The 72,089-nt window shown below is 38.2% G+C and overlaps 1 pseudogene; it reads left to right on the forward strand.

The window, feature by feature from the left end:
• The first annotated feature begins 16,424 nt into the window (after positions 1-16,424).
• Positions 16,425-19,877, forward strand: LOC102271266 (cullin-1-like; annotated as a pseudogene).
• Positions 19,878-72,089: the final 52,212 nt, after the last annotated feature.

The following is a 72,089-nucleotide window of genomic DNA, read 5'->3' on the forward strand; positions in this document are numbered from 1 at the left end:
TCTATTGTTTCTCCATCTATTTGCCATGAAGTGATGGGACCAGATGCCATGATCTTAGTTTTATGAATGTTGAGTTTTGAGCCAACTTTTCCACTGTCCTCTTTCACCTTCATCAAGAGCCTCTTTACTTATTTTTCACTTTCTCCTGTAAGGATGGTGTCATCTGCATATCTGAGATTATTGATATTTCTCTCAGCAATCTTGATTCTAGATTGTGTTTCATCTAGCCTGGCATTTCACATGAAGTACTCTGCATAGAAGTTAAATAAGCAGGGTGACAATATACAGCCTTGACGTACTCCTTTCCTGATTTGGAACCAGTCTGTTCTGTGTTTGGTTCTAACTGTTGCTTCTTGACCTGCATACAAATATCTCAGGAGGCAGGTAAGGTAGTCTGATACTTCCATTTCTTGAAGAATTTCCCACAGTTTGTTGTGATCCACACAGTCAAACTTTGTCACTGTCCTCTTTCACTTTCATCAAGAGCCTCTTTCCTTCTTTTTTGCTTTCTGCCGTAAGAATGGTGCCATCTGCATATCTGAGGTTATTGATATTTCTTCTGGCAAACTTGATTCTAGATTGTGCTTCATCTAGCCTGGTATTTCACATGAAGTACTCTGCATAAAATTTAAATAAGCAGGGTGACAATATACAGCCTTAAAATACTCCTTTCCTGATTTGGAACCAGTCTGTTGTTCCACATTTGGTTCTAACTGTTGCTTCTGGACTTCCCTGGTGGCTCAGATGGTAAAGCATCTGCCTACAATGTGGGCGACCAGGGTTCAACCCCTGGGTAGGGAAGATCTCTGGAGAAGGGAATGGCAACCCATTTCAGTATTCTTGCCCCGCCCCCAACAAAAATGGGCTCAAAGAAGTGTTTTGTTTTGTTTTGTTTTGTTTTTTTCAGGGATTCCCTTGTGGCTCAGATGGTAAATTGTCTGCTTACAATGTGGGAGACCCATGTTTGAGCCTTGGGTCGGGAAGTTCCCCTGGAGAAGGAAATGGCAACCCAGCCCAGTATTCTTGCCTGGAAAATCCCATGGATGGAGGAGTCCAGTAGGCTACAGACCATGGGGTCGCGAAGAGTTGGACACAACTGAGCAACTTCACTTTACTTCACTTCACACAGTCAAAGGCTTTGGCGTAGTCAATAAAGCACAAATATATGTTTTTCTGGAACTCTCTTGCTTTTTCTATGATCCAATGTATGTTGGCAGTTTGACCTCTGATTCCTCTGCCTTTTCTAAATCCAGCTTGAATATCTGGAAGTTCTTGGTTCACATATTTTTGAAGCCTCACTTGGAGAATTTTGAGCATTACTTTGCTAGTGTCTCCTGCATTGCAGTGGATTCCTTACCCACTGAGCTATCAGGGAAGACCATGTGTATGTATGTATACACACACACACATATAATATATATCAGGAGATGATTAAATCAGTATCTTGATAAAATATCTGCACTCTCATATTCACAGAAGCATTATCCACAATAGCCAATATATGAAAACAACCTAAATGTCCAATGACAGATGAATGGGTAAAGGAAATGACATATATATGTGTGTGGGTGAAGGAGACGCACACATGAAGAAGACTTGTGAAGATCGAATAGAAGATAAAAGTTGAGACCAGATTATTGAAAGATTTTATACATTTTCTCAAGTAACAGACTTTATGATTTGATTATTGAAAAATTTATAACATTGTACATTATGAATTGAAGAAAATTATTTTTAAAAAAATTTTAAAATAAATAACTCTGGTAGTAATCAAGAATGTAACTGGTTTTAATACTGTAGAGGCAGGCATAAATAAATAACCTATAAAGCTAAGGAAGGTTAAAGCAGAGCAACTCATTTTCATGGGCTTGTGCAAAATACTTCAGTGAGTGAAGTTGCTCAGTTGTGTCCAACTCTTTGCAACCCCATGGACTGTAGCCCATCAGGCTCTTGCATCCATGGAATTTTCTAGGCAAGAGTACTGCAGTGGCTTGCCATTTCCTTCTCCAGGGAATCTTCCCGACCCAAAGATCAAACCCAGGTCTCCCGCATTGCAGGCAGATGCTTTACCGTCTGAGCCACCAGGGAATCAGACGGGGTAACAAAATGTTCACATATTTATAATTTTTATAAAATTTGAAAAATTAACCAAAGTTTAACTTAAAACTACTGTAACCACATTGACTTTTATTTTTTTCCCATTTCTCTTCCACATATCAGACAGTGATTCAGTTTTCTTGGGCATTTTGTTCGTTAGTCAAATTTTTGGAAGATGGAGACATTTAACTTGAGCTATATCAGAACAGGGCTTCTCAGGTGGCGCTAGTGATAGAGAACCCTCCTGCCAATGCAGGAGACGTAAAAGATGCAGGTTTGATCCCTGGGATGTGAAGATTCCAGGAGGGCATGGCAACCTACTCCAGTGTTCTTGTCTGGAGAATCCTAGGGACAGGGGGACTGGCAGGCTGCAAAGAGTCAGACATGACTGAGGCAACTGAGCATGCATGCATTATCAGAACCAGTACGTAAGGACAGCAATCCTGTGGACATGGTTTGCTTAACACTTTGAGTTTAACCAGAAAACTAGTGAGAAAGACCTGAGGGATCACAGTGGAACCTCTTTAGTCCTCCAGGTTATTTCACAGTCATTTGCAATACTGTGATCTTAAAAGAATATTATATTTTGTACACGCCATAAAGAAAACCAGTCAACACCAGACATCATGATGGAGCAAAAAGAGTAGACAAACCACTGCCCATACACAAATAAAGGAGTGAGTTTTTAAAAATGGAAACATGTCATTGACAGTAGTCCTTTCACATGATTCTGAGTGAGGTTTGAACATTCTTTGGCATTGCCTTTCTTTGGGATTGGAATGAAAACTGACCTTTTCCCATCCTATGGCCACTGCTGAGTTTTCCAAATTTCCTGGTATATGGAGTGCAGAACTTTCACAGCATCATCTTTCAGGATTTGAAATAGTTCCACTGGAATTCCATCATCTCCATTAGCTTTGTTTGTAGTGATGCTTTCTAAGGCCCATTTGACTTCACATTCCAGGATGTCTGGCTCTAGGTGAGTGATCACACCATCGTGATTATCTTGGTTGTGAAGATCTTTTTTTGTACAGTTCTTCTGTGTATTCTTGCCACCTCTTCTTAATATCTTCTGCTTCTGTTAGGTCCATACCATTTCTGTCCTTTATCGAACCCATCTTTGCATGAAATGTTCTGTTGGTATCTCTAATATTCTTGAAGAGATCTCTAGTCTTTCCCATTCTGTTGTTTTCCTCTATTTCTCTGCATTGATCGCTGAGGAAGGCTTTCTTATCTCTCCTTGTTATTCTTTGGAACTCTGCATTCAGATGCTTATATCTTTCCTTTTCTCCTTTGCTTTTTGCTTCTCTTTTTTTCACAGCTATTTGTAAGGTCTCCCCAGACAGCCATTTTGCTTTTTTGCATTTCTTTTCCATGGGGATGGTCTTGATCCCTATTTCCTGTACAATGTCACGAACTTCCGTCCATAGTTCATCAGGCACTCTATCTATCAGATCTAGTCCCTTAAATCTATTTCTCACTTCCACTGTATAATCACAAGGGATTTGATTTAGGTCATACCTGAATGGTCTAGTGGTTTTCCCTACTTTGTTCAATTTAAGTCTGAATTTGGCAATAAGGAGTTTTTTGCTTTATTGACTATGCCAAAGCCTTTGACTGTGTGAATCACAATAAACTGCGGAAAATTCTGAAAGAGATGGGAATACCAGACCACCTGACCTGCCTCTTGAGAAACCTATATGCAGATCAGGAAGCAACAGTTAGAACTGGACATGGAACAATAGACTGTTCCAAATAGGAAAAGGAGTATGTCAAGGCTGTATATTGTCACCCTCATTATTTACCTTATATGCAGTGTACATCATGAGAAACGCTGGGCTGGAAGAAACACAAAATGGAATCAAGATTGCGGGAGAAATATCAATAACCTCAGATATGCAGATGACACCACCCTTATGGCAGAAAGTGAAGAGGAACTAAAAAGCGTCTTGATGAAAGCAAAAGAGGAGAGTGAAAAAGTTGGCTTAAAGCTCAACATTCAGAAAACGAAGATCATGGCATCTGGTCCCATCACTTCATGGCAAATAGATGGGGAAACAGTGGAAACAATGTCAGACTTTATTTTGGGGGCTCCAAAATCACTGCAGATGGTGACTGCAGCCATGAAATTAAAAGGCGCTTACTCCTTGGAATGAAAATTATGACCAACCTTGACAGCATATGAAAAAGTAGAGACATTACTTTGCCAACAAAGGTCCGTCTAGTCAAGGATAGACGGTCATGTATGGATGTGAGAGTTGGACTGTGAAGAAAGCTGAGCACTGAAGAATTGATGCTTTTGAACTGTGGTGTTGGAGCAGACTCTTGAGAGTCCCTTGGACTGCAAGGAGATCCAACCAGTCCATTCTGAAGGAGATCAGTCCTGGGTGTTCTTTGGAAGGACTGATGCTAAAGCTGAAACTCCAGTACTTTGGCCACCTCATGCAAAGAGTTGACTCATTGGAAAAGACCCTGATGCTGGGAGGGATTGGGGGCAGGAGGAGAAGGGAATGACAGAGAATGAGATGGCTGCATGGTATCACCGACTCGATGGACATGAGTTTGGGTGAACTCCAGAAGTTGGTGATGGACAGGGAGGCCTGGGATGCTGCCATTCATGGGGTCGCAAAGAGTCGGACACGACTGAGCAACTGAACTGAACTGAACTAAACTGAGTGAGGTACACTGGATAGGAACCTCTGTGGACTAAAGAGAGGGATCAAAGAAATAAGAGGGATTTGGTTTGAAATGGGTGTTATTATGGCTTCTACTACTTGTTGTGTGATATTTTCCCAATCACCCTAGAAGTTACTGTTTCCGAAAACAGAAAACTACAGGTAGGGAAGCACAGAGGTGATATTAATTATTTATTTCTGCATGTTTCAACCACAAACTTACTAACTTAAAACACAAATTTATTATTTGAGTTTCAAAAGTCTGGGCACAGCTTAGCTGGGTTCTGTGCATGTCTCGCCAAGCTGCAACGTACTGTTGGGAGATAGAGTCCATCTGGATGTTGGAGGAGGACAGAAAATTCTTCCTTGGATCACAAGGTGTTGACATCAATCAGCTCCTTGGGGTTTAGGATTCATAGTGGACTGCTTCATCACAGGTAGTGAGGGAGAGAGACAGAGAGAGAGAGGAGACTATCAAGATGACACTACTCTTATGTAATCACACACTTAACTGCACCCATCACATCACCTTGGCTACACTGTATTGGCTAAAAATAAGGCACTGGTCCTTAACATTGCAAATACCAGTAAGATGAAATACGGTTTAAAGTCTACTGGCCAGAGGCTCCACTCCTCTCTTTGTGAATAATGCTGTGAGTGACTTAATGTAGGCTTCCCGTTGAGCAAATGACTCTCCAAAAAGAAGTTCAGACAAAAACAGTAGAATAGTAATAGCTCAGTAACTTGGAATAGTAGCTAATGATGATAGGGTCAACCAATTACAATTGCTAATAAATTTAAAACCAAGCACTTGGGACAATGAAAATGAAGAGAAACATTTGCAATTTTCTTGCAGTTTCAGTCTATGCCATGCTCAATTAAATACGTTAGAAAACTTTACTAAATATAATGATAAAGTTTGTGAATATCTTTTTCTTAAGATTTTTAAATTTAAGGAGGAAAGTCATTTACTGTTATAAAAATACTCTTCTCAATATATTAAATTGATTAAAAAAAAAACCCTACAAACTAAAGTGCATTTCTTTGCCAACAAATATTATTGAAATATGCATGGAAAACATTGCAGATAATATGAAAAGTGTTAGAATACTGATACAGTAATACAGTTACAGTATGAAACATTTGCTTCCTAGTTGAATAATTTTCAGATACTCCCAGAATATCTGAGTTTAGGGTATTTTCTGGATTTTGTTTCAATAATAAAATATTCTACAAAGTGCCTTTTTATTGACATATTAAAGGAAAGTGAAAGTTGCTCAGTCGTGTCTGACTCTTGCGACCCCATGGACTGTAGAGTCCATGGAATTCTCTAGGCCAGAATACTGGAGTGGGTACCCTTTCCCTTCATCTGGGGATCTTCCCAACCCAGGAATCAAACCAGGGTCTCCTGCACTGCAGGTGGATTCTTTACCAACTGAGCTATCAGGAAAGCCCTATTAAAGGAAAGAAGTACTGACAAAGAATATAGTTAAAGACATCTTTAACAAAAGTCAGTGCTTGGGTTAAAAACTATGCATGGATAACCACTGATGAAATGATCACTTTTACTTGGCCAAAGGTTGTGGAATATGGTCCAGTGTGAGCACTAGAGCATTATCTGAAAATTTTTCCAATGAATTATTCATAACCTAGTTAATGCAGAAACTAATTAATTTTGTCAGTTGCTAGCTTTGTGACCAGAAGAAGATTATTTAAAGTCACTAAGGGCTCCAGTTCTCTTGTATGTCAGGTGGGAACACTACCTAAGTACACTATAAGCAGTGACATTCTTAGCACAGTGCTTGGGTTGTGGCGGGCACTGTCCATCACCATGTCTAGCCTTCACTCTCCTTTCACTGCACTGCACATTTGCATCTTTGGTCCACCCACACAGCAGACCAGAAGTGTTGGTGAACTAGGCCCCTTGTGTGGAGCCAAACCAGGGATATACTGAAGTGGGTACAAAAACCTCAGTGTTCTCACTTCTCAATTAGGATAATTCAACTCATTAAATATTTTGACTCTGCTTAGGAACTATTATGTCAGTTCGGTCACTCAGTCATGTCTAACTCTTTCTGACCCCATGGACTGCAGCATGCCAGGCTTCCCTGTCCATCACCAACTGCCGGAGCTTGCTCAAACTCATGCCCATTGAGTTGGTGATGCCCTCCAACAATCTCAACCTCTGTCATCCCCTTTTTCTCCTGCCTTCAATCTTTCTCAGCATCAGAGTCTTTTCCAGTAAGTCAGCTCTTTGCATCAGGTGGCCAAAGTATTGGAGTTTCAGCTTCAGAATCAGTCCTTCCAAGGAACTATTGCTGCTGCTGCTAAGTCACTTCAGCCGTGTCCGACTCTATGTGACCTCATAGATGGCAGCCCAACAGGCTCCCCCATCCCCGGGATTCTCCAGGCAAGAACTCCTTAGAAGAATGGATACTAATGGAGCACTCTATGTATTTGTGTATTTGTTTTATTGCACTTGCCAAGAAATGCACATGGAAATGTTTATGTAGTCACATCAAAATGATAACTTTACTAGATATTTGTTCTTGCTTCCTTCTTTATATGTAATCTAACTTATTTTTCATTTATCAGACTTATTTTATGTACGTATTGTAATCAAGTTTACGGAAATCTCTTTTTGAAGCAGTCTATATAAAAATTGGATAGACAGTAGAAGGCAGGTAGAGAACAGAAAGCAAGAGAAGGAAATAATAAGATTAACTATTTGTAGATTTTCCCCAAGTCCTGGGAATCCCGAGAAATGAAACATGAGACTTTGGCCGGCTAATATCAGGTTTCCTGGGAGGGCAAGAAGAGGAGGTTGTGTTCAGTCACTGGCCCGTCAGTCAGCCAAGCCTATGTAATTAAAGTCTAATAAAATCTGAACCACACAGATAGAGTGTACTTGCTGGTGGGTGACACACGTTGATGTGCCAGGAAAGTGACACATCTTGAGGACAAGGAAGCTCCATGTTTGGAACCCTCCTATCCTCACCCTTTGAGTCTCTTCATTTGGTTGATTGTTATTTGTATCTTTTACAATAAAACTGCATTCATAACTATAGCATTTTCTTGAGTTCCATGAGTCATTCTAGAAAATTATCAAATCTGAAAGGACAGTGAGAATCATCAAATTTGTAGCCCATTAGTTGTGTAGGTGGCTGATGAACCTCAGAACTTTCAGCTTCACCTCCTTTGAAGAGGAGAGTCTTCTGGAGACTCAGAGGTCAACCTGAGAAATCTATACTAACTCCAGGTAGTTACTATCAGAATTACATGGCAGAATTTAATGAAAATGAAGAGCAGAAAAAAGGCAAAATTGTGTTTAGAAAATAGCAGGAAAGAAGGAGGTAGGTATAGACCAAACCAGTGGGAGCTAATGGTATGCAAAATATGGAGTCTGAATGTTTTTCCTAAGTGCAAGAGAAAGCTTTTTAAAAATTTAAAGCATCAGTGTCTCTTTTGCTGTCTCGTACACCGGGTTATTGTTACCATCTTTCTAAATTCCATATATATGCGTTAGTATACTGTATTTATGTTTTTCCTTCTATGCACGATACTGGATGCTTGGGGCTAGTGCACTGGGACGACCCAGAGGGATGGTATGGGGAGGGAGGAGGGAGGAGGGTTCAGGATGGAGAACACATGTATACCTGTGGCAGATTCATTTTGATATTTGGCAAAACTAATACAATTATGTAAAGTTTAAAAATAAAATAAAATTAAAAATAAATAAATAAAAATAAAATAAAATTTCAAAACTTAAAAAAAAAATTAAAGCAGATAAAAAATAGAAATAGAATTACGGTTAAAACATTACCCTGGATGCTGTGTGAAAAACTGCAGACTGTTTGGTGGCTGCAATGACTGTCCAGTGAAGATAATCCAGGCATGGATGTGTATAGTCACAGTGGAAATGGAGATATTGGGATTTATGTTGATTTTAGAGCCTCAAGTCTTGCAGCTGGTTGGTTGAGGAGTAAAGAAACTGAGAGGAGACAAGGGGCTATTTATTTTTAGGTATTGACCTGAATTGCCAATGCAGGAGACATGAGAGACAGATTCGATCCCTGGGTATGGAAGATCCCCTGGAGGAAGGTGTGGGAACCCGCACCAGTATTCTTGCCTGGAGAATTTCATGAAGAAAGGAACCTGATAGGCTACAATCCATATTTGCACAGAGTCAGACACAACTGAAGTGACTTAGGATGAATGCATGAATTGGCCTGAAAGTAGTAAGTACTCAGATGGAAAAAAAATGGGGAGAAGAACTGACCTATTAGGAGAGATGGAGAGAATTTTGTGTATCTTTAGGTGGTTTATTGTGGCAGCATTTTGATGAATTCCCCAAAGATTTTTACATCCAGATTTGGAAACTGTGATTACATTACTGTATATATTAGTGGGGAATTAAGTGAACTCTGGGAGTTGGTGATGGACAGGGAGGCCTGGTGTGCTGTGATTCATGGGGTCACAAAGAGTCGGACACGACTGAGCAACTGAACTGAACTGAAGGTTTCAAATAAGCAGACATTAAAAATAGAGAACTTAGTGTGTGTTATCTGGATAGGCCCTATGTAATTATAGTTTTTTGAGTGGAAGAGAGAAGTACAAGAAAGAGAATGAGAAAGATGGCAGAGTGAGGACTCAACTCAATGATGCTGACTCTGAATATGGTTAAGTGGGACATAATCCAAGGAATGCAGGTGGCTTCCAGAAAAGGCAAGGAAATGGATTTTCCCAGAAAACCTCAAGAAGGGAACTCAACACTACTGACAGCTTGATTTTAGCCCAGGAGAAGCCTGTGATAGAATTCTAATCTACAGAAATACAATACTATTATGTGGTTGAAATCAGTAAATTTGTGGTAATTTTTTACAGCAGCAATAAAATATTAATATACCTGTTAATCATACAGTTTGAGGTTTTCAGAAAGAAGTTATTTATAAATATTTAGTTCAGAGAAGGTTGGGTAAAGAGATGCAGACATGAGGGTTGAGAACATATTGATAAAAAGGCAGATAGACAAAGGAGAGGTTAATTTAGATAATACATAGGTTAAGATAGTACAGCTTAGCATTTTGGAAGTCTAATACTACACAGTTACTGTGTGGCATAATGAGGGAATTACTTAAGGTATGTTTTGTGTCAAGTCACAAGTGTGAAAACTTACTTATTGTAATTGCTGATGTATTTTTTACATTGTGAATTATTTTGTTTAAGACATTCAAATTTATATTTTTATCTAGTACAGTTTTTAACATGGAAGTGAGCATCAGAATGCAAATAACAGAAAAAAAGAAGCTCAAGGCAAAGGAGAAAAGGCAAGATATACCCATCTGAATGCAGAGTTCCAAAGAATAGCAAGGAGAGATAAGAAAGCTTTCTTCAGTGATCCATGCAAAGAAATAGAGGAAAACAATAGAATGGGAAAGACTAGAGATATGCAGATGACACCATCCTTATGGCAGAAAGCAAAGAGGAACTGAAGAGCATCTTGAAGAAAGTGAAAGAGGACAGTGAAAAAGTTGGCTTAAAGCTCAACATTCAAAAAACTAAAATCATGGCATCTGGTTCCATCACTTCATGGCAAATAGATGGGTAAATAGTGGAAACAGTGTCAGATTTTATTTTCTTGGGCTCCAAAATCACTGTAGATGGTGACTGCAGCCATGAAATTAAAAGACACTTGCTCTTTGGAAGAAAAGCTATGACCACTCTAAACAGTATATTAAAAAGCAGAGACATTACTTTGCCAACAAAGGTCCAACTAGTCAAAGCTATGGTTTTCCTAGTAGTCATGTATGGATGTGAGAGCTAGACTATAAAGAAAGCTGAATGCTGAAGAATTGATGCTTTTGAACTGTGGTGTTGGAAAAGACTCTTGAGAGTCCCTTGGACTGCAAGGAGATCCAATCAGTCCATCCTAAAGGAAATCAGTCCTGAATATTCATTGGAAGCACTGATGGTGAAGCTGAAACTCCAATACTTTGGCCACCTGATGTGAAGAATTTACTTATTGGAAGAAGACCCTGATGCCGATAAAGATTGAAGACAGGAGGAGAAGGGGACGACAGAGGATGAGATGGTTGGATGTCCACTCACTCAATGGACATGAGTTTGAGCAAGCTCTGGGGGTTTGTGATGGATAGGGAAGTCTGACATGCTGCAGTCCATGGGGTTGCAAAGAATCTGACACAACTGAGTGACTAAACTGAATTGAACTGAAGCATCAGAAAATAATTAACATAGAGGTTTAGATACTAAAGGAAACTTTTAAAATGTGTTCTATATTAGGAAGATTGGAAGATTTTTTGTTTTCATTTTCTTCTTAGACATAATTTCATATTTCTTGAAAACTACTGAAAAAATTCCAAGAGAGCACTGACCAAGTACCAGTATGAATGATTCTCTGTTTGCCAAACAATAATTATTACGTCTCAAAGGTTTACAAAATGTATATTAATGACTTTTTTCTTCATCATTTCTGGACTCTGCCTTGTCAATTATTTTGAGAAATGATAAAAATTATTCCCTACAAATTGTCAGCAATTAGAGTCCATTTCCCTGTGTTTGGTATACATATTTCATATTATCCTATAGTGACATTATAATTGACTAAAGTGTTTAACCAATTATACTTTGAGGGTTATTTTCCCTGGCTCTAGAAGTATCTTATTGAGACAATAATGAATTCTGTGCAGCCAATCTTATTCTCTCCGGTTGAAAAGACTTTATTATTTATCACAGATAGAGAAAGGCAGTTTTCTTCACTGAAAAAAAGCAAATTAAAGTGAAGTGAAAAAAAAATAGGATTGCTGGAGCAAAAATTTGAGAAAGCTGCTTCATGAGAATAAAGCGGGCTGTGAAGGGAAGCTGGCCTTTTACAGTCAGATGTTGCCTTTCACTGGTATTTGTTAAATTTAAAGACACCATGAAAATTGTGTGACATTGCATTCAAATGCTTTTAGACCTCTCTTTGGATACAAAATGTAGGTTTCATGCACCTTTTATCTCTCCAAGCTAGTGGAGACTAGGGCAATGCTGTTTGTGCTTCAGAGCACTGCGTTAGTTACAGAATCCAAATGCAGCCACACAAGAACTTGGGCAGCTTATTTTCAATGGTACTTTTTAACTGCAATGGTTTAGTATTTCTTCATACTAAAAATTAGCTGCTGTATGGATAGTTTACTCAAACCCAGTTGCATTATTTATGTGCTATCAAAATTAATTTTTTAAGCTCATCTATCAAAGCATTTTAATATTTGCAAAAAATCTTGAAACAATCAATCATACAAGGAGTTTCCTGGTTCCGGAATATCCTCAAGTGTTGTGAAAGTGAAAGCACACCCCCTCGCCTTCCTGAGAGGTGGAGGATTTTACTTCATCTCTCTCCTGGACAAGGGTCCTTTTCTGTTTGTTTTCATTTCTTTGTTTAATGAGACAATGCTACTTGGAGCACATATTTAAATACACAGTTTTCAAAGCTTGAATAAATATTTCAATTTCTTTAACCATTAAGATAACAAGCATATTTATTATCCCCCCAAATTTCCTTTTGTTTCTTTGCAATGCCTCCCTCCTACCTCTATAGCCAATCCCCAGGCAACGACTGATCTGCTTTGTCAAAGTGGATCAGTGTTCATGATTTCAAATTTTATATGAAAGTTATAGAGTATGTATCTTTAATTTCATTCTTACTTTTTTTTTACTCAGATACTTTTTTTGAAATTCATTATGTTGCAGCATGAATCAATACTTTTTAATTTATTTTTAATTCAGCACAGTATTCTACTGCATGTTATTGTTGTTGTTTAGTCACTAAGTTGTGTCTGACTCTAAAGCATGGAAACCTTACAATTTATGTGTTTATTCCATATGTTGATGGATATTACAAATAATATTGCTGGGTGGTTATAAGTTGCATTTGCCCAGGGACTGATGATGTCGAATATATTTTCATGAGTTTGTTGGTCATCTATCTTTGGGAAAGTGTCCGAATCTTTTGTCCATTAAAAAAAAAATTTGGACCATATTTTTTATGAAATTTGTATACTCATTAAGAGTCTGAACTTCTAAAATTCTTTCTAAAGACCATATTCTGGATACAAGCTCATTATGAGACACATGATGTACAAAGAACAAATATTTTCTCTGTCTGTGGCTTGTCTTTTCATTCAACTCTGAAGGAAGAAACCAGAAGTGTCAAATTTAAATTCTGTAAGTGTACACTACACACTTCCTTCTCAGGAATACTCAGGAGTAAAATATCATTACATCAAACAACAACCATAATGATAGAATTTGGATAATTAGAAGCTATAAGCTGTTTAATGACAGGGCATAGGTTGATCTCTGAAATCCAGGCATCTTAAAATATTGATTTGTTCAAATAATACTTCCAAGGAGAATTTTGCGCTAATAGAAAGTAAAACAGCATTGTATATTTTTTATACAGCCTCCATATTTGAGAAGAAATAAGACTAGCATTTTGAGAATATTCTCAATTTGATATCAGCTCTAAATTTATGAATTTGAATTGTGTTTGCATTTCTCTAGCTGCAAAAGGAGAAATAATATATTCTCTCTTTGAGACTATTTTTCACTATCATTATTTTCAAGACTAAGCAATGGAATTCCACAGTTAACACTAAAGGAAGACAACAGGTCTAAAACAAATATATTATTGGAGCCTGGTAGCTCCCTGAATTAAGGAGATAGAACTCCATGTCTTGTGAAGCCAGTGTGGGTAGAATTTGCATGACAGAGTACTGCAGAAAAGAGAGTTACCCAAGGAAAGAAGTTCAAATATATTCAGAAGGGCCTCCTAGAATATTCAGTTGATTACTAATCAGAGAATGAAGTAAAGACAATACCTGGTGCCAGGCAAAGGACTTCTTCAAAAACTTAAAGGTAAGAATATCTGGAATTAAAGAGAATATGGAACAACAGATATGCTTAACAACCAAAGTAGAAAGCTGTATAATCAGGGGCGGGTGGGGGGGTGCGGGGGTTGTGGTGAGGTTGGAGGGACGGTTGGCTGCAGTATTAAGCAGGATGTTGCCACAAAAGTGGGAGAAAAAATAATCCTGACTAAACATAGTTCAAATCCAGCCTAGAAAAGTTTAAAAGCAAGATTCAGATGGTAAAAATATTATCAAAAACTTAACGATATTCTGGAACTAAGCCCCAAAATTTGGTAAAATAAAAATATTTTAGTTAAGAATCAAGGTAAAATTCAGAATGTCTGGTAAGCCCCAAAGTGACCAGATATGAAAAGAAGGAGGAGAAGAGAAAATCTAATGAGGAAAAAAAAAAAAAACTGACCCAGAATTATGCAGATGGTAGAAATTTTAAAAAAGAGCAAACATTAAAACACTGATTATGAAAATATACTTTATGTCCATGTTAGTTAATTTGGTCTTTGGCAGTTTCCCAACTTTTAAATTTATTATTTTTTCTTTGTGACTAATATCATGTTGATGTATATTGCCAATGTACGAATATGATGTGTTTATAATTATGGAAAACTGTCATAATTTTTAACATTCAAAGTGAAAAAGAAACCATATGTTCCAAAGGACAATGAATTGGTCTTGCTATTTATTTACACCTACCAGCATTTATCTAGCTACTCATGTTTTGAAGCACAGCTAGTTTTGTAAAGGAGGGGAGAAAATCTTTGAATTTGGACTTTGAATTATGGACTCTGGGCTTAGAGAACAAAATTTCTCCCTGTAGATCATCTACACACTTTGAGGGCAGGGAAGCCTTGTGTGCTGCAGTCCATGGAATCTTACTGAAGAGTCAAACTGACTGAGCAACTGAACAACAACACAGTTTAAGCTACTTGATTCTGCAAGGTGACAACAAGGTGGGCTTAGGTCTTAGGCTTCTTCTGAATCTCAACTATTCTTTTTGCTTCGGGACAAATAACACAATTCCTCCAATGCACCTCATCCACAAAATGGAAATCATAATACTTGCTAAAAAAATAAATAATATAAAAATGACTAGAACATAATTGGAGAAGGCAGTGGCAACCCACTCCAGTACTCTTGCCTGGAAAATCCCATGGGCGGAGGAGCCTGGTAGGCTGCAGTACATGGGATCGCTGAGAGTCGGGTACAACTAAGTGACTTCACTTTCACTTTTCACTTTCATGCATTGGAGAAGGAAATAGCAACCCACTCCAGTATTCTTGCTTGGAGAATCCCAGGGACAGAGAAGCCTAGTGGGCTTCCATCTATGGGGTGACACAGAGTCGGACACGACTGAAGTGACTTAGCAGTAGCAGCAGCAGAACATAATAGAAACTTACTAAATGTCAACTTTTAGAGAAAATTATGTTGAAGAAGTGAGCATGCATATTTAAAGAAATGAAAATTGAATTTTTAAAATATGTTTAAACAGAAGCTATGTGTTCTTTTCCTATTCTTTGGCTATTATGTGTGTGTGTGTGTGTGTGTGTGTGCGTGCGCGCGTGTGTGTGTGTAGTGGATTTATAATTTATTTTCTCCTCCTTTCAATAATTCTAATTTTAAAATGTAGACTGTTAGAATCAATATTTTACTAGGGTGAGAACTTACTACTTGACTCCTGTGTTGGGAAGAGGTACAGTAAATTTTTAAACTCTTTAAAAATTTTGCTATTTTTTTCATTGTTAGGAAATTCAATGATATGTGAGTTGGTGCTCTATATAATGTGCAAAGCAGTATATAAAGTACAAACAATTTTAACAGTACTTATTAATTTTAACAGTACTTATTAACATTTTTCACTATGTTAATTTTAATGAAAACAATTAAATAAATGTTACTTTAAGTGGAGCTCTATGACTTAATAATCCCTGCAGGTGCCTGCCAACACACAACAGCTTTTCTTTCCCACTTACAGTTCCATTAGACAGAGTAATAAGTAGCAGTGTAGGTGTTACATTTCTAGGGGAAATGGAGGTTAAATAGTAAAAAAAAAAAATATTACAATGATATTAATCTCACGGTCATATTGATAGTTACTAAAAAAGTAGGATTAGTGAATAAATCATACTAATCTGACCTAAAGAATGGATTCAGTTACTATGCTTTGAAAAAGTCATTTCGTTAATCTTACAACTGTTTACCAATTCATAAAAGGTTAAATGAAACATTATTTTCATTAGGTCTCTTCACAGCCATCTTGAGTGATTATCTAGAGCTTGTCAGGTTATGTGATTATTTTCCTTCTATGTAAGGCAACGTGAAATTTATAAAATTTATTGGATATTTTGAAAGACTGGCAATTTAATAATGTTAGTAGCTAAGGCATGCTTGATTCAGAAGATAGACTGTGGAGACTTTGTTATTCCTTACAATGGTTATCTAAAGGGGTCTGGTGAATTAAAAAATGTTTTCCAGGGCCCTTCCTGTGCTATGGGCTGGTGAGGAGGTGGTGGCGAAGGTTTCCTGGCCATTCCTCTCCAACTACTCCCCAGCGGGAGCTGGAACCAGTTGGCCTGCAATGAGATTTCATTCTCACCATTCAAAGGACATCCTTTCTGAGCTGCTGTGAATAAATTTGGAGTGATACTGTATGTTTCTATCTGATGGAGAATTAGCTGAACCTTGACTAAATATTGTTGCACTGGACAACTTCAGAATATTATTGGGCATGTCACTCAACAGGAGTCAGAAGCCCCATGGACTGAAACACATTGGCCTCGATCAGATTTGGGACGACCTCAGAGCTGGCATCCAGCAAGTGTACACTAGACGGAGCACGGCCAAGTCCAGATCTACAGAACTCTACACTCATACGTGTAACTACCACACCAGTGTTCGGAACATGAGTGTTCACCAGTCCAACCAGGCTCGAGGGGCTGGTGTCTCTCCTAAATTGAAAAAGGAGCAGACTCCAGGGGAGCTCAGTTTGCAGGCTTGGAATTGTACAAATGGCTTAAAGAATTCCTGAAGAATTACTTGACAAATCTTCTTAAGGATGGAGATGATTTTATGGATGTGAGTGTACTGAAGTTCTACACTAAGCAATGGGAAGACTACAAATTTTCAAGCAAAGTGCTGAATGGGATTTGTGCCTACCTCAATCGACATTGGGTTCACCATAAATGTGACAAAGGGTGGAAAGGAATCTATGAAATCAATTCTCTTGCATTGGTGACTTGGGGAGACTGTCTTTTCAGGCCACTGAATAAAGAGGTGACAAATGCTGTTTTAAAACTCATTTAAAAAGAAAGAAATGGTGAAGCCTTCAATACAAGACTGGCAAGTGGAGTTGTACGGTCTTACATGGAACTGGGGCTGAATGAAGATGATGCCTTTGTGAAGGGCCCTATGCTAACAGTGTAAAAAGAATCCTTGCATATCAGTTTCTTGCTGACACAGAAAGATTTTTTACCAGAGAGAGTACTGAATTCTTGCAGCAGAACCCGATTACCCCCTTTGCTGGAGGAGCAGCAGAGGGTCCAGATGTACCTTCATGAGAGCACGGAGGATGAACTTGCCAGGAAGTGCCAGAAGGTGCTCATCAAGAAACACCTGGAGATCTTCCACACAGTTCATGAACCTTCTGGATGCCAACAAAAATGAAGATTTGGGTCTCATATATAATCTTGTATCTAGAATCCAGGATGACCTGGGAGAATTGAAAAAACTCCTGGAGATACACATTCATAATCAGAGTCTTGCAGCAATTGAGAAGTGTGGAAAAGCTGAGTTGAAAGACCCCAAAATGTATATACAGACAGTGTTGGATGTTCATAAAAAATACAATGCCCTGGTGATGTCGGCATTCAACAATGATGCTGGCTTTCTGGCCTCACTGGACAAGGCTTGAGGTTGCTTCATAAACAAAGTGGTTACCAAAATGGCTCAGTCATCTAGTAAACGCCCCTAGTTGCTGACTTGATACTGTGACTTGCTGGAGTCTAGCTCCAGCAGCCAGGGATTCAACCTGAAGGGGTGACTGGACTCTTTTGAGGCAGCCTCTCAGTTTTCTTGGACTGACTATTTATTTCAAGCGAAGATTCTCTTTTATACTTTTACAAAAGCATTAGATCAGAGGTTTGACATCAGTTCCCCCTGACCCAGATTTTTTGTCTCCAAAAGTCATTGTTGCCCCTCAAAAGGAGTTCCTGCCTCAGTGATTCTCTTATCTACTTCTCATATGTCCTTGTGAATACATAGTAACTCCTGTTAATGTCTGGGCTGCGTACCACATTCCTCAGTTTATTTCTTATCTTTCTAACTCCTGTTTGTCCCTAATATCTAAGCTCGCTATTTCTTAAAAAGGGCTTCTAGCTATTAATATCTCTAAAGTTCCTAATCTCTATAAGCTATAGTAGAATATGCTAACATTACAACATTCCTTAAATCTTTAGCTTCTAACTATTTTAATTATTCCTAAGCCCTAAATTCAGCAAACTCCTTTGCCATAAACACTTTCCTAACAAATAGGCTTCAGATAGCAATCCCTCCCATGGCCTCAAGCTGTAGCCTACGTGCTTACCCTGGAACACTCTTTTGTAAAAGTCCTTGAACAAATGTCAATGATTAACTTTACAAATTATTTTCTGAGCACAGCTGCAGAAGACTTTGTGCCTTCTCAAGCTCCTCTCAAGAACAATAAGCACGTTAATATTCTTTTCAGTCAACTCAGCCGAGGAAAGGGAAAAACAAGTCAGAATCACAAAGCCTAACTCCTTCATCCCAGGTCCATGCCTGTGGGACAAAAAGAGGGAGTTGGGGCCATGCCTCCATTTTGTCAGTAATGCCTAACGCGGCTCCTGACTCCCTTTTAAAAGAGTTCAAAGAACCATTCAACCAAGTGATGGTGGTCTTCAAATAAATTGAAGACAAAGATGTGTTTCAGAAGTTCTACACGAAGAGGTTGTCTCTGCTGGCTAAGACGTTGTCTGTCAGAGTGTGTGAGTGATGATGACGAGGCAAGCACAATCTCTGAGCTACAGCAAGCTTGTGGGTTTGAGTATATCTCTAAACTTCAGCGTGGGCACAGCTCCTCAGTATGTAAAACCTGTAGGACTTGTGCCAAAATGTCCATTTTGATCTGGGTGCTCCTGGTCAGCTGCTGATGGCATAAGCCATCAGCATAAGCATTCAATGTTTCAAGACATTGGTGTAAGCAAAGATTTGAATGAGCAGTTCAAAAAGGACCAGATGAACTCCAAGCCGCTGGACTTGGATTTCAGTATTCAAGTACTGAGTTCCAGACTGTGGCCCTTTCAGCAATCTTGTACGTTTGCCTTGCTGTCTTGGGCTGGAAAGGAGTTATCAGCAATTCACAGCCGTTTACTCCAGCCATCACAGTGGCAGAAAATTGACATGGTTATATCAAGTGTCAAAAGGAGAATTAGTAATAAACTACTTCAAAAACAGATACACTTTGCGGGCATTTACAGTCCAGATGGCCATCCTGCTCCAGTACAACACAGAGGATGCTTATGCCATCAGCAGCTGACCGGGAGCACCCAGATCAAAACGGATATTTTGGCACAAGTCCTACAGGTTTTATGCTCTGAGGGGCCATGTCCACCCTCAGACTTTTTGGGGTTAAGCCAGGAAACTGTAGGTGTCCTCCTCCCTGTCCACTCGCTCCAAATACTCTATCTCGATCAGAATGTCAATGCATTTCTTAATTTACTGGGTCCTGGGGCTTGCATCTTGAGGACAGCTGAGTCAGTACTTCTACAGGTTTTATGGAAGTCAAAGTTATTGGTCTTGTAAGATGAAAATGCAAATGCGGATGAGGTGGAATTGAAGCCAGACACCTTAATAAAATTAAATATTTGTTATTATAAGAAGAAATGAAGGGTTAACTTCAATATGCCACTGAAAATGCAGAAACAAGAAACCACACACCTAAACATCCAGGAAGATTGCAAACTACTGATTCTGGCTATTGTCAGAATTATGACAATGAGGAAGGTCCTAAAACACCAGCAGTTACTTGGAGAACTACTGACTCAGTTGTCCTCAAGATGCAAGCCCCAGGACCCAGTAAATTGAGAAATGCATTGACATTCTGATGGAGAAAGAGTATCTAGAGTGAGTGGACGGGGAGGAGGACACCTACAGTTTCCTGGTTTAACCCCAAAGAGTCTGAGCGTGGGCATAGCCCCTCGGTGCACGGGGAGGGGAGCTGAGTGTGCAGCTGCGGAGCCTCTGGACTCCTGCTCGGCCTGAGGCCCAGGCTCCCATCGTGGGCTGGGGCTACTGGAGCTGCTCAGGATCGCCACAATTCATGTCGTCCATACTGACACCAATGCCATTTAACCTAATTTAAGACTAAAGGGTGGAGAAGACAATGGCACCCCACTCCAATACTCTTGCCTGGAAAATACCATGGATGGAGGAGCCTGGTAGGCTTCAGTCCATGGGGTCGCTAAGAGTCGGACATGACTGGGCGACTTCACTTTGACTTTTCACTTTCATGCATTGGAGAAGGAAATGGCGACCCACTCCAGTATTCTTGCCTGGAGAATCCCAGGGATGGGGGAGCCTGGTGGGCTGCCTTCTATGGGGTCACACAGAGTCGGACACGACTGAGGAGACTTAGCAGTACCAAGACTAAAGGGTGGGACCTTCCGCGCTGAGGGCTGCACGCTTCTGCATCCGAATCAACCCATTGGTCACGTGAGCACCGCCTGCTGGCGGGGGCCCCTCTGAGGCCAGCGGGCCTGGAGAGCCGCTCTGAAGCAACCCACGTGTAATCTGCTATGAAAAGCCACTTGTATAGTGTCTTTCATCTTTTTAATGTGTGAAAATAAAGAAAATTAAAGGATTTCTGCACACAAAAAATATTTTCCACAAACAAGACGTATAATTTCATCAAATCATTTACTAAAGTTTGATTTCATATGACTATATTTAGTCATATAATATGAAGACACTTAACCAACTAGAATGGCAAGTTATACTAAGATCACAACTATCCACATTTTAGAATTATTTGCTGAAGACATCTATAACGAAGACATCAAAATGTCAAATTTTGTTTATATGTATATTTCAATAAAGTCTCACATCATTTCCTTATAATCAAATATTTATACTTAAATTTAAAAATATTTAGTTATAAAAGTATATTAAGTGACTAAATAAATAACGTATGAAATAAATTCAATTTGCCACCAAAGAGATGTTACCAATTCTATAGGAACTTTTTTTTTTTCACAAAGTTTAAAGGGTTTCTTTTCTCTTTTTTTAAAATTTATTTTAATTGGAAGCTAATTACTTTACAATATTGTAGTGGTTTTTCCCATACATTGACATGAATCAGCCATGGGTGTACATGTGTTCCCCATCCTGAACCCCCTCCCACCACCCTCCCTATCCCATCCCTCAAGGTCATCCCAGTGCACAGGCCCTGAGCACCCTGTCTTATGCATCAAACCTGAAGTGACGATCTGTTTCACATATGATAATATACATGTTTCAATGCCATTCTCTCAAATCATCCCATCCTCACCTTCTTCCACAGAGTCCAAAAGACTGTTCTTTATATCTGTGTCTTTTTTGTTGTCTCGCATATAGGGTCATCATTACCATCATTACCAATGATGCATAAATTCCACATATATGTGTTAGTATACTGTATTGGTGTTTTTCTTTCTGACTTACCTTACTCTGTATAATAGGCTCCAATTTCATGCACCTCATTAAAACTAATTTAAATGCATTTTTAATGGCTGAGTAATATTTCATTGTGTATATGTACCACAGCTTTCTTATCCATTTGTCTGCCGATGGACATCTAGGTTGCTTCCATGTCCTGGCTATTGTAAACAGTGCTGTGATGAACATTGGGGTACATGTGTTTCTTTCAATTCTGGTTTCCTTGGTGTGTATGCCCAACAGTGGGATTGCTGGGTCATATGGCAGTTCTATTTCCAGTTTTTTAAGGAATCTCCACACTGTTCTCCATAGTGGCTGTATTAGTTTGCATTCCATCCAACAGTGTAAGAGGGTTCTCTTTTCTCCACACTCTCTCCAGCACTTATTGTTTGTAGACTTTTTGATAGCAGCCATTCTGACTGGCATGAAAAGGTACCTCATTGTGGTTTTGATTTGCATTTTTCTGATAATGAGTGATATTGAGCATCTTTACATGTGCTTGTTAGCCTTCTTTGGAGAAATGTCTGTTCGGTTGTTTGCCCACTTTTTACTGGGTCATTTATTTTTCCGGAATTGAGCTGCAGGAGCTACTTTTATATTTTTGAGATTTGGGTTTCTTTTAATTATCTTTAACATAGGCAAGGTTATTTAAGTCAATAAATTCTTAAGGAACTGCACACGTTCTTATTTTTTCCACTGCCAATCTCCACGGCTTGTGATGCACTGCAAGACTGTAATTGCACAGCTCAGACTGGGGAGATTAGTTTGTAGTAAGGTTACAATGTCATCTTTGGTAAAAATAAGATATTACTGCTTTTGGTTCTTTCTTTTTGAAGGCTATAAATACACATTTTATTGGATAAGATTGTGTGTTATTCTAAGGTTGACTGTTCAGTTGAGTTAAGTTCAGTCACTTAGTCATGTTCAACTCTTTGCAACCTCATCAATTACAGCACGCCAGGCCTCCCTGCCCATCACCAAATTCCAGAGTTCTCTCAGACTCATGTTCATCAAGTTGGTGATGCCATCCAGCCATCGCATCCTCTGTCGTCCCCTTCTCCTCCCAGCATAAGAGTCTTTTCCAATGAGTCAACTCTTCACATGAGGTGGCCAAAATACTGCAGTTTCAGCTTTAGCATCATTCCTTCCAAAGAACACCCAGGACTGATCTCCTTTAGAATGGACTGGTTGGATCTCCTTGCAGTCCAAGGAACTCAAGAGTCTTCTCCAACACCACAGTTCAAAAGCATCAAGTCTTCGGTGCTCAGCTTTCTTCACAGTCCAACTCACACCCATACATGATTACTGGAACAACCATAGCCTTGACTAGGGGGACCTTTGTTGGCAAAGTAGTGTCTCTGCTTTTTAATATGCTATCTAGGTTGGTCATAACTTTCCTTCCAAAGAGTAAGAGTCTTTTAATTCATGGCTGCAATCACCATCTGCAGTGATTTTGAAGCCCCCCAAAATAAAGTCTGACACTGTTTCCACTATTTCCCCATCTATTTCCCATGAAGTGATGGGACCAGATGCCATGATCTTCATTTTCTGAATGTTGAGTTTTAAGCCAACTTTTTCACTCTCCTCTTTCACTTTCATCAAGAGGCTCTTTAGTTCTTCTTCACTTTCTGCCATAAGGATGGTGTCATCTGCATATCTGAGGTTATTGATATTTCTCCCAGCAATCTTGATTCTGGCTTGTGCTTCTTCCAGCCCAGCGTTTCTCATGATGTACTCTGCATATAAGTTAAATAAGCAGGGTAACAGTATACAGCCTTGACATACTCCTTTTCCTATTTGGAACCAGTCTGTTGTTCCATGTCTAGTTCTTGACTGCAAATGTAATAAATTCTTTCCTTAACAATAAAAAATGTAATTTATTCTGTCATAAACTAAAAATGCCTTTCTGTGGGAAAGCCAAATCAAGTTATTATAAAGGTACACTGAATTTCGGAACTCAGAAAATATTAGTAGAATTGTATAGGCATGTATTTGTATAAAATAATAGTATTTTGGAATGAGAAATTTTTTGAAGCTTCTGTTAGCTATGATGCTGGAGTAGGAAATGGCAACCCACTCTCGTATTCTTGCCGTGAGAATTCCATGGACAAAGGAGCCTGGTGGGCTATAATCAGTGGGTCTGCAGAGAGTTGGACATGACTGACAGACTGAGTACCTTGACCAGGATATATTTAAACATACAATTATGAAATAGTAATATAATGTACCATGACTTGTCGGTATTGGTTGGCCCTAATAGCATGGCTTAATTTTATTGAGTTAGACAAAATGTGGTTCATGTGATTAGATTGGCTAGTTTTCTGTGATTGAGGTTTCAGTCTGTCTGCCCTCTGATGCCCTCTCTCAGCACGTACTATCTTAGTGGGGTTTCTCTTACCTTGTACATGGGGGTATCTCCTCTTGGCCACTCCAGCACCTGCGCAGCCACTGCTCATCACAATGTCAGAATATTATCAAGTACTTTTACTGTCTTCCCATCTCTCAGCTGGAATTCCCTGTGTCTTCTGGTGCTGTGAAAAAAAAAAAAACAGCATCAAAAGATCTTCATGACCCAGACAATCACAATGGTGTGATCACTCATCTAGAGCCAGACATCCTGGAATGTGAAGTCAAGTGGGCCTGAGGAAGCATCACTACGAACAAAGCTAGTGGAGTTGATGGAATTCCACTTGAGTTTTTCAAATCCTGAAAGATAATGCTGTGAAAGTGCTGCACTCAATATGCCAGCAAATTTGGAAAACTCAGCAGTGGCCACAGGACTGGAAAAGATCAGTTTTCATTCATTCCAATCCCAAAGAAAGGCAATGCCAAAGAATGCTCAAACTACTGCACAATTGCATTCATCTCATACTCTAGTAAAGTAACGCTCAAAATTCTCCAAGCCGGGCTTCAGAAATAGGTGAACCATGAACTTCCAGTTGTTCAAGCTGATTTTAGAAAAGGGAGAGGAACAAGAAATCAAATAGCCAACATCTGCTGGATCATCAATAAAGCAAGAGAGTTCCAGAGAAACATCTATTTCTGCTTTATTGATTATGTCAAAGCCTTTGACTGTGTCGATCACAATGAACTGTGGAAAATTCTTAAAGAGATGGGAATACCAGACCACTGCCTCTTGAGAAACCTGTATGCAGGTCAGGAAGCAATAGTTAGAATTGGACATGGAACAAAAACTGTTTCCAAATAGGGAAAGGAGTTTCCAAATCGGGAAAGGCTGTATATTGTCACCCTGCTTATTTAACTTATATGCAGAGTACATCATGAGAAACGCTGGGCTGGAAGAAGCACAAGCCAGAATCAAGATTGCTGGAGGAAATATCAATAACCTCAGATATGCAGATGACACCATCCTTATGGCAGAGGGTGAAGAATAACTAAAGAGTCTCTTGATGAAAGTGAAAGAGAAGAGTGAAAAAGTTGGCTTAAAGCTCAACATTCAGAAAACGAAGATCATGGCATCTGGTCCCATTACTTCATGGGAAATAGATGGGGAAATAGTGGAAACAGTGTCAGACTTTATTTTGGGGGGCTCCAAAATCACTGCAGATGGTGATTGCAGCTATGAAATTAAAAGACACTTAATCCTTGGAAGGAAAGTTATGACCAACCTAGACAACATATTAAAATGCAGAGACATTACTTTGCTAACAATGGTCTGTCTAGTCAAGGCTATGGTTTTTCCAGTAGTCATGTATGGATGTGAGAGTTGGACTATAAAGAAAGCTCAGCGCTGAAGACTTGATGCTTTTGAACTGTGGTGTTGGAGAAGACTCTTGAGAGTCCCTTGGACTGCAAGGAGATCCAACCAGTCCATTCTAAAGGAGATCAGTCCTGGGTGTTCTTTGGAAGGACTGATGTTGAAGCTGGAACTCCAATACTTGGGCCACCTGATGCAAAGAACTGACTCATTTTAAAAGATCCCTGATACTAGGAGAGATTGAGGGCAGAAGGAGAAGTGGACAACAGAGGATGAGATGGTTACATGGCATCGCTGGCTCAATGGACATGAGTTTGGGTGGACTCTGGGAGTTGGTAATGGACAGGGAAGCCTGGTGTGCTGCAGTCCATGGGGTCGCAAGGAGTTGGACATGACTGAGTGACTGAACTGAGCTGAACTGAATATAATGTAATATTCTGATTTATTTATAATACTGAATATACTAGTTTCCTAGACCCATACTAATAAATTACCCAAACTGGGTGGCTTAAAAACAGAAATGTGTTCTCTCATATCTCTGGAGGCTAAATGCTCTAAATCAAGGTATTGACAGGGCTATTCTCTCTCTCTCTCTGAAGGCGCTGGGGGGCTTTACTGATTCTTCTAGCTTCTCATGGTTCCTTTCCTTGAAGGTGCATCTTTCCTTCATTGTCACATGTCATTATCCCCGTGTATCTGTGCCTCTCTGTCCAAATTTCCCTCTCCTTATATGTTTCCATGTAGGCATGACTCCAATTTTGAAGGGAAACTATTCAACTCAGTACATAACTCACCAAAATCCAAATTATAATGCTTACATGAAAGTTCAGTCTTCAGGTTTCTACTTAATTTACTGATTGCTGGTCTCATGTAAGGTTTTATCAGATCAATGTTAAAAGTTATTGTATGTTCAGCAGTGGTGGCTAATTGTGGCACATGGACTTAGTTGCTCATGGCTTGTGGAATCTTCCTGGATCAGGGATCGAACCAGTGTCTCCTGCACTAGCAGATGGATTCTTTAGGGCTTTCCAGGGGACACAGTGGTAATGAATCTGCCTGCTAATGCAGGGGATGCACCAGATATGAGTTCTGTCTCTGAGCTGGGAAAATCCCCTGGAGGGGGGAATGACAAATAACTCCAGTATTCTTGCATGGAAAATTCCATACACAGAGGAGATGGACAGGCTACTGGGGTTGCAAAGAACTGGACATGACTGAGCCACTGAGCATGCATGAATGCATACATGCATAAAGGAATGCAAACATGCAGCAAGGCTGAATATATCAATATGATGAAAAACATGTAAGAATATAGGAATAATAAGGAGACATTTAAAATGGTGAAACTTAAATAATCATGTCTGTAACAATCACCAACTATCATGGAATCTTGGAAAAAATAAAGCAAATTAATGGAACTATTAATATTTTCTTCTCTAACTTTGGAAGTTGACTATAATAACAAAGAGAAAAAAGTTTTGTTTAAAGTAAGAAATTGTGAGTTGTTTCTAAAATTATATAAACATAACTTAGATAACCTAACATTTAAGTAATCCTTTCCCTAAAGCTGACTTTAAAGAATAGCAAGAAGAGATAAGAAAGCAAAGAATAACAAGAAGAGATAAGAAAGCCTTCTTCAGCAATCAATGCAAAGAAATAGAGGAAAACAACAGAATGGGAAAGACTAGAGATCTCTTCAAGAAAATTAGAAATACCTACAGAACATTTCATGCAAAGATGGGCTCGATAAAGGACAGAAATGGTATGGACTTAACAGAAGCAGAAGATATGAAGAAGAGATGGCAAGAATACACAGAAGAACTATACAAAAAAGATCTTCACAACCCAGATAATCACGATGGTGTGATTACAGACCTACAGCCAGACATCCTGGGATGTGAAGTCAAGTGGGCCTTAGAAAGCATCACTAAGAACAAAGCTAGTGGAGGTGATGGAATTTCAGTGGAGCTATTTCAAATCCTGAAAGATGATGCTGTGAAAGTGCTGCACTCAATATGCCAGCAAATTTGGAAAACTCAGCAGTGGCCACAGGACTGAAGAAGGTCAGTTTTTATTCTAATCCCAAAGAAAGGTAATGCCAAAGAATGCTCAAACTACCGCTCAATTGCACTCATCTCACACGCTAGTAAAGTAATGCTCAAAATTCTCCAAGCCAGGCTTCAGCAATATGTGAACTGTGAACTTCCAGATGTTCAATTTGGTTTTAGAAAAGGAAGAGGAACCAGAGATCAAATTGCCAACATGTGCTGGATCATGGAAAAAGCAAGAGAGTTCCAGAAAAACATTTATTTCTGCTTTATTAACTATACCAAAGCCTTTGACTGTATGAATCACAATAAACTGTGGAAAATTCTGAAAGAGATGGGCATACCAGACCACCTGATCTGCCTTTTGAGAAATCTATATGCAGGTCAGGAAGCAACAGTTAGAACTGGACATGAAACAACAGACTGGTTCCAAATAGGAAAAGGAGTACGTCAAGGCTGTATATTGTCACCCTGTTTATTTAACTTATATGCAGAGTACATCATGAGAAATGCTGGACTGGAAGAAACACAAACTGGAATCAAGATTGCTGGGAGAAATATCAATAACCTCAGATATGCAGATGACACCACCCTTATGGCAGAAAGTGAAGAGGAACTGAAAAGCCTCTTGATGAAGGTGAAAGTGGAGAGTGAAAAAGTTGGTTTAAAGCTCAACATTCAGTAAACGAAGATCATGGCTTCTGGTCCCTTCACTTCATGGGAAATCAATGGGGAAACAGTGGAAATAGTGTCAGACTTTATTTTGGGGGGCTCCAAAATCACTGCAGATGGTGACTGCAGCCATGAGATTAAAAGACGATTACTCCTTGGAAGGAAAGTTATGACCAACCTAGATAGCATATTCAAAAGCAGAGACATTACTTTGCCAAAATGGTTCGTCTAGTCAAGGCTAGTGGTTTTTCCTGTGGTCATGTATGGATGTGAGAGTTGGACTGTGAAGAAGGCTGAGCACTGAAAAATTGATGCTTTTGAACTGTGGTGTTGGAGAAGACTCTTGAGAGTCCCTTGGACTGCAAAGAGATCCAACCAGTCCATTCTGAAGGAGATCAGCCCTGGGATTTCTTTGGAAGGAATGATGCTAAAGCTGAAACTCCAGTATTTTGGCCACCTCATGCGAAGGGTTAACTCTTTGGAAAAGACTCTGATGCTGGGAGGGATTGGGGGCATGAGGAGAAGGGGACAACAGAGGATGCGATGGCTGGATGGCATCTCTGACTCAATGGACGTGAGTCTGAGTGAACTCCGGGAGTTGGTGATGGACAGGGAGGCCTGGCTTGCTGCGATTCATGGGGTCGCAAAGAGTTGGACACGACTGAGCGACTGAACTGAACTGAACTGAAAGGTGACTTTCTGATAGTCAATTCATTAAATGGAACTGGTCAGACTTTAAGATATACTTTGTATATCATCACTAAATGACCTGAGATATTTTGTATTCATGAGCTTATTGAAAGATGCTTGTTGCAATTAGTGCTTCAAAGAGAGGAGAATTACCTCTGTCAATTATATATCAGCTATAATACATGTAGCTCTGAATTAGCTAGATGAAAGTTATTTATAAGACTTGTAAAACCCAGCAGTAAAGTCACTTCATATCTGAGTGATTGGAATATGCCACTAGCAGATATTTTTTTTCTTTCAGAGCATTTGTGTAATAAATTAAAATGTGGTACTTAATATATTCACAATAAATAACAGATCTCTGTGAAATTTGAAAGCTTTTAAACCTGTTTTTAAAATCATGGGGGAAAGTGTTTTAAGTTGGAGAAAAGCATAGTTTTGTTCCAAATAATAGGTAAAAATAAAAAAAAAAAGTATGTTTTAGATTCGTATAATTTATATTTTTATATAATTTTTGGTTTGGTTTGAAATAATTTGAAATCTAGTGTACATCTAATATCAGATTAATTCAAAAGCAAAAAGTTTTAAAGTATTTGTAAATTTTACAGCAAAATGAAATATAAATTTAGGAGATGGTATGTTTTAATATGTAGAAAAATATTATTGTCTAGTAGTGCTCTCTTACTGAGAATAATTTGAGAATCTAGAAAAAGACAAGAAAAATATCGTCAAGTCAAAGACTTGGGAAACTTAAGACATAAAAGAATGATGGTCAAGAACAAAAAGAATAAGAAAAACCAGAACTGCGAGTGTGGCATTTAGGGTTGCTTTCCCTGTATTCTTCTCCTGATTCAAAAAGAAGAAACTGAGAAGCTTCTAAGCTGAACTGAACTTTTCATACTCTCCTAGGACTAGGAAGAGTTTTTCAGTAGTATTTAAAATTTTTCACTAGCTAGCTCCTTGTTGTGGGGGCCCTCCTGAGCATTGCAGAATGTATAACAGTGTCTCTGGTCTCTACACACTAGATGCCAGAAGTAACAAACTTTCTTTTCAAAATGTAACAACCAAATTTTCCCCAGGTAATAGATGTGAATTGGGGCTTCCCTGGTGGCTCAGACGGTAACCTATCCACCTGCAATGAGGGAGATGCAGGTGTAATCCCTGGGTCGGTCGGGATGATCCCCTGGAGGAGGGCATTGCAACCCACTCCAGTACTCTTACCTGGAGAATTCCACAGACAGAGGAGCCTGGTGGGCTACAGTCCATTGGATCACAAACAGTCGGACACAACTGGAGTGATTTAGCACACACAAATGCAATAAATACCAAATATCTCCTGCAACAAAAAAGAACCTAATAAAGAACTACTGTGATAAAGGAACTGAAGTTTTAGTTCAATTTAGGGCTTCCCAAGAGGGGGTTCCTAGTAAATAGTTCAGGCTTTCAACTGAGACCCCAAAAGGTATTCTTCTACTTCTAGATATAAATATAAACTTGAAATAAGTTGGCCCTGGAGGAATGAGGTTCAACTTTAAAATATTTGGATCCCTGAATTTTATTAAGCGGTCTGAAACTGCTAGCACATCAAATGTCTGCAAGAAGCAAACCTAATTCATATGCCATTATAGGCCACAAATAATGTTTATGTTCACTGTATATCATTTAATCCATCTCAGCAGGCACTGAACAAGAATAGGCACCACGACTAGAATTCAAAGAAATATTATAACTTGTCTCTCCATGGAACAGAGTTCTTATATACAGACTTTTAAAATATATATTCATAGTGTATTTGAGCAACTAAAAGGTGAGATTGCAAACTTTCCCAGAGAATTGAAAAACACAAAAATAAAATATATGGAGAAGGAAATGGCAACCCACTCCAGTACCCTTGCTTGGGAAATCCCATGGGGAGTCTAGTGTGCAACGGTCCATGAAGTACAACAGGGCCGGACACGGCTTAGCGACTAACAACAGCAAATGGCAGTTCTAGCCAATGTGTGAGAACAAAGACTTGTAAGGAATGGGGGGTTGGGGCTGAAACCAACATCCTGTTGTTTACAGATGTGAATGTCTATTTAGAAAAAACAAAATAAACTGCAAGCAAATATTTAAACTAATATATATATATATATATAAAAGTTCTAGAAATGGCATAAAAATTAAAACTAGAGAGGTGGAAATTATGGTCAAAAACTTTCTTGAGGTTTCCTAAACAACAGATGTTATGGAAAATATGCATGAGTATTCTCAGTCACTCAGTTGTGTCTGACTCTTTGCAACCCACCGGACTGCAGCCCATAAGGCTCCTCTGTCCATGGGATTTTCCAGACAAGAATACTGGAGTGGCTTGCCATTTCCTCCTCCAGGGGACATTCCTGACCCAGGGATCAAACCTGTGTTTCTTGCATCTCCTGCATCGCAGGCAGATCCTTTACTACTGAGCCACCTGGGAAACTCTCCTGTGGGAAAGAAAAAAGTTCTTAAGAAGATATGGAATATGGAAGACTCTGCTTTTGGTAAAGAAGGAATTTCAAGGGATTAATTTATCTGCTCTCCCCTTTGCCTGAAAAAAAAATACATATTATTATGTTATAATAATCAATGATATATTATAGATAATATATATAAATATTATGTATATATAAATCAATATACAATAATAATATATATATACATGAGGAGTACCTTAAAATGGTTCTTATTTCTTGGATAGTGTTTCCAGGCTTTGGTGCAGGGAAGAGGAATTGATGTAGAGCTCTGAGAAAGCCTTGAGTTGAGCTAGAGCTGAAAGTTCAAGGAAACCAAGGCAGCTAGAGTCTGCAAAGCAAAGTGCCAGAGTGATGACAGCTGTATAACAGCACTCTCTTGAGTGTCCAGAAGAGTACTTATCACACATGGTAGGAAACTACTTAAGCCCCAGGCAGCACCACTTCAGAGAATTTAAGGTAATCCCACCAGCACACCAGGCTAGAAAAAAGTGTTAATCTATGGGACAATGGGCAGAGTCTTGAGGAAGTTCATATCTTAGTGATTAGAAATAGTTAGCTTTAGACTGAGCATTAATACGTACGTTAATAAAAATGACCATACCCGAAGGATCAAATTGTTCTCAAGTACTTAACCGCACTGAGGGACAAAGCATAAGGATATTTACACAAATCTGAAAATGTGAAACACTCAACAAGGTAAACTTCACAAAGTTTACCATCCAACCAAAATTTTTCTAACATGCAAAGAATCAGAATAACTTTGCCCATAAAAAGGAGAGTGATTATTCAATAAAAACAACACAGAACTGGGATGGATGTTAGAAGTATCAGATACAAATATTAAATCTATTTTCATTATCATTTCATATGCTTAAAGAGTTAAGTGGAGAATAAAAGACTGTGTTTAAAATTTTAGATATGAATACTACAACATCCAAGAGGATATGATAATCTAGACTATCTGGATGTGGATAATTTACTTAATAGGCAAATTACACACTTAAAGAGTAAAAAAAAAAAAAAGCAAATTTGAAGACATAATATAGAATATACAAAATGGAACATATAGGGGAAATTTTTTAAAAATGAAAAGAGCATCATTGATCTGCGGAACAATATTTCTAGACATCACATCTAGAAATGACAAAAAAAGAGTATCTGTTGGAAGGTAGATCCAAACTGCCCTCCCAGCCACAGTAATGGCATTTCCCTCTCTGGACAAATGGAACAATTCTTGCTAATGAGGCAGGAGGAAAAATCTGTTGAAAGATGTATAAGAAAGTTTTTCTTTGAAAACTTTCTCCCCCTTTTCTTTTATGAATGTGGTGTTAAGAAATGTTGGAAGATGCTGTGACCTTGAAGGCAGCTGGCCTGAGGATAAAGCTGACAACCAAAAACTGCAGAGAAAACAAAATGGAAAGAATCAGAGCACTTGACAATTTTACTGAGTCACTGAATTAACCAGTCATCATCCCTTGAGACATGGGCTTCCCAGGTGACACTAGTGGTAAAGAACCCACCTGCCAATGCATAAGATGTGGGCTCAATCCCTCAGTAGGGAAGATCCCTTAGAGGAGAGCAGGGCAACCCACTCCAGTATTCTTGCCTGGAGAATTCCCATGGACAGAGGAGCCTGGCAGGCTGAAATCCATAGGGTCACAAAGGGTTAAACATGACTAAAGTGACTTAGTATGCACACACATCCCTTGAGACAGTCTATGTGACAATTTTCCTCATTGTTTAAACCACTTTGAGTAGAGCTCTCTGCTACTTGTGGCAAAATAAGTTGACATGATTGGCCAAGTCCATTAACTAGAAACCAATATCCACAATAGAATTAAACAACTCACATTCCAAGTGTCTTTTAAAAATATTTCTTTCCTCTTGGCAGCATCTGTACTGTATTACAGATACGTATTATCTGTACATTCTGTTCATGGGGTTCTCAAGGCAAGAATACTGAAGTGGTTTGCCATTCCCTTCTCCAGTGGACCACATTCTGTCAGACCTCTCCACCATGACCCACCCATCTTGGGTGGCCCCACAGGCATGGCTTAGTTTCACTGAATTAGACAAGGCTGTGGTCCTAGTGTGATTAGATTGACTAGTTTTCTGTGATTATGGTTTCAGTGTGTCTGCCCTCTGATGCCCTCTTGCAACACCTACCATCTTACTTGGGTTTCTCTTACCTTGGACATGGGGTATCTCTTCACGGCTGCTCCAGCAAAGCTCAGCCGCTGCTCCTTACCTTGGACAAGGGGTATCTTCTCACTACCGCCCCTCCTAACCTTGTACGTGGAGTAGCTCCTCTAGGTCCTCCTGCGCTGGCACAGCCACTGCTCCTTGGACATGGGGTTGCTCCTCTAGGCCGCCGCCCCTGACCTCAGTCATAGGGTAGCTCCTCCCGGCCGCTGCCCCTGGCCTCTGGCAGAGGATAGCTTCTCCAAGCCACTGCCCCTGACCTCAGACATGGGGTAGTTCCTCTCGGCCATTCCTGTGCCGTCACAGCCTGGCACTCTTGGCCACTGCCCCTGACCTCAGACGTTGGGGTAGCTCCTCTTGGCTGCTGCCCCTCGGGCATGGGGTCCTCCCAGCTTCTGCCCCTGACCTCAGATGTGGGGTAGCTCCTCTCTGCCATGCTTGTGTGCATTGTGGTTTTAGAAAAGACAGAGGAATCAGAGATCAAATTGCCAACATCCGCTGGATCATGGAAAAAGCAAGAGAGTTCCAGAAAAACATCTGTTTCTGATTTATTAACTATGCCAAAGCCTTTGACTGTGTGGATCACAATAAACTGTGGAAAATTCTTCAGGAGATGGGAATACCAGACCACCTGACCTGCCTCTTGAGAAACCTATATGCAGGTCAGGAAGCAACAGTTAGAACTACACATGGAACAACAGGCTGGTTCCAAATAGGAAAAGGAGTATGTCAAGGCTGTATATTGTCACCCTGTTTATTTAACTTATATGCAGAGTACATCATGAGAAACGCTAGACTGGAAGAAACACAAGCTGGAATCAAGATTGCCGGGAGAAATATCAATAACCTCAGATATGCAGATGACACCACCCTTATGGCAGAAAGTGAAGAGGAGCTAAAAAGCCTCTTGATGAAAGTGAAAGTGGAGAGTGAAAAAGTTGGCTTAAAGCTCAAAATTCAGAAAACGAAGATCATGGCATCTGGTCCCACCACTTCATGGGAAATCAATGGGGAAACAGTGGAAACAGTGGCAGACTTTATTTGTTTGGGCTCCAAAATCGCTGCAGATGGTGACTGCAGCCATGAAATTAAAAGACGCTTACTTCTTGGAAGAAAAGTTATACTAACCTAGATAGCATAATGAAAAGCAGAGATACTACTTTGCCAACAAAGGTTCATCTAGTCAAGGCTATGGTTTCTCCAGTAGTCATGTATGGGTGTGAGAGTTGGACTGTGAAGAAGGCTGAGCAACGAAGAATTGATGCTTTTGAACTGTGGTGTTGGAGAAGACTCTTGAGAGTCCCTTGGACTGCAAGGAGATCCAACCAGTCCATTCTGAAGGAGATTAGCCCTGGGTGTTCTTTGGAAGGAATGATTCTAAAGCTGAAACTCCAGTACTTTGGCCACCTCATGTGAAGATTTGACTCATTGGAAAAGACTCTGATGCTGGGAGGGATTGGGGGCAGGAGGAGAAGGAGACGACAGAGGATGAGATGGCTGGATGGCATCACTGACTCGATGGACGTGAGTGAACTCCGGTAGTTGGTGATGGACAGGGAGGCCTGGCCTTCTGTGATTCATGGGGTCGCAAAGAGTCAGACACTACTGAGCGACTGAACTGAACTGATTATCTGTACATAATTCCTAGATAAAAGAAGTAGCTTCCATAATGCTTGAATCAAATCCCAGTAATTCTAATCCAACATACTTCACCAAAATCTTTCTAAATATAGTCCTAGAATAAGACATCTAAGCATCAATATTATAAAATCATTCTCCTGTGAGAAATCTTCCAATGGTTTTGTGCTACTGAAGGTTTTCCTTAGCTTCCATGCAGAAAATTTCATGAGGTGATATGCCTTTCTAGTGTCATTTCCTATCACCTTCTATCAAAATGTTTTATTTTTAAGCTACTGATTTTGGATAATTTAATTATCATTTTTTTTTTTTTTTCATGTTTTTTTAATTTATTTTTTTTTTTTTTTTTTTTTTATTATATTCAGGTATACATGTGTTCCCCATCCTGAACCCTCCTCCCCCCTCCCTCCCCATACCATCCCTCTGGGTCGTCCCAGTGCACTAGCCCCAAGCATCCAGCATCGTGCATTGAACCTGGACTGGCATCTTGTTTCATACATGACATTTCACATGTTTCAATGCCATTCTCCCAAATCTTCCCACCCTCTCCCTCTCCCACAGAGTCCATAAGCCTGTTCTATACATCAGTGTCTCTTTTGCTGTCTCGTATCATTTTCATTTTTTATTTAAAAAAAGCAGTTTTGAACATATCAAAGATTCTAGATTTAGCTCTAGTATAGCTGTACTACCCCTAAAATTCAGTCTGAGGCACTTTGCTTATCCTTCAAGAAACTGTTTCTACATATTCTCATAAACTTCAATATAAACTTCATCTGTCCACAACATGACAGGATCATAGTGCTTCATCGTTTGCACCTGTCTAGTAAATACCTTTTTGTATACTAAGATCTTATTGGATATCAACAGAAGTAAACCAATAACCTTTTAATGTTCAAATCCTAGATCAGTACAGAGAAAACAATAATTGTTTAGTTGTTTAATGAATGAATGAATGAATTATGCAAAACTCTATGATATAAAATTATTACAATGTCTTAGCTTCATTGGTAATAAAGTACTGAACAAATATTTTTCTTATTTTGCAAACATTTTGTTCTATACAAAAGAAATATTTCAATATTCTGTATGTTCTTTCCTTTTGACCAAGAATAATTTAAGTCAATGAAATAATAAAGCTATGCAATGAAATGGATAGTATTATCATAGTAGAAGGCAATTTGTACTTGCAAAGAAATCCTGTTTGATTGCCCTCGTATTACAGTAGGAACTTCAGTTTTCATATACAAACAAAGTTAAAATTACAATGAGACTTTTCTTGAGAATAATATGAGGTAATTTATGTTATGCTGCTGCTAAGTTGCCTCAGTCATGTCCGACTCTGTGCTACCCCAGAGACAGCAGCCCACCCGTCCCTGGGGTTCTCCAGGCAAGAACACTGTAGTGGGTTGCCATTTCCTTCTCCAGTGCATGAAAGTGAAAAGTGAAAGAGAAGTCGTTCAGTCGTGTTCGACTCTTAGCGACCACTGCAGCCTACCAGGCTCCTCCGTCCATGGGATTTTCCAGGCAGGAGTACTGGGATAGGGTGCCATTGCCTTCCTTCTCTGTAAATGGGAGGTTCCCTGGTGGCTCAAATTGTAAAGAATCTGCCTTCAGTACAGAAGACCTGGGTTTTATCCCTGGCTTGAAAAGATGCCTCGGAGAAAGGAATGGCTACCCACTCTAGTATTCTTGGGAGAATTTCATGGACAGAGGAGCATGGTGGGCTACAGTCCAGGGACTTACAAAGAATAGGACATGACTGAGTGACTAACACTTTTTCTGTAAATAATTAACAATCATACGTGTTAGCTCTAAATTCATCAAGTCCTACTTAGTATATAATCAAAATAATTTGGCATAGGCTGTATCTACAATGCTGGTACATGGTATATTTTTTATATGCATCTGAGATAAGCTAGCACATTTACATATAAGAAAATAGCAATTTTCATTGACCAGATGCAAACAAAACTTTTTTTTTTTTTTTTTTTGCTGGACCAGATGACTTGTAGGCTCTTCTTTCTCTAACCAAGGATCAACCCAGAGCCCTTGCACTGAAATCACTGAGTCCTAGCCACTGGACTGCCAGGAAATTCCCCAAACAAAACTTGTTAAAGGTGTCTGAAGACACGCTATTGTCTTCCTCCCTTTCCCTGTAGACAGAAATTAACTCAGAGATTTTATAATTGCTAAATTATAAAGAGGTCATTTGGTCTTATCTAAAGATATATTGATATCAGATCACAGAAAGTTACATAATCTTTCTCCTGGGATGTTGTGAAAAAGAGTAAACTCACTTCTATAAAAAAACAATAAATTGGTATTTAATGACTGGATCATCAGGAAACTCATGAATCATATATGATGCAGTACTAAAAAGGATAGCTCTAAAAACAACATTGCATGATCATTTTGTGAAGAAATGTAGTTGAAAACATATGTAAGCTTTGTAAATTATGTACTAGAGTAGTACAGATCGGATCAGATCAGATCAGTCGCTCAGTCGTGTCCGACTCTTTGCCACCCCATGAATCGCAGCACGCCAGGCCTCCCTGTCCATCACCAACTCCCGGAGTTCACTGAGACTCATGTCCATCGAGTCAGTGATGCCATCCAGCCATCTCATCCTCTGTCATCCCCTTCTCCTCCTGCCCCCAATCCCTCCCAGCATCAGACTCTTTTCCAATGAATCAACTCTTCGCATGAGGTGGCCAAAGTACTGGACTTTCAGCTTTAGCATCATTCCTTCCAAAGAAATCCCAGGGCTGATCTCCTTCAGAATGGACTGGTTGGATCTCCTTGCAGTCCAAGGGACTCACAAGAGTCTTTTCCAACACCACAGTTCGAAAGCATCAATTCCTCGGTGCTCAGCCTTCTTCACAGTCCAACTCTCACATCCATACATGACCACAGGAAAAACCATAGCCTTGACTAGACGGACCTTTGTTGGCAAAGTAATGTCTCTGCTTTTGAATATGCTATCTAGGTTGGTCATAACTTTCCTTCCAAGGAGTAAGCGTCTTTTAATTTCATGGCTGCAGTCACCATCTGCAGTGATTTTGGAGCCCAAACAAATAAAGTCTGACACTGTTTCCACTGTTTCCCCATCTATTTCCCATGAAGTGGTGGGACCAGATGCCATGATCTTCGTTTTCTGAATGTTGAGCTTTAAGCCAACTTTTTCACTCTCCACTTTCACTTTCCTCAAGAGGCTTTTGAGTTCCTCTTCACTTTCTGCTATAAGGGTGGTGTCATCTGCATATCTGAGGTTATTGATATTTCTCCCGGCAATCTTGATTCCAGCTTGTGTATCTTCCAGTCCAGAGTTTCTCATGATGTACTCTGCATATAAGTTAAATAAACAGGGTGACAATATACAGCCTTGACGAACTCCTTTTCCTATTTGGAACCAGTCTGTTGTTCCATGCCCAGTTCTAACTGTTGCTTCTTGACCTGCATACAGATTTCTCAAGAGGCAGGTCAGGTGGTCTGGTATGCCCATCTCTTTCAGAATTTTCCACAGTTTATTGTGATCCACACAGTCAAAGGCTTTGACATAGTCAATAAAGGAGAAATAAATGTTTTTCTGGAACTCTCTTGCTTTTTCTATGATCCAGCAGATGTTGGCAATTTGATCTCTGGAACTTTTTTTGGAAGGATGGAAATTTTCTGGATCTGTGTTGTTTTGGGCACTCAAAAAAGACCAGTGTGACTAAAGAACTAACTTAAATATAACTTAACTTAGTGCCATTTAAAATAATTTACATGTGGCATGCAGCTACTGTCTATTGTACCAGCAGTGATCTAGATATTTAGTTTGGTGAAAGAAAAATATGTCGTTTTGACTTGAAAATCTGTAAGAAATCCATCATACATGCCCCACTAGGCTCTCAATGGAGAGAATTTGTAAGTCACACAAACAAGTCATAGGCCCTCAGACTGTCTCAGAGCTGCTAAGAAGAAGTAGAAATGTAATGAATGGACTTGGCTTTAATATTTTCTCAATGTATGCATTTGAAAAACAACTATAGTTTTGAGATTAGAGTATTTATGATAACAAATAAAGGGTGGAACAAAGAAAGTAAAGACAATGAAATGCAGAAAAATGGGAAGAAGACAGAGAACAAAGCAAAAGGAATGATTAGGGTTAGCAGGAGATAAGGGGGTGAGAGAGAAATTGGAAGACTGGGATTAACATATACACATTTAGTATATATAAAATAGATAAATAAGAAGGACCTGCTCTATAGGACAAAGAACTCTACTCAATACTCTGTAATGACTTATCTGGGAAAATAATGTTAAAAAAATAAAATATTGGATATATGTATAATGGATTTCTTTGCTGTACATCTGAAACTAACACAAACTTGTAATTCAACTACACTCCAATGACATTTTAAAAAAATATATAAAAATAAATAAAACAAAAGAAATGATGAAATAAAATTAATTTGGATCTGTCAAAGATAGCTGAGTATCATAACCATATAACATCTTACATTGAAAGAAGAAAATAATCTGTGCATTATAGTGATAATGCAGTAATTGGAGAGAAAGCTACTCCAGTGGCAATGACAACTCTATTGCACCAGTAAACCTGAGGAATAACAGTAGGGATGGTAAGATGGGACAGTGTTAAGCAGAACTGCCATGTGCAGTTGTCCAAGTTGCAGCCTGCTCAAGGTACGTGGATGAAGTCAATAAGGGCTAGACTTCAACTGATCTCCCACTCACCAAGCTATAAGCCCTGCTGTTGGAAAGCATTTGTTGGAAGAAAAGATGCCATTTTCCATCTTTCCACCCCAAAGCAGCTTTTTTTTTCCCTCTGTCTTTCCATGTAGGAGTTCTTCCTGTTTATTCAGTCAAAGGCATAGTGTACCTTTAAGCAAAAGCTCCAAAATGAAGGTTCTGCCACTCACTACAGAAGTAACATAAATGAAGGGTTATATCTGACTTAATGCAAAGAGCAAGGAGAGAAAGACATGACAAATATCTTCTCTTCATCTAAGTGATTTATGCCATTTGAGTTATATTAATTTAAATAGAAAAAAATTAGAAGCAAGCTAGGGTTTAAAAGCTTATAAATATGATTTTATTTTAATGTCTACCTCTGTTTTACTCTGTAGGCATTCTCCAGCTTATGGAGGCTCAAGTTATAACTGTACCAACAATGTAGGACAATTTGTGTCTGTGCAATGGAGACCAATTCTTTTCCTTTTTTTCTTGTGCAGGCACATAGAGATGCATTTATTCTTTTTCATGACTAGATATAAAACAAATAAATACCATGGTTCACAGCTAAAAATATAATTGTCTTAGGTGCACTACATTTTATAAATATTTAAATACTATTTTATACAAGGCATTCTGCTGTCTTTTGTAGGTCATAAAAATTTCTCAATATAGTATTAGTGAACATCTATAATATGAACTGGAGGGCTTCCCTGGTGGCTCAGCTGGTAAAGAATCTGCCTGCAGTGCTGGAGACCTGGGTTTGATCTCTGGGTTGGGAAGGTCCCTTGGAGAAGAGAATGGCTACCCACTCCAGTATTCTTGCCTGGAGAATGCCATGGACAGAGAAGCCTGGCAGAAGACAGTCCATAGGGTTGTACAGAGTTGGACATGACTGAGTGACTTTCACTTTCACTTTTCATAATATAAACTGAAATGAGATCAACCTTAAAAAGTTAAAGTAAATGAACTGACATAGGAAAGATTAATACACTCATCCTATAGGCTTTAAAGAGAAAGAGAATAATTTAGGGAAAACTTTGAGAACAAAGTAATATTTGAAGGAAGTATTGAAAAATTATCAGGACTGATTTTGATTGCTTGATATAAGTGGATTATCAACCCCAGAAGAGGTATGAGTTAAATGTGTGCATGCTCAGTTGAGTCTGATTCTTTATGACCCCATGGACTATAGCTCACCAACTCCTCTGTCCATGGGATTTCCCAGGTAAGAATATTGAAGTGGGTTGCCATTTTCTCCTCCAGGGGATCTTCCCAACCCAGGGATCAAACCAGTATCCCTTGCATCTCCTATGTGTTAAATGCATGGAGGCAAAGCAAACAAAGCCAATGCATGGTTCAGGGGAGTGCTAATAATCTTGTTTGACCAGGCAATAGAAGAAAAAGCACAGAGGAAGAGAAAAACAGAAAAGGCTGAAAAGATATGTTGTTTCACTGTTGTAAAGGGCCTTAGTTTTTTGTTGTTGTTATTGTTGAAAGAAAAGTATGTATTATTCAGTCAGTGATATGAAGCATAGAATATGATCAAAACTCTGCTTTGGGACAGAGTATCTGTAGTGTTGTATAGTACTGGACTACAAGTGGGTAAAAAATTGACTGAAGAAGTAAGAGGAACTTTTAATATACAATGTGAGAATTAAGCTTCATATACAGAATATACACATTCATTTATAAGGTTAAATCTAAAGTATACATTTAGGGCAGAAGATCTAAAGAGATGTTTATCCAAAGAAGACATACAGAATGTCAAAAAGCACATGAAAAAATGCTCAACATCTTTAATCATTAGATAAATTCAAATCAAAACTACAATGAAATACCATCACCAGTTGGAATGACCATAATCAAAAAGCCTGCAATAAAAAATGCTGGAGATGGTGTGGAGAAAAGGGAACCCTCCTGCACTGTTGGTGGGAATGTAAATTGAAACAGGCACTATGGAGAACAATATGGAAGTTCCTTTAGAAACTAAAAAGAAGAGCTACCATATAATCTAGTAATCCCACTCCTAGGTGTAAATCAGAGAAAACTATGGTTAAAAAAGATACATGTACCCCAGTGGTCATTGCAGTGCTGTTTACAATACAGAACATGGAAGCAACCGATGTGTCCTTCATTAGAGGATCTGATAGAAAAAAAGATGTGGTACATATATACAATGTAATATTACTCAGCCATACAAAAGAATGAAATAGTGTCATTTGCAGCAACACAGATGGACCTTGAGATAACATTACTAACTGAAGCAAGTCAGACAAAGATAAATGTCATATGATGTTGCGGTCTTTTTTACAGACTGGGGCCTGGTGGATCGGAGTCAATGAAAAGAAAGCAAAAGAGAGAGAGACGTATATTCCCTGGGTTACGTGGAAAACCAATAAAGCCCTAGAATAGGGCTTGTACCACTCACGCAGGCACAGGATGTCCTCTCAAGGAGGTCTTGAAAACCCGGGCAGGAAAGTGAGCTCGGCAGGCCTCCACGCTCCAAAGAACTAGCCAGAGAGGGAAAGAAGGACACGGGGGACCCAAGTCTCTAGTGGAACAAGGGTGCTTTATTCATGTTTGTGTGAGCTTATATTTTGTTATACAAGGAAGCTTTAGGTAAAAAATAAAGTTAGGCAAAGAACAAAAAAACAGATGTATAACAACCATTACCAAGGGAATAACAAGAAATAACAATCATCACAAGGCCAGAAGACAATCCATATCTTGAGTAAGAGGGTCGTGACTAAACAGTTCTACCTTAGGGTAAAAGGTTACTGAAGGAAATCCGTGTATGTGTTCTGTCCCATGACCTCAGTCCTGGGAACAGTGTGCCACTTCACTTGTTCCTGTCTATCAGGAACTGATAAGGAACAGAGGGTTCATGAGAAACAGAAAACAACATACAGGAATCCTAAAGTCAAACGTTCCCTCACAATATGATATCACTTATATGTGTAAAATCTTTAAAAAATGATATAAGTGACATTTACAAAACAATATCATGGACTTTGGTAACAAATTTATGATTACCAAAAGGGAAAGATGGGGAGAAGGATAAATTAAGAGTTTGGGGTTAAAAAATATACGCTACTATATATAGTCAACAAGGACCTACTGAATAGCACAGGGAACTCTACTCAATGTTCTACATTCCATATAGGTTATATGTGGAAGAAGTGTGTGAAAAAGGATAGATATATGTATATGTATAACTGAATCATTTTGCTGTACACCTCAAAGTAACACAATATGGTAAATCAACTATACTCTAATATAAAATTTAAAAAAAATCATACAGAAAAAAGAGAAGAAATGGATACAAGTCTCCCTATCCTTTTAACAGGACAGAAGCATGCACTAGCAGCAAAGATTGAGGCTACTTTTCTTTAATTACCTATTGAATCAAAGTCCACGATAGCTGAAAATATGACAATGGTCCAGTTTTTGTTTAAAAAGAGATTGTCTTATCTAAATCTAACACCAATCTCACTGATTGCTCACTCATCACGTTTCACCAAATATTCATAGATTTGAGATAAATGATAAATTGTCCTTCTTCATAGCATTTATAAGTTGACAGTCACAAATATATGCTCATAAATATTGTCATTGGTGGTGTTGTTAGGCTGCTGTCATGTCTGACTCTTTGTGACCCAATAAACTGCAGCATGGTAGGCTTCCCTGTCCTTTACTATCTCTCAAAGTTTGCTCAAACTTGTGTCTGTCGAGGCCATGATGCCATCCAATGATCCCATCCTCTATCACCCCCTTATCTCGCCTTCAATCTTTCCCAGCATCAGGGTCTTTTCCAATGAGCCAGTTCTTCATATCAGGTGGCCAAAATATTGGAGCTTTGGCTTCAGCACCAGTCCTTCCAATGAATATTCAGGGTTAATTTCCTCTAGGATTGACTGGTTTGATCTCCTTGTTGTCCAAGGGACTCTCAAGAGTCTTCTCCATCACCACAGTTCAAAAATATCAGTTCTTTGGCACTCTGCCTTCTTTATTGTTCAACTCTCACATCCATATATGATGATTGGAAAAACTATAAGTTTGACTATACAGACCTTTGTCAGCAAAGTGATGTCTCTGCTTTTTAATACATTGTCTAGTTTTGTCATAAATGTTAACTAAACATAAAACATATTTTTAAAATAATAAATTTGGGAGGTTATTGTTTTTCATTGATTTTAAATTGCTGGCAATCTTAGTTCACATTGATACCATTTGAATTTCAGCCATACTGAAACTCTAAGTTTCTGTTTTTTACTCATTGAAAGATTACCAAATTGAAAATTGTAAGTGATACTAAAGAATGTGTCAGAACTCTATGCATTCTTTCAGAATACTTGATCTTATATTACACATGGGGTAATGTTTAAAGATATATATTGATAGAATTAATTTATTTTATTTAATAATCTGTCAAAGTCTAAGTAAACTATGTTAAACCTATGAGAAAACTAGCTAGTTTATTATCAAGCTGAATAAAAATGTTTAACAGTTTATTATTCACATGATGATCCATATTTGAGAGTGGCATTGTTAATGATATTCAACTTCTTGCATGCATCAATCACAGAAAAATGCTAATGCTAATAAAAATGCTAATGATCTCTGTTAACTGGAGCAGGACAGCGGGCAGTTCAGCAGTGACCGCCCCAAGCCTCCTTGAACCTCCTGTTTGTTTTCCACATCATCCTGCACATTTCTGCCTTCCCAAGCTTGTGTGAGCATCTCTTGACAGAATTCTTACTGGAAACCAAATGGCAGAATATTGGGCAAATATTATTGAACACGCTTTTCCAGGGTAAGTCCCCAAAAAATGCAGAAAAGGCGGGAATGACGCTGGAATGACAAGAAACAATCTGTATGCTGATTGTGATGAAACAGAAGAGGAGACAATAAGAGGCATTTGCCTTCTACCCTTGGTGATCACATTCAGGAGAGAAGGGAAATGTTAAGTGCTAACTTGTCAAATCACATAAACATGAAATCTGAGGTGTCACCGGAAAATGTGGAAAACTTAAGGAGACGGAGAATGAGTTTACAGCAGAGTTGTTGAAAATGTCCCTGACATGAAGCATCGTGCTCCCCCAGCTCACTTCTCTACCCCATTTCCATGCTTTCAGCTTATTCGCACAGTTTTCATTTTGAAGAAAAGTTGTGACTAGCATGAAAACATTGAGTCTCAAACAGGTGAGAGATAGGGAAAGAAAATTATAATAAGGAATAGGCAAAGGATTATACATCTGTGTACAGAGATAATATGAATTGCTTATGATAGAAACATCACGCCGTCTGTTATTTCATAGCATGTGAAACAGGGTTTAATGCGGGGCAACACTGTCAAAGTGTTCCCTGAGGATCAGCTGCTGGGGCGCCACCTAGTGGCAGTTGTGCTGCTGATGAGGCAGTAGCACCTGCCCCTGTCACCATCTTCTTTAGGATATGATTCATTTCCCTTGGTTCTTTCGCATTTTCTAAGACAAGTTGTTAAATCTTCCTTTTGATTATGAGAGTCCACCTTGGATTCTAGTAACATCATGAAATTGGAGAGTAAAAAAGTTGGCTTAAAGCTTACCATTTAGAAAACGAAGATCATGGCATCCGGTCCCATCACTTCATGGGAAATAGATGGGCAAACAGTGGAAACAGTGTCAGACTTTATTTTCCTGGGCTCCAAAATCACTACAGATGGTGACTGCAGCCATGAAATTAAAAGACGCTTACTCCTTGGAAGGAAAGTTATGACCAACCTAGATAGCATATTCAAAAGCAGAGACATTACTTTGCCAACAAAGGTTCGTCTAGTCAAGGCTATGGTTTTTCCTGTGGTCATGTATGGATGTGAGAGTTGGACTGTGAAGAAGGCTGAGCGCCGAAGAATTGATGCTTTCGAACGGTTGTGTTGGAGAAGACTCTTGAGAGTCCCTTGGACTGCAAGGAGATCCCACCAGTCCATTCTGAAGGAGATCAGCCCTAGGATTTCTTTGGAAGGAATGATGTTAAAGCTGAAACTCTAGTACTTTGGCCACCTCATGTGAAGAGTTGACTCATTGGAAAAGACTATGGTCCTGGGAGGAATTGGGGGCAGGAGGAGAAGGGGACAACAGAGGATGAGATGGCTGGATGGCATCACCGACTCGATGGACATGAGTTTGAGTGAACTCTGGGAGATGGTAATGGACAGGGAGGCCTGGTGTGCTGTGATTCATGGGGTGGCAGAGTCGGACAGGACTGAGCGACAGAACTGAACAACTTCATTTTCCAAAGTAAGTTAAAGACACTAGGTTTCTGGCTCATATAAACATCAGGCGTCTAAGTAAACTTCAGGCAAGAGGTTCTGAGTGAAACAAAGTTAATTTGAAATGACTTATCAGCATATTTGGGCTGATGGCTGTGCAAATTCACTGTACTAAGAATAAAAAATATGGGAATTCATGGTCTGCAGAGATAAAATGTCTCATTACATTATCGTGCATTGGTATCTGGAATAAAGCCCCTTCTTTAAAAGTAAAGTCTTTAGGGAACTGAGAACCTTTGGTGTTTATTTGATTAGCAAAAGAGAGTGATGATCTCTGCTTGTGTTACTACACTAGAAAGGAGAAATGATCTTTGGAAGATTAGCTCAGGACAGGGGAGAGTAGAGGTCAATTCTGAGAAGTAATGTTTATTTCCATATTCCATACCTGTGAGAACTACTGAGAAATCCTGATTTCAGCTAAGAGCAGTACAAGGAAAGATATCTTCACTTGGAGTCTCTTAAAGAATTTTCTATGGGTAGTTACCTATTGATTAGTAGGCTATGAAATCAGTTACAGTTCAGTTCAGTCACTCAGTCGTGTCCATCTCTTTGCGACCACATGAATTGCAGCACGCCGGGCCTCCCTGTCCATCACCAACTCCCAGAGTTCACTCAGACTCATGTCCATAGAGTCAGTGATGCCATCCAGTCATCTCATCCTCTGTCATCCCCTTCTCCTCCTGCCCCCAATCCCTCCCAGCATCAGAGTCTTTTCCAATGAGTCAACTCTTTGCATGAGGTGGCCAAAGTACTGGAATTATAGCTTTAGCATCATTCCTTCCAAAGAAATCCCAGGGCTGATCTCCTTCAGAATGGACTGATTGGATCTCCTTGCAGTCCAAGGGACTCTCAAGAGTCTTCTCCAACACCACAGCTCAAAAGCATCAATTCTTTGGTGCTCACCTTTCTTCACAGTCCAACTCTCACATCCATACATGACCACTGGTAAAACCATAGCCTTGACTAGACAGAAGTTGGTTGGCAAAGTAATGTCTCTGCTTTTCAATATGTTGTCTAGGTTGGTCATAACTTTCCTCCCAAGGAGTAAGTGTCTTTTAATTTCATGGCTGCAGTCACCATCTGCAGTGATTTTGGAGCCCAGAAAAATAAAGTCTGACACTGTTTCCCCATCTATTTCCCATGAAGTGATGGGACCAGATGCCATGATCTTAGTTTTCTGAATGTTGAGCTTTAAGCGAACTTTTGCACTCTCCACTTTCACTTTGATCAAGAGGCTTTTTAGTTGCTTTTCACTTTCTGCCATAAGGGTGGTGTCATCTGCATATCTGAGGTCATTGATATTTCTCCCAGCAATCTTGATTCCTGCTTGTGCTTCTTCCAGCCCAGCGTTTCTCATAATGTACTCTGCATATAAGAAGCAGGGTGACAATATACAGCCTTGATGTACTCCTTTTCCTATTTGGAAACAGTCTGTTGTTCTATGTCCAATTCTAACTGTTGCCTCCTGACCTGCATACAGGTTTCTCAAGAGGCAGGTCAGGGGGTCTGGTATTCCCATCATTTTCAGAATTTTCCACAGTTTATTGTAAACCAAACAGTCAAAGGCTTTGGCATAGTCAATAAAGCAGAAATAGATTTTTTCCTGGAACTGTCTTGCTTTTTTGATGATCCAGTGGATGTTGGCAATTTGATCTCTGGTTCCCCTGCCTTTTCTAAAGCCAGCTTGAACATCTGGAAGTTCACGGTTCACGTATTGCTGAAGCCTGGCTTGGAGAAGTTTGAACATTACTTTAACGCATGTGAGATAAGTGCAATTGTGCTGTAGTTTGAGCATTCTTTGGCATTGCCTTTCTTTGGGATTGGAATGAAAACTAACTTTTTCCAGTCCTGTGGCCAATGCTGAATTTTCCAAATTTGCTGGCATATTGAGTGCAGCACTTTCACAACATCATCTTTTAGAATTTGAAATAGCTCAACTGGAATTCTATCACCTCCACTAGCTTTGTTTATAGTGATGCTTTCTAAGGCCCACGTAACTTCACATTCTAAGATGTCTGGCTCTAGGTGAGTGATCACACCATCATGATTTTCTTGGTCATGAAGATCTTTTTTGTACAGTTCTTCTGTTTTTTCTTGCCACCTCTTCTTAATATCTTCTGCTTCTGTTAGGTCCATACCATTTCTGTCCTTTATCGAGCCCATCTTTGGATGGAATATTCCCTTGGTATCTCTAATTTTCTTCAAGAGATCTCTAGTCTTTCCCATTGTGTTGTTTTCCTCTATTTCTTAGCACTGATCGCTGAGGAAGGCTTTCTTATCTCTTCTTGCTTTTCTTTGGAAATCTGCATTCAGATGCTTATATCTTTCCTTTTCTCCTTTGCTTTTCAATTCTCTTTTTTCACAGCTATTTGTAAGGCCTGAAATCAGTTTAGTCATTTCTAACATAATTTTTAGTGATATAATATAGAGTGAAACAAAAAAAATATTACTGTCCATCACATATTAAAAGTGAGAAAATAATTACATTTGAAACTTGGGTATCAGTTTCATCTGTATATGATATGCAAAAAACAAAATGGCTGTCTGGGGACGCCTTATAAATACTAAAGGAACTAAAGATACTAAAGGAACATTCATGCAAAGATGGGCTCGATAAAGGACAGAAATGGTATGGACCTAACAGAAGCAGAAGATATTAAGAAGAGATGGCAAGAATACACAGAACTGTACAAAAAAAGATCTTTATAACCCAGATAATCACGATGGTGTGATCACTGACCTAGAGCCAGACATCCTGGAATGTGAAGTCAAGTGGGCCTTAGAAAGCATCAATATGAACAAAGCTGGTGGAGGTGATAGAATTCCAGTTGAGCTATTCCAAATCCGGAAAGATGATGCTGTGAAATTGCTGCACTCAATATGCCAGCAAATTTGCAAAACTCAGCAGTGGCCACAGGACTGGAACAGGTCAGTTTTTATTCCAATCCCCAAGAAAGGCAATGCCAAAGAATGCTCAAACGACCGCACAATTGTACTCATATCACACGATAGTAAAGTAATGCTCAGAACTCTCTAAGCCAGGCTTCAGCAATACATGAACTGTGAACTTCCTGATGTTCAACCTGGTTTTAGAAAAGGCAGAGGAACCAGAGGTTGAATTGCCAACATCCACTGGATCATCGAAAAAGCAAGAGAGTTCCAGAAAACCATCTATTTCTGCTTTTTTGACTATGCCAAAGCCTTTGACTGTGTGGATCACAATAAACTGTGGAAAATTCTGAAAGAGATGGGAATACCAGACCACCTCATCTGCCTCTTGAGAAATGTGTATGCAGGTCAGGAAGCAACAGTTAGAACTGACCATGGAACAACAGACTGGTTCCAAATAGGGAAAATACTACGTCAAGTCTGTATATTGTCACCCTACTTATTTAACTTATATGCAGAGTACATCATGAGAAACCCTGGACTGGAAGAAACACAAGCTGGAATCAAGATTGCTGAGAGAAATATCAATAACCTCAGATATGCAGACAACATTACTCTTATGGCAGAAAGTGAAGAGGAACTCAAAAGCCTTTTGATGAACGTGAAAGTGGAGAGTGAAAAAGTTGGCTTAAAGCTCAACATTCAGAAAACTAAGATCATGGCATCCGGTCCCATCACTTCATGGCAAATAGATTGGGAAACAGTGGAAACAGTGCCAGGCTTTATTTTTCTGGGCTCCAAAATCACTGAAGATGGTGACTGCAGCCATGAAATTAAAAGATGCTTACTCCTTGGAAGGAAAGTTATGACCAACCTAGATAGCATATTCAAAAGCAGAGACATTACTTTGCCAACAAAGGTTCATCTAGTCAAGGCTATGGTTTTTCCTGTGGTTATGTATGGATGTGAGAGTTGGACTGTGAAGAAGGCTGAGCACCAAAGAATTGATGCTTTTGAACTGTGGTGTTGAAGAAGACTCTTGAGAGTCCCTTAGACTGCAAGGAGATCCAACCAGTCCATTCTGAAGGAGATCAGCCCTGGGATTTCTTTGGAAGGAATGATGCTAAAGCTGAAACTCCAGTACTTTGGCCACCTCATGTGAAGAGTTGACTCATTGGAAAAGACTCTGGTGCTGGGAGGGATTGGGAGCAGGAGGAGAAGGGGACGACAGAGGATGAGATGGCTGAATGGCATCACTGACTTGATGGACGTGAGTCTGAGTGAACTCCGGGAGTTGGTGATGGACAGGGAGGCTGCGATGGCGTGCTGCGATTCATGGGGTCGCAAAGAGTCGTACACGACTGAGCTACTGATCTGGTCTGATCTGAGCTGATGATATGGGTTCTTGTGAGAGTCTTGTGTTTTCCTGTATTGCGTTGTGAGGAAAGATTTGTTTCTAACACCCGATCTTGGTGAAAAATAAAATAAAATTTATATCTTAATAGGACAGGGGAATGTAAAGACAAGATGGAGTGGTGAGATTTCCTAACATTGCTATAAGTCACTAAGAATGTCTCTTGTTTGTCATTAAATTTTTAATATATTTTTTTCCTCATAAGATACAAATTGAAATTGGACAGTTTCATGGAATATTTCCTTAAGGCAAGAGAATGAGTGAGGAGAATTCAAAGGTGCTATTATCTGAAAAAACAATCCATAAAGTTCTGACAAAGGGTTTATTCTTGAGGGATCATGTACTTCATATCGTCTAAAATATTAGCTAAGAAAAATAACACTAAAAATAAGTATAAATCCTTAGAAAACATAAAAATCATTTATATGTATTGTTGCTGTTGTTAAATTGCTAAGTCCTGTCCCACTCTTTAGGAACCCCATGGACAGTAGCTCACCGGCTCCTCTGTTCATGGGATTTCCCAGGCAAGAATACTGGAGTGGGCTGCCATTTCCTTCTCCAGGGGATCTTCCTGACTAGGGATTGAATCCAAGTCTCCTACATTGGCAGGTGGATTCTTTGTCTCTAAGCCACTAGGGAAGCCCTCATGTATATGTATTGTTTGTTGTTAAATTGCTAAGTCATGTCTCATTCTTTGCAAGCCCATGGACTGCAGCATTCCAGACTCCTCTGTCCTCCACCATCTCCCAGAATTTGCTCAAATTTGTATTCATTGTGTCAGTGATACTATCTAAGTGCCTCATCCTCTCCTACCCCTGTCTCCTTTAGCCTTCAATCTTTCCCAATATCAGTGTCTTTTCCAATGATTCAGCTCTTCACATCAGGTGGCCAAAGTATTAGAACTTCAATTTCAGCATCATTCTGTCCAATGAATATACAGGGTTTATTTCCTTTGGGATTGACTAGTTTGATCTCCTTGCAATCCAAGGGACTCTCAAGATTCTTTTCCAGCACCAAAATTTGAAAGCATCAATTCTTCAGCACTCAGCCGTCTTTATGGTTATATACATATATATTCCCAGGTGGCTCAGACGGTAAAGAATCCTCCTGCAATGTGGGAGACCTGCGTTTGATCCCTGGGTTGGGAAGTTGGGAAGATCCCCTGGAGAAGGGCATGGCAACCCACTCTGGTATTCTTACCTGGAGAAGGAGAATCCTCATGGACAGAGGAGCCTGGCAGGCTACAGTCCATGGGGTCACAAAGAGTCAGATATGACTGAGCAACTGAGCATGCACACATGCACGCACACACACACACATATATTTATATATTTGACCCTATAATACATTATACAATGTTATAATTTAAAAAGATCTTGAGAAGTATTTAGAAGTGAGAAGTGTCAGACACACTTGCTAGTTTGAAGATGGAGAGGGCAATGTGATGAGGAAAGCAGGTGGCCTCAAATAGTTGAGAGAGGCTGGCTGTCAGCAAGGAGATGGGAGCTCAGCACAAGAGCTATAGAGATTTGAATTCTGACTGCAGCCTGAAGGAGCCTAGATGTGGACTCTCCCAGGCCCTCTAAAGAAGAGCTCAGGCCAAGAACACTTTGATTTCTTTCTGGTGAAATCTTGAGTAAAGGAACCAGCTGCACCCTCCCAGAATTATAACTGATGCAATTATGACATAATATATTTGTGTGGTTTCCCACTGTTGAGATCATGATAACTAGTCATGGCAGCAAAGGAAAACAAATGCACATTCTGAGCTCAAATGTTTATCCTTCACATGCTAGGATGGTTGCAGAACTACACAGTGACAATGACTCAATGAAAGTAAATATTTTTATGATTATTCTTTTTAGTCTCTACAGTACTCCAAAAGTCAGTTAGACTTTGCAGTAAGGAATCAATAGGGTGAGATGGAAATACTAACACTGATAATTTTTTGTTTAAAAATTCTTAACATGATGAATAGTAAACTATTTATTTTGAAATGATTTCTCACTTTGATGAGTTTGTGAACTTTCTTCCAGTTTTAAAAATGGCTGGTTTGGAAATAGTGATTTGTTTTAAAATGGATCATACAGATATTTCCCAATGCTGAGCAAGACAGGAAGATGAAGACAGAATACACAAAGTTGTTTATTCTGAATCACTCAGGTTGAGGTTACATAAGGTAATAGGAACAATGAGAAAATTTGCAGTGATTTTTGTTAAATATGTGCTTTGACCTTAATGTTTTTAATACCATGCTCTCTGACATAAGACATTTATAAATATGTCTCTTATTTTATGACCCAGTTAACTTTATTTTTCCTCTGATAAATATTATTTTCCCTTTTCAAGTGAGAGAATGAGCTTTTAAGTGAGATATTTTAAAAATGAGTTATATTTCCTAAGTGAAAACTAAACATTATGAAAAACTTATTATAACTTTTACTAGTGTTTTCACTGGATACAAACTATAGAAATAACCTTACATTTTTTTCCACTGAGTTATTAAGCCTTCTGATTTGCTATGATCTTTCATGTTCAGTATGCAACCTTGACTTTGCCCTTATAGGAAAGAGAAACTTACACACACAGAGGCTAAGTCCAGATTTGGAGAAAAGGAACAATTTCCTCTGAATTTCATGAATGAAAAAGGTAAAAATTGGATACAGGACAACACAAGGGAGAAACAGACCCTTGTTGGGAGTATATGTAAAGTTGCCTGAGCCTCGTGGCTCATCCAGCCTGCATCCCAAGCTTCAAGGCCTTATTGAAATATTGGCATTGTATTTAACAAGAAATGGAATTCCAGTTTGAGAAACAGTTCAAACTAATTTGGGAAAATGAATTAGTGTTTAGCTTTTCTTTTCATGCTAAGATACTGGCTGTTGTCCCATGACTGAGAAAAAACTTACTTTAAATTGTTAGTGCATTGGAACTAAACATATGAGTCTTTAAAAATATTGTAAGAGAATTGCAAGAAATGAATAATTGGTTTTAGTTTTGTGGTTATTTTTAACAATGTATGCCAAGATAATTTCAGTTCACATAATTTATTTAATGTGCTTTCCTTCTTATTCAGTCTGAGACTTATTTTTACCCTTTATATATAATGATACATAATATATAAATATCGTATAATGACAAATGTCAATGTATTTATTTCACATGCAATTTGGAGAATTTTATACACCTTTTACCTGTAGGCTGTTTGGTATATTCAAGTAAAAAAATGTTTCACTTTCTAAAACCAGAATAAATGATCAAAAACACAAATACAATGCTTGCATGCAAATTACTTATAAATATGATATGAAATAGATAATAAAAAGAAAAGCATATTTAGCATAAATAATAAGTTAGATATATTCTAAACCAGCCATCCCCAAACTTTTTGGCTTTGTGGAAGACAATTTTCCCATGGACTGGGATGAGGGTGATGGTTTCAGGGTGATTCATGTGCATTATATTTACTGCGCAGTTTATTCCCATCAGTATTATGTAAGCTCCACCTTAGATCAATAATCAATAGGCATTAGTTCCTGGAGGTTGAGGACCCCTGCCTAATAAAGAGTGGTCTGCTGTGTAATGAGAGAAAAAATTATTCCTTCTCACCATTGCTAAAGATAATGTTATCATAAAGGTGAAAAAAAAAAAAAACGAAACCACAGGGCACAATGTCGGGAAATGACTTTCTCTTAATATCAAAGCATCATTTCTTGCACGCCAGTATACTCCTGGGCAGAAGGGTCAGTACAGGAATGTGTCTTCCTTTCTCTGGTCAGCCTGCAAGAAAGCTCGCCTGAGCCAGATGAAGGGAATGCACTGTGAGGCTTTGTTCCTGGTAAGGGATCTCATCCTCAATGCTCCCCTTTACGAGGTGAGATTGGGAAGGACCTTGACAATAAAGCACACACTTCTTTATTGGTGCCAAATGTTTGCAGAGATGCTGAAAACCAGTTCCTGAGAAGAAGCTTGGGTTCTGTGTAAACCTTTCTCTGCTTCCACGGGGAACAGAGTTCAGGGCAGCTACTCTTCATGGGGTGGAATCCTCAATTTTTCTATCTATATTTCACAGGGAATCTGGAAAGAACTCCGTGAGACATTTCTGTGTGCAATCCTACCTGTGTCCATACTTAGCCCAATAAAAGTTTATTCTTTTGCTTCAGAGAAAAAAACAACCAGCACGGACATAGGTGCATGGAAATTCTAACTTTCTACCCATGGTTTTCTTTACAGCCTGGGTATTTACACCTTGAAAAATAAGAGAAAAGATAGAATTGAGGCTTATCCAAAAGGATTTTTAGACAACAGACAACTCAAGTATAGCATATCACTTCCATCTGCTTTTCATTGGCTAGAACTTACTCAGGTGCTTACACTTAACAGCAAGACATACTTAGTTGCCTTGAGAAAAGGAACATGCATTCAGTGACTAGCTTAACAGTTTCTGCCACAATAAAAGATATCCATTAAAAAATTGTTATATTTTCTTTTCAGGTTATTCTCATTTCAAATTGGGTGTTGAGACATTTTCTTGCAGTATAAAAACAGTGCCTTACCTAACATAATTTCCTTAACCTAAATCCTTGAAAGAAACTGGTAACTGTTGGTGAAAGTGTTTTGCTTATACATAGATTTATTTTGCACATGGTGTACATTGAAAATGAAACCCTCAACACAACATCTCTTTATCACCTGAAACTGTCCATTCTAGTTAAATTCAAATTATGGAATATTTTGTATAATTATCTTCAAAATTGCACATCAGTATTTATTGAGGAGGGAGGAGGGTTCAGGATGGGGAACACATGTATACCTGTGGCAGATTCAATTTGATATATGGCAAAACCAATACAATATTGTAAAGTTAAAAAATGAAATAAAATTTAGAAAAAAAAAAAAAAATAAAAATAAAAACAAATTTCAGTTGATGTTATCCTGGATACACCTCACCTGAGATCTACTCTATGTAAGTAATGACACATAAAATTATTACCTTAGAATTGGAACTTTTAAAAAGATTTGTTTTGAACATGCAGAGCATTTAAAACAAAGAAAATCATGTTAATTTTTAATAATTCTTCTTAAATGCATGCTAACAAGGTAATGCTGAAAATTCTTCAAGCTAGGCTTCAACAATACATGAATTGAGAACTTCCAGATGCACAAGCTGGATTTTAAAAAGGCAGAGGAAACAGATATCAAATTGCAACATTCATTGGATCATAGAAAAAGCAAGAAAATTCCAGAGAAAAAACATCTACTCCTGCTTCATTGACAATGCTAAAGCCTTTGACTGTGTATATCACAACAAACTGTGGATAACTCTTCAAGAGATGGGAACACCAAACCACCTTACATGCCTCCTGAAAAATCTGTAGGCAAGTCAAGAAGCAACAGTTAGAACCAGACATGGAACAACAGACTGGTTCCAAATTGGGAAAGGAGTACATCAAGTCTATATACTGTCATCTTGCTTATTTAACTTATATGCAGAGTACATCATGCAAAATGCCAGAGTGCATCATGAAGCTCAAGCTGGAATCAAGATTGCCAGGAGAAATATCAATAACCTGAGATATGCAGATGACACCACCCTATGGCAAAAAGCAAAGAGGAACTAAAAAATCTTTTGCTGAAGGCTGACTTAGAACTCAACAATCAAAAAAACTACGGTCATGGTATCCAGTACCATCACTTCATGGCAAATAGATGGGTTGCCATTTCCTTCTCTAGGACATCTTCACAACCCAGGAATTGAACCTACATCTCCTGCTTGGCAGGCAAATTCTTTACCACAGAGTCACCTAATAGTAAAAGGCATAAAAAAGAAATTTGCCACTTGAAATCTCTGCTTTAAAATAATTAAAAAGTTAACACTGAAGGTTTTTAAAATTCAAAATATTTCTGGGTATATATGACATGCCAATCCATCTGCATTATTTCTGCTGGAAAAAGCTGCTGATAGTCACATGCATGCATGCAAGATAAGTCGCTTCAGTCATGTTTTACTCTTTGGGGCGCAATATACTATAGCCCACAAGGCTCCTCTGTCCATGAAATAATCCAGGCAAGAATACTGGAGTGGGTTGCCATGCCCTTCTTCAGGGGATTTTCCTGACCGAAGCATAAAACCAGTGTTTCTTAGGTTTCCTGCATTGGCAGTCAGGTTCTTTACCACTAGTCCCACTTGGGATGTCCTGATAGTCATATGGGTTCCTTTATTTGTAACTGGCTGCTTTGAAGGTTCTCTCTTTAACTTTAGACATTTTAATCCTAAAGTGTATTGTTGTAGGTCTCTTTGGGTTATTTTTTCCAACATCCAGTTCAGTTCAGTCACTTAGTTGTGTCCAACTCTTGGTGACATCATGAACTGCAGACGCCAGGCCTCCCTGTCCATCACCAACTCCCGAAGTCCACCCAAACCCATGTCCACTGAATCAGGGATGCCATCCAACCATCTCATCCTCTGTCGTCCCCTTCTTCTCCTGCCCTCAATCATTCCCAGCATCAGGATATTTTCAAATGAGTCAGCTCTTCGCATCAGGTGACCAAAGTATTGGAGTTTCAGCTTCAACATCAGTTCTTCCAATGAACACCCAGGACTGATCTCCTTTAGGATGGACTGGTTGGATCTTCTTGCACTCCAGGGGACTCTCAAGAGTCTTCTCCAACACAACAGTTCAAAAGCATCAATTCTTCAGTGCTCAGCTTTCTTTATAGTCCAATTCTCAGATCTGTACATGACTACTGGAAAAACCATAGCCTTGACTAAATGGACCTTTGTTAGCAATGTCTCTGCTTTTTAATATGCTGTCTAGATTGGTCATAACTTTCCTTCCAAGGAGTAAGTGTCTTTTAATTTCATGGCTGCAATCACCATTTGCAGTGATTTTGGAGCCCCCAAAAATAAAGTCTGACACTGTTTCCACTGTTTCCCCATCTATTTCCATTGAAGTCATGGGACCAGAGGCCATGATCTTCGTTTCCTGAACGTTGAGCTTTAAGCCAACTTTTTCACTCTCCTCTTTCACTTTCATCTTTAGTTCCTCTTCACTTTCTGCCATAAGAGTGGTGTCATCTGCATATCTGAGGTTATTGATATTTCTCCTGGCAATCTTGATTCCAGCTTGTGCTTCTTCCAGCCCAGCGTTTCTCATGATGTACTTTGCATATAAGTTAAAGAAGCAGGGTGACAATATACAGCCTTGACGTACTCCTTTTCCTATTTAGAACCAGTCTGTTGTTCCATGTCCAGTTCTAACTGTTGCTTCCTGACCTGAATACAAGTTTCTCAAGAGGCAGGTCAGGTGGTCTGGTATTCCCATCTCTTGAATAATTTTCCACAGTTTATTGTGATCCACAAGTGAAAGGCTTTGACATAGTCAATAAAGCAGAAATAGATGTTTTTCTGGAACTCTCTTGCTTTTTCGATGATCCAGTGGATGTTGGCAATTTGATCTCTGGTTCCTCTGTCTTTTCTAAAACCAGCTTAAACAGCTGGAAGTTCACGGTTCACATATTGCTGAAGCCTGGCTTGGAGAATTTTTAGCATTACTTTATTAGTGTGTGAGATGAGTGCAATTGTGCAGTAGTTTGAGCATTCTTTGGCACTGCCTTTCTTTGGGATTGGAATGAAAACTGCCCTTTTCCAGTCCTGTGGCCACTGCTGAGTTTTCCAAATTTGCTGGCATATTGAGTGCAGCACTTTCACAACATCATCTTTCAGGATTTGAGATAGCTCAACTGGGATTCCATCACCTCCACTAGCTTTGTTCATAGTGATGCTTTCTAAGGCCCACTTGACTTCACATTCCAGGATATCTGGCTCTAGGTGAGTGACCACACCATTGTGACTATCTGGATCATGAAGATCTTTTTTGTACAATTCTTTTGTGTATTCTTGCCACCTTTTCTTAATATCTTCTGATTCTGTCAGGTCCATACCATTTCTGTCCTTTATCAAGCCCATCTTTACATTACATTACTTTTTATTTATTGTTAAATATTTTCAATTTTCAGGAAGTATTTAGTCACCTTTACTTTTAAATTGCTGAAAACAAATAGTCCTCATGGAGTGGGTGAGGACTCCAATTTCTGGAGGTGCTGCATTACTACTGTTTTTGTAAGTGTGCGATTCATTACATCAGAAAATCAAAGGTCTACCTGTCCATATTAATGATCTTCAGTTATAATACATTAGTTATTATACATTAAATATTATACATATTAAAGATTAAAATATTTTCTGATCCCAAGAACACACTGAGCTCTCAAAAATAGCTCTCATTTGGACACCAAAAGAAATCTTTGAGTTGACCAAAATATTTCCAAAGTTTTGCATTTTTAGTTTGAGAGTTCCACATTAAAGTTTAAACAAAAAAGTTATAAATGTATAATAATACAAATTAATAATTTTAAAAATGTCTTAGAGGGTACTTTTATAGTATTATATGACTTTTGTAGATCCCTAAGTATCTTTTTTAAAATCACTGTCAGTGAAGCTTACTACCTCTTTACATGGAGACTAGGATTGGAGGCTCAGGAAGATGAGGTGTTCACATAGAGTGCTGGTTCCCAAACTCTGCTTCATGATTGTCAGGGGAACTTGTTAAAAATACAGAAATTTTAGCCCCACTCCAGCCCTACTAAATCATAGTCTTTGATGATGAGGTCTTGCATCTATAATTTTAACTGGCTTCCCAGACAACTGTAAATTATTCATACTTTATCATTGGCCTACTGATTAAAAATTCAGTTCTAGAACTCAAGCTGCATACTGATTGAGCAAAATATAAATCAATTATGTTTAAAGAGTATCCTGGGATTTTGAATGTAAACAGTAGAGTTTTCTAGCATAAACATTAGCACTGGAGCTCTTACAGTGCACCATACTTTGGCTGCTTAATATTGAGTTCTGCAAGTGAATCCAAAATAATTTTCAAATTTGCTTATGCAAACTGAAATGTGCTGCATTCAGGTATCACTACACAGATCTGAGAATTTTATCAGTGTCATATGTTATGCAATCATGAAGGTAAAGAAACTTGGAGAGGGTAAATGCATTTATCAAAATGATATGGGTGGTAAATAACATACTGAAGATTTACATTTACAATTTTTGATTTTACTTGCAATATTTTTTCTAGTGAAACATCATATCATAATCAGATGAGGAGAAAATAAATCTTTCTATTGAGGTAGTAAAAAATTTACATAAAATTGTAATTTTGGTGATAGCAGTGAATGAGAAAGTCATGCACTTTGAGATGTTACAGTTACCCATAAAAATAACTAGTCATTCACTACATAGCTGAGACATTTCTCTACCTCTCTGTGCCTCAGTGTGTTCTAGAGTGACTTAGCCATTAAAAGGAATAGCAACAAAACAACAGCCAAATATTAGCTTTAGAAAATTTTCCAGGAAGGAAAAATACATAGGTGTTTTTCTATTTCTATTCACATGAAATGAATTGAAATTCATTAATTGTCAATATGCACTACATTATTTGGCCATATAATTGCAAATTGAAAAACTTTATGAGAATGCATAAGAATAAAGAGTGCAATTTGTTAAATAAAATTGAATCGAAGTGAGTATACTTCATATTGAAAAGTGTTATTTAATGGAATTAGCAATCAAGTTGTCTCTGGCAAAAGCTAAAGGGGAATTGTGGGCTATGAGGAACAGGCTTAATGAAATACCTGAGAAGACATTGTGTGAAAAGGAAGGAAGAGCACACAGGACCAGAAACTCATGTGGTAAAGAAGAGCAATAGAAAACGTGAAAACATCAGTGGAACTATTTACAATCAAGCTGTATATGAAGATGAAAGCTCTTGAGAGCAAATTTGGGTTTGCTAATGAGAAAACCTATGCAATATAAACTTACAAGGAGTTATTTTCAAAATGATGCATTTGCTTTAGTTAAGGTAGAGTGGAAGTGAAACACACTTTTATATTATGGCTGATGGAATGGTATTAATAACTTTGTGTAAATTATTTTCAGGACTCATTCTTTTGATTCCAAACATATGAATAGAAATAACAAGCAATATAGATCTTTTCTGTCTGGGGGAATGTGTGTGTGAAAATATGAGAAAAAGATTGCTCATTTTATTTTGCTTTTTACATACACCAAAAGACATAATTAAAACTATAATGAAGGTACAACCCACACCTTGACATTATGTCATAATGAGCAGCAAAATTATGTTCACCATGAGAGAGGTAACAGTTAATGAATCAGAACCTAGGTTCTACATATGACCTTACATTTCCCTTGTCAAGAAAATCCTTTGCCTTTTGGGATTTAGGTTTTGTTTTTGCTTGTTTTATTTATTTTTGTTTTGTTTTAATGCAAGAAACCACTGCAAATACATAGGCTTCATTTTTTTCAAATGATAATTCCTTGTGAAAAAAGTGTGACTAATAAGACCTAGGTTCTGTGATAAATATCACATGCATACTTTACACTACAGTCTTCCTTACCCATGATGAAAACCTGAACCTTCAGCAAATGAAGTGTTATTGATGATGCTGTATATCAATACATCATTTCTGCTAGTAACCTTGGTTGAAAGAGAAAAAGTAAGAAAAAGCCAGAAGTGAAAACACACACACACGTACTCAGAGAAATAGAAAAATTGAGACGTAATGAAGTTATCTAAAACCTGGTATATTTAACAAGATTCTGAGAAATAAAGATAGAAAATTGATCTTGAAACTGTGTGTATATAAACATGTATGTGCATGTGTTCTCAGTCACTCAGTCATGTCCAACTTTTTGCAACCCCATGTACTGCAGGCAGCCACTTCCTCTATCCATAGGATTTCCCAGGCAATACTACAATGGGTTGCCATTTCCTTTTCCAGGGAATCTTCCTGACCCAGGGATCAAACCCACGTCTCCTGCATTGGCAGGCAGATTCTTTACCACTGAGCCACCTTGGAAGCCATATAAACACATATAATATTTATAATATAATGTACAAGTATATTATAAAATTAAAATTGTGAAGTTATATACTGTGAAAGTCTAAAAGATGCTCTACATTGATTTTACTGACAAAAACAAATTTCTGAAGTTTGCACACATTTTGAAGATGCTCATCAAAAATTTGACTCTGACTTCAACCCCAACCTCAGTTTCTTTCAGTCCTCTACAACACTCTTCAAAGAATTTCTCACATTCTTCCAAATCTTAATATCTATTCATAAATACTTACCTTTGCAAACACTTAACTTTCTAGAATAAACTGCCATCATTCATTTTTCTTTCAAGCACCTACTCAACTCTCCAGATTAAGATAACTTGTCATTGCTTTTTCACAGTTGGTTTCCACACATTTTATGTTGAGTGTTTTACCACTATATATATATATATATAATTATGTCCCTTAAAATTATATCTTAGGGCTTCCCAAGTAGCACAGCAGTAAAAAATCCACCTGCCAATGCAGCAGATGCATGAGATATGGGTTCATCACCTGAGTTGTCTGAAAGATCTCCTGGAATAGAAAATGGCCACCCACTCCCCGAATTCTTGCCTGGAAAATCCCATGGACAGAGGAGCCTGACAGGCTACAATCCATGGGGTCACAGAGTCAGACACAACTGAGCACACATCCTACATCTTAAAATGTATCTCATTTCCACTGTTTCTACATTCACATGTCTGCCTTTCTCTTCCTGCCTCATGACCAGCTTCTCAATCAATTATCTTGCTTCCAGTCAAGCTAGTTTTATTCAATTTTCAAAGAATTTCACGGTCTTTATTGTTTTATTTCACCCAACTATTCTCTCTGCTTCAACTCTCTCTCTCTCTCTCTCTTTTTTTTTCATAATAACCCATCCCACATTGATTGCTCTATCTCTCATCTTATCATTTGGTTCTTAGTATAAATGTGAATTTTTTCCAGGAAATTTTCTCCCTTATGTAATTCTGAAAAAAGACTAAACTTTCCCTATAATCACACACTACTAGAATTGCTTATTTCAGTCTAATGGCCTCAGCCAGACTTTTTTAACACTTGTAAAATGGTGTCTTCTAAATTGTTCACTATTTTATGTACTGACTTTCCAGCATGGTGCCTGATCTAATTACATTTGCTAAAAATATCCTGTAGTAAGATTTCCATATACACATACACTAGCTCACTAATGCAAAAATGATCTATGGCATTAGGTGATGGAAGCATTTGCTTAATAAGTATTTTAGTAAATCATTTAGGAGTATACCTCCTAGAATAATAAATACTGACTGAGTTTAGATCCTGGCCCATCATATATAATTTTAATGTTCAGCAACTTATCTCTTTTACCTATCATCACCTGTAACATTATATTATCAACATCATAAGGCTATCTTAAAGATTAACTGAGATAATCCATGTCTATCATTTAGCAAAAAAAAAAAACTAGTAGACACACATACACACACAAATGGTAGATGATATTCATTGTTGTTGTTCAGTTGCTAAGTCATGTCTGACTGCCACCCCATGGACTGCAGCATGCCAAGCTTCCCTGTTCTTCGCTATCTCCTGGAGTTTGCCCAAATGAGTCGGTGATGCTATTTAACCATCTAATCCTTTGCTGCCCCATTCTCTTTTTGTCTTCAGTCTTTCCCAGCATCAGGGTCTTTTCCAATGAGTTGGCTCTTTGCATCAGGTGCTAAAGTATTGGAACTTCAGCTTCAGCATCAGTACTTTCAATGAATATTCAGTTTGATTTCCTTTAGAATAGACTGGTTTAATCTCCTTGCTGTTCAAATTAGTCTCAAGAGTCTTCTCCAGCACCACCATTTGAAAGCATCAATTTGGAAGCATGATGGACTCAATAATAAAATTGAAAAATCAATCTAAAGAGTGGAGGAGGGAAGAGGATGTCATATAAGAATTTTAATACCATGAGAGAAACGAACTCATTAAGCCATAGGATTTGGAGATGATGAGACTGATATTGTGATGCTGTCTGTATCCCTGAGGAATAGCACAAATATCCAGACATCTGAGCCTTGTCTTGTGGGAGGTGGGTGCAAGTTAAATGAATAGAGCTGAAATGTAAAAGCATATGGGTCGTGTTCTGCAGGAACACCACACGCTATTCTAATCCTAGGCTGGCAAGTGCCATCAAAGGGCCCAGACATATCTGGGGCTACAGAGGCAGGTAGAGAAGTGTTTGAGAGGCGGGTGTGTAGGGAGGTGTTTGGGTTTGAAATGAGCAGGGCACAGAGTAAAAGGTCTTGGTAGCTCAAGTCAATAGTGGGGCCAGGGACATTAGTTTTAATTTCTGCCACAAACCCAAAAGCCAGGTGGGACAAACAGAATCAGTACAGAGGCTAGTAAAAACCTGATAGATAGGGGCAAAAGAGAAAGGTTTGAAAATGTCTCCAGTGTCCAAATGCAATGCAAAAGAAAATGAAGGACATGAGTATTTTCTAAAAATGACTATATCTACAAACAGAAGAAACTGAGAAACCAACAGTAACTTTTTATTAATTTTTAAAGAAATTTTCCTTTGGAGAACTGGACCCTCAAATATAGGTTTATAATTATTGTCATTTACTCATATGCATATTTATTTATTTTATCATTATGGTTTGGTGAGTTTTTCCAGCTTTATTGAGATATATTTGACATATAACATCATGTAAGTTTAAGGTTTTATGAATTGTTTATTTGATACTCTTATACAGTGGCTCAGCTGGTAAAGAATCTGCTTGAAATGCAGAAGACCAGGCTTCAGTCCCGGGGTTGGGAAGATCCCCTGGAGAAGGGAAAGGCTACGCATGACAGTATTCTGGCCTAGAGAATTCCATGGACTATGTAGTCCATGGGATAGCAAAGAATTGGACACGACTGAACGACTTTCACTTCACTTTACTTCATACAGTACAAAATGATTACATTGGTAGAGTTAGCAAGTATCTTTGACAAAGGAAGAGGCAAGAATACACAATGGATTAAAGACAACCTCTTTAACAAGTGGTACTGGGAAAACTGGTCAACCACTTTTAAAAGAATGGAACTAGAACACTTTCTAACACCATACACAAAAATAAACTCAAAATGGATTAAAGATCTAAATGTAAGACCAGACTATAAAACTCCTAGAGGAGAACATAAGCAAAACACTCTGTGACATAAATCACAGCAGGATCCTCTATGACCCACCTCCCAGAATATTGGAAATAAAAGCAAAAATAAATAAATGGGACCTAAGTAAACTTAAAAGCTTCTGCACAACAAAGGAAATCCTAAGCAAGGTGAAAAGACAGCCTTCAGAATGGGAGAAAATAATAGCAAATGAAGCAACTGACAAACAACTAATCTCAAAAATATACAAGCAACTCCTACAGCTCAATTCCAAAAAAATAAATGACCCAATCGAAAAATGGGCAAAGAACTAAATAGACATTTCTCCAAAGAAGACATACACATGGCTAACAAACACATGAAAAGATGCTCAACATCACTCATTATCAGAGAAATGCAAATCAAAACTGCAATGAGGTACCATTTCACGCCAGTCAGAATGGCTGCGATCCAAAAGTCTACAAGCAATAAATGCTGGAGAGGGTGTGGAGAAAAGGGAACCCTCTTATATTGTTGGTGGGAATGCAAACTAGCACAGCCACTATGGAGAACAGTGTGGAGATTCCTTAAGAAACTGAAACTAGAACTGCCTTATGACCCAGCAATCCCACTGCTGGGCATACACACCAAGGAAACCAGAATTGAAAGAGACACATGTACCCCAGTGTTCATTGCAACACTTTTTATAATAGCCAGGACATGGAAGCAACCTAGATGTCCATCAGCAGATGAATGGATAAGAAAGCTATGGTACATATACACAATGGAGTATTACTCAGCCATTAAAAAGAATACATTTGAATCAGTTCTAATGAGGTGGATGAAACTGGAGCCTATTATACAGAGTGAAGTAAGCCAGAAAGAAAAACACCAATACAGTATACTAACGCATATATATGGAATTTAGAAAGATGGTAATGATAACCCTGTATGTGAGACAGCAAAAGAGACAAAGATGTATAGAACAGTCTTTTGGACTCTGTGGGAGAGGGAGAGGGTGGGATGGTTTGGAAGAATGGCATTGAAACATGTATAATATCATATATGAAATGAATCGCCAGTCCAAGTTTGATGCATGATACTGGATGCTTGGGACCAGTGCACTGGGATGACCCAGAGGGATGGGATGGGGAGGGAGGTGGGAGGGGGGTTCAGGATGGAGAGCATGTTTATACCCGTGGCAGATTCATGTTGATGTATGGCAAAACCAATACAATATTGTAAAGTAACTAACCTCCAATTAAATAAATTTATATTTAAAAACTTTTTTAAAAAAGAAAGAAATAGTGGAAAACAACAGTATGGGGAAGACTAGAGATCTCTTCATGAAAATTAGAGATACCAAGGGAACATTTTATGCAAAGATAGGCACAATAAAGGACAGAAATGGTATGGACCTAACAGAAGCAGAAGACATTAAGAAGAGGCGGCAAGAATACACAGAAGAACTATACAAAAAAGATCTTCACGACCCAGCTAATCAGGATGGTATGATCACTCACCTAGAGCCATACATCTTAGAATGTGAAGTCACATGGGTCTTAGGAGCCATCACTACTAACAAAGCTAGTGGAGGTAACGGAATTCCAGTTGAGTTATTTCAAATTCTAAAAGGGGATGCTGTCAACATGCTGCACTCAATATGCCAGCAAATTTGGAAAACTCAGCAATGGCCACAGGACTGGAAAAGGTCAGTTTTCATTCCAATCCCAAAGAAAGGCAGTGCCAAAGAATGCTCAAACTACCACACGATTGCACTCATCTCAAATACTAGTAAAGTAATGCTCAAAATTCTCCAAGCCAGGCTTCAACAGAATGTGAACCATGAATGTCCAGATGTTCAAGCTGGATTTAGAAAAGGCAGAAGAACCAGAGATCAAATTGCCAAAATCTGTTGAATCAATCATTGAAAAAGCAAGAGTTCCAGAAAAAACATCTATTTCTGCTTTATTGACTATGCTAAAGCCTTTGACTGTGTAGATCACAACAAACTATGGAAAATTCTTAAAGAGACAGGAATAGAAGACCACCTGACCTGCCTCTTGAGAAATCTGTATGCATGTCAGGAAGCAACAGTTAGAAATGTAAATGGAACAACAGACTGGTTCCAAATAGGAATAGGAGTATGTCAAGGCTGTATATTGTCACCCTGCTTATTTAACTTATATGCAGAGTACATCACCAGAAATGCTGGGTTGGATGAAGTACAAGATGGAAACAAGATTGACAAGAGAAATATGAATAACCTCAGATACACAGATGATACTACCCTTATATCAGAAAGCAAAAAAGAACTAAAGCATCTTTTGATAAAAGTGAAAGAGGACAGTGAAAAAGTTGGCTTAAAACTCAACATTCAGAAAACTAAGATCACGGCATCTGGTCCCATCACTTCATGGCAAATAGATGGGGAAACAGTGACAGACTTTATTTTGGGGGGCTCTAAAATCACTGCTGATGGTGACTGCAGCAGGGAAATTAAAAGATGCTTACTCCTTGGAAGAAAAGTTATGTTCAACCTAGGCATCATGTTAAAAATCAGGGACATTACTTTGCCAACAAAGGTCCATCTAGTCAAGGCTATGGTTTTTCCAGTAGTCATGTATGGATGTGAGAGTTGGACTATAAAGCAAGCTGAGTGTGGAATTGATGCTTTTGAACTGTGGTGTTGGATAAGACTCTTGAGAGTCCCTTGGACTGCAAGGAGATTCAACCAGTCCATTCTGAAGGAAATCAGTCCTGAATATTCATTGGAAAGACTGATGCTGAAGCTGAAACTCCAATATTTTGGCCACCTGAAGCGAAGAATTGGCTCATTTGAAAAGACTCTGATGCTGGGAAAGATTGAAGGTGGGAGTAGAAGGGGACAACAGAGGATGAGATGGTTGGATGGCATCACTGCCTCAATGAACATGAGTTTGAGTAGACTCCTGGAGTTGGTGATGGACAGGGAGGCCTGGCGTTCTGCAGTTCATGGAGTCACAAAGAGTCAGACACGACTGAGCGACTGAACTGAACTGAACAACTAACACCTGCATTGTCATGTAATTACATTTTCTGTTTGGTGGTAAGGACTTTAAGATACACTCTCTTAGCAATTTTCAAGTATATAATACATATTTTTAGTTATAATCACTATACTGTACTTATTTATCTTATAACCAGTTTTTGTGCTCTGTGACCAATTCTCCCCTTTTTCCTCACTCTGTAGCCCCTGGTAACCACCAAGTTCTTTCATAGATACTGAAAGGAAGTTTCATTTAAATCTATCTGAGTTGTAAGTTAAATAATGTAAGACTGTAACATTAGATTGTACTGATCATTTGTAGACCATAACGATCATGTTGTAACAAAGCAAAAAGACGAACATCTAAGTGGATGACAGAAAGTAAATTTTCACCTTGTTATCTTGGCAGGCTAATTGGAAACTTCTGCCAGAAACTACTAGAGAAATGGCCTGAGTCAGTAGTGCTGGTAGGAAGGGGATAATGCCTGTGTGAGTGCCGAGTCTCTTCCGCTGTGTCTGAGTCTGTGCCATCCTATGGACTGTAGCCTCCCAGGTTCCTCTATCCATGGGATTCTCCAGGCAAGAATACTTGGGTGGGTTGCCATGGTCTACTCCAGGGGATCTTCCTGATCCAGGGATTGATCTTGCATCTCTATGTCTCCTGCATTGGCAGGTAGGGTCTTTACCATCCCCGCTACGTGGGAAACACAAGGGATACCAGGGAGAATACAAATGGGGCAAGGCCCCATATTCTTGGGGGAGATCAGAGAGCAGAGTATTCTGTAACCAACACTGTACCATCATGGAAAAAGCAGAATTCTTGCCTTTGACATAAGCTGTTTCATTCATCTTTTATTATGTAATTGCCAGCTATGCCTTGAATAGCTGTTTATGAATATTATGCCAAGATTTTCTCAGAACTCAATATAGGTACTCAATATAAGCACTGTATCCTACAAAATTCTTCAATAGTTTATTTTTATTTATAGTGTATACTGTTACTTATGTGAAAACATCTACCTGACACAAGATAAAAGCATTTTCCCTCATTGTATTTTAGTAACACTGTGTCCCTTTGTGTTATAGCCACAGTACATTTGTACTACCTTTGGTACAAAATACCAATATTTTTCTGCATAACATACTTGATTTTATGGTTTAAATTGCCACAAACTAGATATCATTCTTCTCAAAACATACACATTCATTTAACTATCTATATAAATGATTTTATTTAGAAAACCCTATGAAATTAATATGAATTTAAAATAAAGTACTAACAAGTATATGTTTTGCATTTTAATATGCATTTACACTTGGAATAGGAACTATGGAACATGGAAGTTATATTTCTGTAAAGAAAAATACATTGAAGGCCAGAAAGATTTTAACATTTTTAATAATTAGAAAAAAATGCAAACATCCACATAGAAAAATATAAGCAAATAATTAGGTAATACACAGAGAATAAAATACTATTAAGCAAATGCAAAAAAGTCTAGTTCACATAGTAAATTACTGGCAATGCTTTAATAAGATGCAGATTCTCTTTCTGTTAGATTTCTTCCCATTATATTTTATTATCATCTCTTTTGTAATTACTCAAATTATCTATTTGTGTGGGGAGTAATAGACTCAGATGTATAATATGCTTATGTATGATTTTTAAGTACTTTTTGCTCTTTCAGAAAATTATTTTAATCTAGCATAAATACATTTATCAGTTCTTAGGAAATGGTTGGTTCAAATACACCAAACAATTTACCATACATTCATGATATTTAAAAGTCTGCAATTTCTTTAGTTATCAAAAAGATGGAATGCTGTTTGGCAAAGTATAAAGATTAAAATAATTAAGTGGTTTAGCTATCAATTTCTATAAAAAATTTAATATGAGTTGTAATATTCTCATGCACAAAAGAATTACATAGATTCAGACAGTTACACATTCATTCAATCTTACTACAATGCATAAAATTATCAAAATTAAATTTTAGTTATTAATTTTGAACTTCATATATTTAGCTTTTATGTTAAATATAAAGCTCTTTCTTCTAAAGCAGTCATCAAATTCTATATAAATGCATTATAACAGATGCTTGTTGACTTTAATCCAAATACATCTACACAATAAGTTGCTAATTATATAACTTGCTAATATTCACTTTGTGAGCTAATTATATTGTGTCAGAATAAAATCAAACTTGCAAACATTTACATAATATAAAATCATTTTCTGTTTCAATAAGTGGTATTATAATTTTTTGGTTCAACTTGCTATTGCAAAAATACTGTGATTTTTAATTTTGCACAATTTTAATTATTTTAAAATATTAACTTAACCGAAATGTACTCAGGGACCTTGAATACCATTTACAGAAAGGCTTTCAGAAAATAATATATGTGCCCATTTATGAAAATGGACTCATATGTACTTAGTTTGAGTGGATCTTTAAATATTTAACATACAAACTTAGCTTTTAAAAGTTATTCTAACATTTCTTTTTCTTTTTAAAATTTTTTAATTGACTTTTTAATTAAAGGATAATTGTTTTACAGAATTGTGTAGGTTTCTGCCATACATCAACATGAATCAGCCATAGGTATATATATGTCCCCTCCCTCTCAACTTCCTCACCATCCCACCCCTCTAGGTTAATACAGAGCCCCAGTTTGAGTTCCCTGAGTCATACAGCAAATTTCCGTTGGCTATCTATTTTACATGTGGTAATGTAAGTTTCCACGTTACTCTCTCCATACATCCCACCCTCTCCTTCCTCTCCCCTGCATCATGTTCATAAGTGTGCTCTCTATGTCTATGTACCCATTGCTGCCCTGCAAATAATTTCATCAGTACCATCTTTCTATATTCCACATATATGTGTTAGTATATGATAGTTGTTTTTCTGACTCACTTAACTCTGTATAATAGGCTCTAGGTTCACCCACCTCATTGGAACTGACTCAAATGTGTTCGTTTTTATGGCTGAGCAATATTCCATTGCATATATGTACCACAGCTTCTTTACCTATTCATCTGTCAATGGATATCTAAGTTGCTTCCATGTTCTAACTACTGTAAATAGTGCTTCAGTGAACATTGGGGTACATATGTCTTTTTCAATTTTGGTTTCCTCCGGGTATATACCTAGGAGTGGGATTACTGGGTCATATGGTGGTTTTTTCCTAGTTTTTTGAAGAATCTCCATACTGTCTACCATAGTGACTGTAACAATGTACATTTCCCACTAACAATGCAAGAGCATTCCCTTTTCTCCACACCCTCTCCAGCATTTATTGTTTGTAGAATTTTTTTATGATGGCCATTCTGACTGGTGTGAGATGATATCTCATAATAGTTTTGATTTGTACTATTTTCTTTAATTTTATTGGAGTACAGTTGATTTAAAATGCTGTGTTAGTTTCAGGTATACAGCAAAGTGATTCAGTTATACACACACACACACATATATTCATTTTTTTTCAGATTCTTTTTCCATGTAACACAATAATGTAAAGCAATTATCCTCCAATTAAAAATAAATTAAAAAAAAACCTTGATAGGTATACTAGGTGAAGACAGAGAAAAATATCATTATCAATCATATACAGAATCTAATTTTTTTAATAATGCAAATAGATGTATTCATAAAACAGAAATAGGCTCAAGTATTTAAAAAACAAAGTTATGGTTCTCAAAGGATGAACACTGTGGGAGAGGGACAAATTAGAAGGTTGGGATTAATACACATACACTGCTGTTTAGTTGCTAAGTCATGTCCAACACTTTAGTAAACCCCTGGACTGTAGCCCACTAGGCTCACCTTTCCATGGGATTTCCCAGGCAAGAACACTGGATTGGGATGCCATTTCCTTCTCCAGGGGATCTTTCCACAATACTAAATATAAAATAGATAACCATCAAAGATCTACTGAATAGCACAGGGATATCTACTCAATATCCTGTAATAATCTATGTGGGAAAAGAATCTAACATTTGTTTTTAAAAGGAACACTTAAACAATGTACATTAACCAGCTTGTTAGTATAACACTTAACATATATATATATATATTATATGTATATAATATATAGTTATTATAAATATATATAATTATATATTATAATTAAGAAATATTTCAAGTATCTAAACATTTCTTCATTATTCTTTCTATCACAGAAAACATATTCCTAATATTAACCATCATTATGCTTAGATAATACATTTCTCTTTAATAAAATTCCATATACATCCACATACATCAAGACCACTGTAGTTTAGAAAAATAGTACTAAGACTGGACACAATATTTGGCAGAAGAACAATCATTGTAAGATATAATGGAAAGTCTTATGTGTACAGGAAAAACATATTCAAATTTAAACTATTTACTTTTCTGAAGTAAAATTGAATTTAAGGACAGATTTGAATCTTAGAAAATTATTGAAAAATAAATAGTACTTTATTAAAATGCAATGTTTTTAATGATTGGACTTAAGCAATGAGACCTGAATTCATTGTCACAGGTAAAGTAGAAGAGAATTTTATTTTAGAGTAACTGTATCATTTAACTCCTTGACTTAAAAGCTCAAAACTAGGATGAAAATATATGGGAAAGATAAGTAAAATATGTACGCTTTAGGAAATCCTATAAAGAATAAAATGTTTAGCTTGTGAAGTTGTACAAAGTAGATGAAAATGATAAAATCAGGCACTCCTCCTGGTTCTTCATGGCACCAGTAATGAAGTAATGCTATCACTCTGATCTGATT

The sequence above is a fragment of the Bos mutus genome, chromosome 6 (genome assembly GCF_027580195.1).
Source record: "Bos mutus isolate GX-2022 chromosome 6, NWIPB_WYAK_1.1, whole genome shotgun sequence".
NCBI lineage: Eukaryota > Metazoa > Chordata > Mammalia > Artiodactyla > Bovidae > Bos > Bos mutus.